The sequence below is a fragment of the Heterodontus francisci genome, unplaced genomic scaffold, assembly GCF_036365525.1.
Source record: "Heterodontus francisci isolate sHetFra1 unplaced genomic scaffold, sHetFra1.hap1 HAP1_SCAFFOLD_237, whole genome shotgun sequence".
NCBI lineage: Eukaryota > Metazoa > Chordata > Chondrichthyes > Heterodontiformes > Heterodontidae > Heterodontus > Heterodontus francisci.
In genome coordinates, this window is record NW_027141318.1 from 2400392 (window position 1) to 2472480 (window position 72089).

Sequence of the window (72089 nt, forward strand, 5' to 3'; positions counted from 1 at the left end):
GGGGAGAGCGGGAAGTGTAGCTGGTTTGATACTCTGGGTTCAGGGGACCGACAGGGACTGTTACCAAATGGGAAAAGCCTGAAAACTGCAGCACTGAGTTTGAGTATCAGCCATGATCTAGAATGGTGGAGTAGGCTCGAAGGGCTGAATGGCCTCCTCCTGCTATTATGTTACAGTATTCCTATCAGGTTGATCAAGGCAGCTGGTGGTGGAGCCAGTGAGTGAGATTGGGAGGGAGAGAAGGAAAAGGACATGTTGGAGCAGGAGGGGAGACTGGCGCAGATTGTTTGGGAAAGTGGATAAACTGAAACAATGGATGAGGAGACTGAGGATTCAATACAGTGAGAGGAGAGGCTGAGATTCACAGGCAGAGACTGCAGCAGAGTGTTAGAGGAAATCTAATCGATAGATCCCAGTAATACAACTCAATTCATACAATAATCCCTGTGGTTATTGGTGTTGGAGAACAGTTCATTGTTTATACAATGCAGCCAATATATTTAGTTTATCCAGGCAATTAAATATAAGTTTAAGAATATTCTGATACCAGCTTCACTCTTTATTGAATTCAGCATTCAAATAGATTTTAAAGTGCAGTATTTAAATAATGAATTACCATCAGTGATGAACTGATTTTATTCTGCTTATTCAGTCAGTAAGTAAGGAATAGTAACTTTCTGCTAAACAAAATGAGGACTTGACAGAAATACATACAGAGGATCAAGTCGAACAGGAAAATAAACACAATCTGACAACAGATAACTTCAACTCACAGTTTCTCTCACTAACTGTTCTGGACATTCCAGCACTTTATGATGGTGAATTATTCACACTGCTGCTTCTTTCTCGTTCTCTTTACTTCTGCTTATCTTTTCCCCTCGGTTTCGTTCTCCCTGCTCCTTTTCTCCACCCCTATCTCTCTGGAGCACTCACACCCTGCAAACTGTTACTTAATGCTACTTTTCACATATGATTTATTCTTCACATTCTGCGCCTGTGTTCTGTTCACCAGCCCCAGGTTCAGTGATTCTATTCTCAGAGTCAGTTTTTTCAATGGTGAAACCTCTGTGATTAATTTAATGTATCTACAAAACATCTAAGTCTCCACATGTTCACCCACACTCTTCACTTCGTCTACAATGCATGGAATAAACAGGATCGAAAGCTTCTTCCAGACAAACACCACAATCAATGGAACTCCTTCTCCTGGAATTATAAATTAATCCGATAGAATGTGGTATTGTTTAATTAATGAAACACCAACATCAGCGCTGCAGCTGATAATCTGCAGATAAATGGAAAAACACTTGATTCCAACTGATAAAGTGTAAACCAATAAAACATCACATCAATACTTTCTATTTTACAATGTAGTCCAGTGACAGTGAAGGTCCACACTGAAGCCGAGAAGGAGAAGTGAAAGTGACAGCATCAAACTCAGTCAGTAGCCAAACCTCTGAAGCAACGTCAGACACACACAGGATAGAATACTATCTGGTAACACTGATAACCAATAAATACATTGAAATCCGAGTTAAACAGAGACATGTTATTTGGAAGGGAGGACATTGTGCTGTCCGCTTGAAACACCGAGACCGTGAGATGTCTCATGATCAATCACTGAAAAAAAAAATCATAAAAATATTCCAGGACTGGTTAGATTCACATCATGAAATTGGTAAAAGCTCCTGAAGGTCTGATTTTTGACCTTGACCGAGACATCTCATTGAAATACATTCAAGAGACAGAATAATCCAGTAACAATTCCACTTACTTAATAACAAACCATTAAAGACATAATACAACTCCTGCAAGAGTGGAAGAGTTGACAATGAGGAGATTCCATCAGTAAATTGCTGGAAAAGAACAAAGAACAAAGAAAATTACAGCACAGGAACAGGCCCTTCAGCCCTCCAAGCCTGCGCTGATCCAAATCCTCTATCTAAACCTGTCGCCTATTTTCTAAGGGTCTGTATCTCTTTGCTTCCTGCCCATTCATGTATCTGTCTAGATACATCTTAAAAGACACTATCGTGCCCGCGTGTACCACCTCCGCTGGCAACGCGTTCCAGGCACCCACCACCCTCTGCATAAAGAACTTTCCACGCATATCCCCCCTAAACATTTCCCCTCTCACTTTGAACTCATGACCCCTGGTAATTGAATCCCCCACTCTGGGAAAAAGCTTCTTGCTATCCACCCTGTCTATACCTTTCATGATTTTGTACACCTCAATCAGGTCCCCCCTCAACCTCCGTCTTTCTAATGAAAATAATCCTAATCTACTCAACCTCTCTTCATAGCAAGCGCCCTCCATACCAGGCAACATCCTGGTGAACCTCCTCTGCACCCTCTCCAAAGCATCTACATCCTTTTGGTAATGTGGCGACCAGAACTGCACGAACAAGTGCTGTGCAACACTCACAGTGAGAAATAATACCAAGTACAGCAGCACAGTTAACGTCGATTTACACCATTAACAGCTGAGATACTGGCTTACCAGGAACTCCAATTGCTGCAACTGCAGGATAGTAAATATCTTCTATCTGATAGATTACTGGATATCCCATTTCTGTGTTAAGCAAGACTTCTGTTAGCCTGGAATCCACAGTTCCAGCATGTGCTCTGAGCTGATCTATTTCAATGGGTCCTGATTTATACAGAGGATAGGTCTCCATTGACACGGTTATACCCCTGATCATTGCTATTAGTTACACTCACCTGAACAAACACATTACATCAGCAGCTTTGACTCCGATGTAAATAATGTGGTGGATAAAACACAATTATTTCAATGCCAATGACATTTTCTGAGTAAGACCTCTCTCGGGAATATACCTGAAATCTGTACTCATACCGGATGGATGGGAATTATGAGAGGCGTCATTTACATTTTCCATATTGTTGCTTTGAAACTGTTCATTCCTGGTGTTTCTATTATAAATATAACTGATCTGAATCCAGAGACAAAAACAATCCAGTTTCACTCTGTTCCCGTCCTTTCCCAGTTAAAATGTGAACTTTCAGACTCTGATTCAGGATGTTGTTTAGGGTAACAGACCAGAAATTACTGTGGGTGATAGTAGGAGACAGACCCAGGACACATCCGTTGTGGAGGCAGTTCCCGAGTTTTAATATCGCTGGTCAAGTAGTGTAACAGAGGGAGAAATAGAAATGGAGGGGGCATCAGAGGACGTTTAACGCACAAAAAGTGGCCAATTGGCCCATCGTGTCTGTGCCAGCCAAAAAACGTTCCACCTATTCGAATCCCACCTTCCAGAATTTGGTCCATAGCTGAAATAGGGTGAGAGAGACAGAGAGAGAGAGAGAGAGAGAGAGAGAGAGAGAGAGAGAGAGAGAGAGAGAGAGTGAGTGTGGGAGAGAGAGAGAGAGAGAGAGAGAGAGAGAGAGAGAGCGAGAGCGGGAGAGATGGAGAGAGAAATAGAGAGCCAGGGTGAGGGAGGGAGAGAGAGAGAGACTTTGTGAGGGTGGGAGAGAGAGAGAGAGAGTGAGGGAGACAGAGAGGGAGACAGGATCAGGGATGGAGAGAGAGAGGCAGAGTGAGTGAGTGAGGGAGAGAGAGAGAAAGAGAGACTGTGTGAGGGAGGGAGAAAAAGTGTGTGAGGGAGACAGAGAGAGAGCGTGTGTGAGGGAGGGAGAGGGAGAGTCGGTGAGGGAGATAGAGAGGGAGACAGCTTGAGAGAGGGAGTTAGAGAGATACAATGTGTGAGGTAGGGATTGAGAGAGACTGTGTGAGGGAGACAGAGAGAGAGACTGTTGAGGAAGACAGAGGGAGACAGGGTCAGGGAGGGAGAGAGAGAGATACTGTGTGAGGTAGTGATTAAGAGAGACTGTGTGAGGGAGACAGAGAGAGAGACTGTTGAAGGAGACAGAAAGGGAGAACGGGTCAGGGAGGGAGAGAGAGAGGCAGAGTGAGTGAGGGAGAGAGAGAGAAAGAGAGAGAGGGTGAGGGAGGGAGAGAGAGAGAGGGACAGTGAGGGAGGGAGTTAGAGAGATAGAGGGACAGTGTGAGGGAGGGAGACAGAGAGACAGAGTGAGGGAGAGAGAGAGAATGACAGGGTGAGGGAGGGAGAGAGAGAGACAGAGTGAGGGTGGGAGAGAGAGAGACAGTGTGAGGGAGAGAGTCTCAGTGAGGGAGAGAGAGAGAGAGAGACTGTGTGAGGGAGGGAGAAAAATTGTGTGAGGGAGACAGAAAGAGAGTGTGTGTGAGGGAGGGAAAGGGAGAGTCTGTGAGGGAGACAGAGAGGGAGACAGGGTGAGGGAGGGAGATAGAGAGAGACAGAGTGAGTGAGGAAGGGAGATAGAGAGAGACAGAGTGAGTGAGGGAGAGAGAGAGAAAGAGAGACAGGGTGAGGGAGGGAGAGAGACAGGGACAGTGAGGGAGGGAGTTAGAGAGATAGAGGGAGTGTTTGAGGGAGGGAGACAGAGAGACAGTGTGAGGGAGAGAGAGACAATGACAGGGTGATGGAGGGAGAGGGAGGGACAGAGTGAGGGAGAGAGATAAAGAGAGAGAGGGAGAGATGGAGAGACAAATAGAGAGACAGGGTGAGGGAGAGAGAGAGTCTTTGTGAGTGTTGGTGAGAGAGAGAGACATAGTGAGGGAGAGTGTCTCAGTGAGGGAGACAGTGAGTGAGAGACTGTGTGAGGGAGGGAGAAAAAGTGTGTGAGGGAGGGAGAGGGAGAGTCTGTGAGGGAGACAGGGAGGGAGACAGGGTGAGGGAGGGAAATAGAGAGAGATACTGTGTGAGGTAGGGATTTAGAGAGACTGTGTGAGGGAGACAGAGAGAGAGAGACTGTTGAGGGAGACAGAGAGGGAGACACGGTCAGGGAGGGAGAGAGAGAGACAGAGTGAGTGAGGGAGAGAGAGAGGGACAGTGAGGGAGGGAGTTAGAGAGATAGAGGGACTGTGTGAGGGAGGGAGACAGAGAGACAGAGTGAGGGAGAGAGAGAGAATGACAGGGTGAGGGAGGGAGAGAGAGGGACAGAGTGAGGGAGAGAGATAGAGTGAAAAATAGGGAGACAGGGTGAGGGAGTGAGAGGCAGTGTGAAGGAGACAGAGAGAGAGTGACTGGGTGAGGGGGAGAAAGACATAGTGAGGGAGAGAGATGGAGAGATAAATGGAGAGACAGGGTGAGGGAGACAGAGAGACAGAGACAGGGGAAGGAGGCAGAGAGAGAGAAACAGGGAGTGGGATAGAGAGACAGGGAGAGAGAGAGAGACAGGGTGAGGGAGAGAGAGACAGGGTGAGGGAAAGAGAGAGACAGGGTGAGGGAGAAAGAGAGAGACAGGGTGAGGGAGAGAGAGACAGGGTGAGGGAATGAAAGAGTCAGGGTGAGGGAGAGAGAGAGAGACAGGGTGAGGGCGAGAGTGAGACAGGGTGAGGGAAACAGAGACAGGGTGAGATAGAGAGAGACATGGTGACGGAGAGAGTGACAGGGTGAGGGAGAGAGAGAGACAGGGTGAGGGAGAGAGAGACAGGGTGAGGGAGGGAGAGAGACAGGGTGAGGGAGAGAGTGAGAGAAGGATAAGAATTAGAACTATTTTGAGACAGGTTAAGGACGTGCGGGGGGGGGGGCGTGGGTGGGGTGGAGAGAGAGAGAGAGAGAGAGAGGGAGTTTGCCCTCTACATATAAAGTGGACGGAGCTCCCCCTCTACATATAAAATGGAGGGAGCTCCCCCTCTACATAGAAAATGCAGGGAGTTGCCCTTCTATGTATAAATTGGAGGGAGCTCCCCCTCAACATATAAAATGGAGGAAGCTCCCCCTCAACATATAAAGTGGAGGGAGATACCCCTCTACATATTAAATGGAGGGATCTCCCCCTCTGCACGTAAAGTGGAGGGAAATACCCCCTCTACAGATAAAATGGCGGGAGCACTCCCTCTGTATAGATAATGGAGGGAGATGCCCTTCTATGTATGAAATGGTGGGAGTTCCCCCTCTACATATAAATTGGAGGGAGATGCCCTTCTATGTCTAAAATGGAGGGCGCTCCCCCTCTACATATAAAATGGAGGGAGTTCCACCTGTATATAGAAAATGGAGGGGATCCCACAGACAATTCACCCATTTTAAAACACGTTTTAAGCATTTTTTTAAATCAGAGACAGGGCCGAGTATCATATAAACGGAGGCATGGTCAAATACAGTCTTAATTAGTGCATTGGGATGAGGGAGAGAGAGAGCGAGACGGAGTGAAGGAGAGAGATACAAGGTTTAGGTGGAACAGTAAGCTGTGAGGATACAAATAGACTAGAAAGGGAGATGGACAGAGATAGAGAGAGATGAATAGGGTTAGACAGCGAGAAAGGGAGACAGAGGGAAAGGGAGACAGAGGGAAAGGGAGACAGAGGGAGAGAGATATAGTGGGAGAAGGAGAGATAGAGGGAGAAGGAGAGATAGAGGAAGAGAGAGAGTGGGGGAAAGAAACAGAGAGAGACAGAGTAGGTGTGAGAGAGAGACAAACAGAGTCATGGACAGAGAGAGTAATAGTGATAGGAAGAGAGAGAGGGGTGAGAGAGAGATGCAGAGACAGAGTGATATTGGGAGAGGCAGTGACCGACAGAGGGCGAGAGAAAGAGAGAGGAAGGGGGAGACAGAGAGAGGCAGAGAGAGAGAAAGAGAGACCGGGTGATGGAGAGAACAGAAATAATAGAGAGACAGTGTGAGGGAGACACAGAGAGAGAAAGAATGAAGGAGAGAGAGAGAGAGAAAATGACAGTGTGAGGGGGAGAGAGAAATAGGGCGACAAAGTGAGGGAGAGAGAGAAATTGACTGATAGTGTGAGGGAGAGAGAGAGACAGTGTGAGGAAGAGAAAGAGAGACAGGATGACGGGAGAGGGAGAGAGAGAAGGTGTGAGATGGCGAGAGAGAGACAGAGTGAGTGAGCGAGAGAGAGAGAGAGACAGGGTGATGGAGAGAACAGAGACAATAGAGATACAGAGTGAGGGAGACACAGAGAGAGAGAGAATGAGGGAGAGAGAGGGAAAGACAGTGTGAGGGAGGGAGAGAGAGAGAGAAGTAGAGTGACAAAGTGAGGGAGATAGAGAAATCGACTGATAGTGTGAGGGAGAGACAGACAGTGTGAGGAAGAGAGAAACAGGATGAGGGGAGAGGGGGAGAGAGGGTGTGAGAGGGAGAGAGAGAGAGACCGAGTGAGTGAAAGATAGAGCAAGAGAGAGAGAGAGAGTGAGGGAGAGAGAGTGAGACAGCATGAGGGGAGAGGGAGAGGGTGGGGCTGACTGACAGGGCGACGGAGAGATAGAGAGACAGAGAGATAGAGAGAGAGAGAGACAGAGAGTGTGTGTGAGAGAGAGAGAGAGACAGAGTGAGGGGGAGATATGGAGAGAGAAATAGAGAGATAGGTTGAGGGAGAGAGTGAAAGAGACTTTGTGAGGGTGGGAGAGAGAGAGACAGAGCGAGGGAGAGAGTCTCAGTGAGGGAGACAGAGAGAGAGACTGTGTGAGGGAGGGAGAAAATGTGTGTGAGGGAGACGGAGAGGGAGACAGATTGAGGGAGGGAGATAGAGAGAGGTACTGTGTGAGATATAAATTGGAAGGAGATGCCTTTCTATGTCTGAAATGGAGGGTGCTCCCACTCTACATATAAATTGGAGGGAGTTCCAGCTGTACATAGAATATGGAGGGGATCCCACAGACAACTCACCCATTTAAAAACACTTTTTAGGCATGTTTATATCAGAGACAGGGCCGAGTATCATATAAACGGAGGCATGGTCAAATTGGCATTGGGATGAGGGAGAGAGAGAGAGAGACAGAGCAAAGGAGAGAGTTACAAGGTTTAGGTGTAACATTAAGCTGTGAGGAGGACACAAATAGACTGCAGAGGGAGATGGACAGAGATGGAGAGAGATGGATAGGGTTAGACAGCGAGAAAGGGAGACAGAGGGAGAGAGAGAGAGATAGAGGGAGAAGGAGAGATAGAGGGAGAAGGAGAGATAGAGGAAGAGAGAGAGTGGGGGAGAGAAACAGAGAGAGAGACAGAGTAGCTGTGAGAGAGAGACAAACAGAGTCATGGACAGAGAGAGAAAGAAATAGTGATAGGAAGAGAGAGAGGGGAGAGAGAGAGAAGCAGAGACAGAGTGATAGTGGGAGAGGCAGTGACAGACAGAGGGCGAGAGACAGAGAGAGGGAGCGGGTGAGACAGAGAGAGGCAGAGAGAGACAGACAGACAGAGAGAAAGGGAGACATGGTGTGAGAGTGACACAAACAGTCATGGACAGAGGCAGAGAAATACAGAGAGAGGGAGAGAGAGACAGGGAAAGAGAGAGAAATGGAAAGACAGAGAGAGAGGGAGTGGCAGTGGAAGAGAGGGAGAGAGAGTGTGAGAGAGGGAGACAGAGACAGACAGACACAAGGAGAGACAGAGACGGTGATAATGAAAGGCAATGAGAGAGTCAGAGATGGGGTAGAGACTGAGACAGGGAGACAGGGAGAGACAGAAAGCGAGAGAGAGAGTGAGAGACAAGTTTAGAGGATGTGCCAATGTTAGAGGGAGAGACAGAGACAGAGAGACAGAGATAGAAGGAGAGAGAAAGAGAGAGAGAGAGAGGGGGAGGTAGAGAGAGGGAAAGACAAATGGAGGGACAGTGACAAAGGGACAGAGATAGAAGGAGAGAGAGAGGAGGCGACAGAGAGGGAAACATAAATGGAGGGACAGAGAGAGACAGAGAGAGGAAGAGAGAGAGAGGGAGTGACATAGAGGGAAAGACAGATGGAGGTACAGAGAGAGAGAGAGACAGAGAGAAAAAGAGAGTGGAAGTGACATAGAGGGAATGACAGATGGAGGAACAGAGCGAGACAGAGATAAAGATGGATGAAGAGAGGGGGATAAAGAGGGAGGGGTAAAGAAAGTGGGAGATAAAGACACAGACTGATGGAGAGACCGAGGTAGAGAGAAAGAGGGAGACACAGAGGGAGAGAGACATTGATTGGGAGAGACAGGGATCGGGAGACACATAGATTGAGAGAGTGGTTGAGTCAGAGAGAGAGAGAGAGAGAGAGAGAGAGAGAGAGAGACAAGGATAGCGGAAGAGCAATCAGAGAGGGAGAAACAGAGAGGGAGACATTGATAAAAGGAGAGAGAGGGAGTGACAGAGAGGGAACGATATATGGAGGGACAGAGAGAGAGACAGAGATAGAAGGAGAGAGAGGGAGTGACAGAGAGCGATTGACAGATGGAGGGACAGAGAGAAAGACAGAGAGAGAAGGAGTGAGAAGGAATGACAGGGAGGGAAAGACAGATGGAGGGACATAGAGAGATTGACAGAGAGAGGAGAGAGAGGGCGTGACAGAGAGTGAAAGAGAAGGTGGGACAGAGGGAGAGAGAGGCAGAGTCAGAGATAGAAGGAGAGAGTGGGACAGAGAGGGAGGGATAAAGAAAAAAGGAGAAATGGCTGAAAGCATTGCTGTCTTTGGAGCGCGGGAGGAAGGGAGAGATGAAAAGAGAGAGGGGGAAATAGAAAGGGAGAAATGGTGTCAAAGAGACACAGACAGAGTTATTGATAGAGGCAGAGAAAGAGAGTGAGAGAGGGAGAGAAAGAGACAGACTGAGGGAGAGACCGAGGTCGAGAGAGAGAGGGAGACACAGAGGGAGAGAGACAGGGATTGGGAGAGACAGTGATCGGGGGACACATAGATTGAGAGAGTGGTTGAGACAGAGAGAGAGACAGAGAGAGAGAGAAGGATAGAGGAAGAGCAGTCAGAGAGGGAGAAACAGAGAGAGAGAGACATGGATAGAAGGAGAGAGATGGAGTGGAAGAGAGGGAACGATATATGGAGGGACAGAGAGAGAGCCAGAGATGGAAGGAGAGAGAGGGAGTGACAGAAAGCGATTGACAGATGGAGGGACAGAGAGAAAGACAGAGAGAGAAGGAGAGTGAGGGAGTGACAGGGAGGGAAAGACAGATGGAGGGACATAGAGAGTGATTGACAGAGAGAGGAGAGAGAGGGAGTGACCGAGATAGAAGGAGAGAGAGGGACAGAGAGGGAGGGATAAAGGAAATTGGAGAAATGGCTGAAAGCATTGCTGTCCTGGGAGCGTGGGAGGACGGGAGAGATGAAAAGAGAGAGGGGGAAATAGAAAGGGAGAATTGGTGTCAAAGAGACACAGACAGAGCTATGGACAGAGGCAGAGAAAGAGAGTGAGAGAGGGAGATACAGAGACAGAGAGGGAGAGGGAGATACAGACAGTAAGAGGCAGAAATAGAGAGGGAGACAGACATAGAGGGGGAGATACAGAGACAGTGAGAGAGGGAGATACAGAGAGAGAGAGAAAGGCAGAGAGGGAGAGAAAGGCAGAGATGGGGTGAAAGAGACAGAAACAGAGTCATGGACAGAGCAACAGAGAGAGAGAGAGAGTAACAGAGAAAGAGAGATGGAGACAGATATAGAGAAACAGAGAGAGAGAGACAGACAGAGAGAGAGAACAGAGAGAGACAGAGAGGATGGCACAGTTGTGCAGTGGTTAGCACTGCAGCCTCACAGCCCCAGTGACCCGGGTTCAAATCTGGGTACTGCCTGTCTGGAGTTTGCAAGTTCTTCCTGTGTTTGCGTGGGTTTTCTCCGGGAGCTCCGGTTTCCTCCCACATGCCAAAGACTTGCAGGTTGATAGGTAAATTGGCCATTAGCAATTGCCCCGAGTATAGGTAGGTGGTCGGGAAATATAGGGAGAATTGCGGATGTGGTAGGAATATGGGGTTAATGTAGGATTAGTATAAAATGGGTGGTTGATGTTCGGCACAGACTCGGTGGGCTGAAGGGCCTGTTTCAGTGCTGTATCTCTAAACTAGAAGCAGAGAGAGAAGGAGAGAGAGGCAGAGAGAGGGGGAGCGGTAAAGAGGGAGAGAGTGGCAGAGATGGTGAGACAGAGTCATAACAATTTTCATGGACAAAGGCACAGAGAGAGAGAGAGAGTAACAGAGAGAGAGAGAGAGAGAGACGGAGACAGAAAGAGAGAGAAGCAGAGAGAGTAACAGCGAGAGAAGGAGCAGCAGAGATAGAGAGCGAGAACAGCGGGAGCAGAGCTTTGAAAAGCGCACCAAGAAATCGGAAGCCAGAGAGAGAGAGAGAACAACAGGCGGAGAGCTTTGAAAAGCGCGCCAAGAAATCAGAAGCCACAGAGAGAGAGAGAGAGAGAGAGAACAGCGGGAGCAGAGCTTTGAAAAGCGCGCCAAGAAATCGGAAGCCACAGAGCGAGAGAGACTGCTGGGTAAGTGTGGTTACATATTTGGGCGGTTGCACAACTGGAGCTGGAGCTGGATGAACTTCGGGTCATTCGGAAGGCGGAGGGGGTTATTAAGAGGGGTTATAGGGAGGTAGTAACACCTCAGGTAAATGAAGTAGGTAGAAGGGTTACCGTCAGGGGAAGGAGAGGGAACCAGCAGGCAGTGCAGGGATCCCCTGTGACCGTTTCCCTCAACAACAGGTAGACCGTTTTGGATACTGTTGCGGGGGACGACTTACCAGGGGTAAGCAATGGGGTACAGGTATCTGGCACAGAGTCTGTCCCTGTTGCTCAGAAGGGAAAGGGGAAGTGGAGCAGAGCATTAGTCATTGGGGACTCCATAGTTAGGGGAACAGATAGGAGGCTCTGTGAGAACGAGAGAGACTCATGCATGGTGTGTTGCCTCCCAGGTACCAGGGTTCATGATGTCTCGGATCCTTAAGGGGGACGGGGAGCAGCCTGAAGTCGGGGTCCACATAGGCACCAACGACATAGGTAGGAAGAGAGATGGGGATGGAAGGCAGAAATTCAGGCAGCTAGGGTGGAAGCTTAGAGCGAGAACAAACTGAGTTGTTATTTCTGGAGTAGGTGGGACCTCTACAAACAGGATGGTCTTCAACTGAACCAGAGGGGTACCAATATCCTGGGGGGGAGATTCGCTCGTGCTCTTCGGGGTGGGGGAGGGGGTTAAACAAATTCAGCATGGATATGGGAACCTAAATCGTAGTTCCAGTGTACAGGATGTTGAGATTAGTGAGGTCAGGGATAAGGTTACAAGGACGCAAGAGGGCACTGGCAAGCAAGAACCTGGTTTAAACTGTGTCTACTTCAACGCCAGGAGCATCCGGAAGAAGGTGGGTGAGCTTGCAACATGGGCTGGTACCTGGGATCTCGATGCTGTGGCCATTTCGGAGACATGGGTAGAGCAGGGGCAGGAATGGAAGTTGCATGGTTCCGGGATTTAGATGTTTCAGTAAGAACAGAGGGGATGGTAAAAGAGGAGGCTGGGAGGGGGGCATTGTTAATCAAGGAGAGTATTACGGCGGCAGAAAGGACGTTTGAGGACTCGTCTACTGAGGTAGCATGGGCCGAGGTTAGAAACAGGAGAGGAGAGGTCACCCTGTTAGTAGTTTTCTATAGACCTCCGAATAGTTCCAGAGATGTAGAGGAAAGGATAGCGAAGATGATTCTCGACAGGAGCGAGAGTAACAGGGTAGTTGTTATGGGGAATTTTACTTTCCAAATATTGACTGGAAATACTATAGTTCGAGTACTTTAGATGGGTCAGTTTTTGTCGAGTGTGTGCAGGAGGGCTTTCTGACACAGTATGTAGACAGGCCAAACAGAGGCGATGCCACATTGGATTTGGTACTGGGTAATGAACCCGGCCAGGTAATAGATTTAGATGTAGGTGAACGCTTTGGTGATCGTGATCACAATTCGGTTAGGTTTATCTTAGCGATGGGCAGGGACAGGTACACACCTTGCTGCATTTGCAGCTGTTCAATATTCAATGTATTCACACCAAATCTGTACTAATGCATTGTCTTTCAACACACCATTAACATATTGTTTGCCTTTGCTCCGTGACCTTTTGGTCAGCTATGTGGCCTGGTCCAATCTGCACCTTCTGCTTTGTTATCTCTTGCCCCACCCCCAGCTCACTTGCTTATAATCTGTGACTTTTCAATTATTTGTCAGTTCCGAAGAAGGGTCACTGACCCGAAATGTTAACTCTGCTTCTCTTTGCACAGATGCTGCCAGACCTGCTGAGTGATTCCAGCATTTCTTGTTCTAGTTTGTGACAGGTATATACCGCAGGGCAAGAATTATAGCTGGGGGAAAGGAAGTTATGATGCGATTAGGCAAGATTTAGGATGCGTAGGATGGGGAAGGAAACTGTCGGGGATGGGCACAATCGAAATGTGGAGTTTATTAAAGGAGCAGCTGCTACGTGTCCTTGATATGTCTGGACCTGGAAGGCAGGGAGGAAGTTGTCAAGCGAGGGAGCCGTGGTTTACTAAAGAAGTTGAAGCGCTTGTCAAGAGGAAGAAGAAGGCTTATGTTAGGATGAGACGTGAAGGCTCAGTTAGGGCGGTTGAGAGTTACAAGCTAGCCATGAAGGATCTAAAGGGAGAGCTAAGAAGAGCGAGGAGAGGACACGAGAAGTCATTGGCGGATAGGATCAAGGAAAACCGTAAGGCTTTCGGTAGGTATATCAGGAATAAAAGAATGACTAGATTTAGATTAGGGCCAATCAAGGATAGTAGTGGGAAGTTGTGTGTGGAATAAGAGGAGATAGGGGAAGCGTTAAATGAATATTTTTCGTCAATATTTACAGTGGAGAAAGAAAATGTTATCGAGGAGAATACTGAGAATCAGGCAACTAGGCTAGATGGGATTGAGGTTCACAAGGAGGAGGTGTTAGCAATTTTGGAAAGTGTGAAAATAGATAAATCCCCTGGGCCAGATGGGATTTATTCTAGGATTCCCTGGGAAGCCAGGGAGGAGATTGCAGAACCTTTGCCCTTGATCGCTATGTCGTCGTTGTCGACAGGAATAGTGCCGGAACACTGGAGGATAGCAAATATTGTCCCCTTGTTCAAGAAGGGGAGTAGAGACTGCCCAGGTAATTATAGACCTGTGAGCCCTACTTCGGTTGTGGGTAAAATGTTGGAAAAGGTGATAAGAGATAGGATTAATAATCATCTTGAAAAGAAGAAGTTCATTCGCGATAGTTAGCACGGTTTTGTGAAGGGTAGGTCGTGTCTCACAAACCTTATTGAGTATTTTGAGAAGGTGACCAAACAGGTGGATGAGGGTAAAGCCGTGGATGTGGTGTATTTGGATTTCAGTAAGGCGTTTGATAAGGTTCCCCACGGTAGGCTATTGCAGAAAATACGGAAGTATGGGATTGAAGGTGATTTAGTGCTTTGGATCAGAAATTGGCTAGTTGAAAGAAGACAGTAGGTGGTGGTTGATGGCAAATGTTCATCCTGGAGTTTAGTTACTAGTGGTGGACCGCAAGGATCTGTTTTGGGGCCACTGCTGTATGTCATTTTTATAAATGACCTGGATGAGGGTGTAGAAGGGTGGGTTAGTAAATTTGCGGATGACACGAAGGTCGGTGGAGTTGTGGATAGTGCCGAAGGATGTTGTAGGTTACATAGGGACATGGAACGGCTGCAGAGCTGGGCTGAGAGATGGTAATTGGAGTTTAATGCGGAAAAGTGTGAGGTGATTCACTTTGGAAGGAGTAACAGGAATGCAGAGTACTGGGCTAATGGGAAGATTCTTGGTGGTGTAGATGAACACAGAGAGATCTTGGTGTCCAGGTACATAAATCCCTGAAAGTTGCCACCCAGGTTAATAGTGCTGTTAAGAAGGCATATGGTGTGTTAGCTTTTAATAGTAAGGGGATCGAGTTTCGGAGCCACGATGTCATGCTGCAGCTGTACAAAACTCTGGTGCGGCCGCACCTGGAGTATTGCGTGCAGTTCTGGTCACCGCATTATAGGAAGGATGTGGAAGCTTTTGAAAGGGTGCAGAGGAGATTTACTAGGATGTTGCCTGGTATGGAGGGAAGGTCTTACGAGAAAAGGCTGAGGGACTTGAGTTTGTTTTCGTTAGAGAGAAGGAGGAGGAGAGGTGACTTAATTGAGACATATAAGATAATCAGAGGGTGAGATAGGGTGGATAGTGGGAGTCTTTTTCTTCGGATGGTGATGGCAAACACGAGGGGACATAGCTTTAAGTTGAGGGGTGATAGATATGGGACAGATGTCAGAGGTAGTTTCTTTACTCAGAGAGTAGCAGGGGCGTGGAACGCCCTGCCTGCAACAGTAGTAGACTCGCCAACTTTAAGGGCATTTAAGTGGTCATTGGATAGACATATGGATGAAAATGGAATAGTGTAGGTCAGATGGTTTCACAGGTCGGCGCAACATCGAGGGCCGAAGGGCCTGTACTGCGCTGCATTGTTCCCTGTTTTAAAGTTTTAGGGGTCAGTGTTGGACCAGTGTTTAATATTTTCAAACTGCAGGGAAATAATTAAATGTTTAAAATTAGCTAAGAAATTGCTGAAAACATTGCTGTCCTGGGATTAAAATATCACTCGTCTGGAAGATTTTGAAAGGTCCTGTCCTGGCATTAACATATCAATGGACTGGACGAGTCTGGAAGGTCCTATCCTGGGATTAACATATCAATGGACAGGCCCCCTAAGCAGGAGATTGAGAGACAGCCCCACATGTCAGAGGCTTCAGGGGTGGAGTTTGCAAACAACTCACTCAGGTTATAACTGGGTAGAAAGATTCCAGTTCCAATCACAAAACCCATCTTTCACTCTCTCTCTAGAGAGAGTAGACACATTCCCCGGGCTGGTTCAGTGTGTGTGTCTGTGTATCTGTGGGTGTATCTGTGTGTGTGTGTTTGTGTGTGTGTGTGTGCTCTCTGTGTCTCAATCTGGTTTATCACTGTGATTTGAGTGTATTTGAATATTGCTGATTGTCTGTGTAACTGAGAGAGCAAACCCTGGGCTCTTGCTGTGCTATTATGTTTAAAAATGTCCTCGCTTTGTATTTTAATCCAATTTTTTTCCTCTTTCTTTCCCCTGAGGAATTTTCATTCTGAAAACTGCATCGTGTAGGAGAAAAGAGGGAAATTCTGGGACGAGGAATCCTTGGACAGGAGCTTCCTCCAGAGGGGACAGACTGAGGCCTTGTCCACAGGCTGCACCCAGTGGGCCCACGTGAGTTGTTTCTGTTTATTAGACCTAGGTTTAATTTCCTGTCTGTGGCCCACCTCACAAGACTAAATTAAACATCTGAAAAGTGTCGCTGTCTCAAGGCTTGTTATAATTCCCGTATAATGCTGGTGTTTTGGGCAGTGCCGTGAACTTGAAGGTGAAATGAAATGTGCAGCAGCAATTTGAATAGAGAGTGAGGTTCTGAGATTGGATTTCTCTGTCTCTCTCTCTCCCTCTCTCTCTCTCTCTCTCTCTCTCTCTCCATCTGTCTCCCTGAATGAGAGTAACAGGAGGGAGAGAGACTCAGGAGAGTGAGGGAATCAGAGAGGGAGAGGAGGTGTAGCCAGTTGTTATCAGAATGCTGTTTGTCTGATCTTGCTGTGCACCAATGGCCTGCAGCTTTTCCAACATTGCAACAGTGACGACCACTTTAAAAATTAACTCACGGAGTGTCAAAAGCTAGGAATTAAGTCACAGGTGTGATAGTTTCTGAAGGCTTGTTATAATTCTGGAATAATCCATATCATTTGTGCAATGTTAGGAAGCTTTACTGTTAAATAAGATGTACGGAGCCCATTTCAATTCATTTTACTGAAGTTCTGAGTTTCGATTTCTCTCTCTGTATCTCTCCTGCTTTCTTTCCCTCTGTCTCTCTATTTCAGCCTTTAACAGTTAAAAACATACCACACACTGCAATATGATTTGTGTTGTTTTAACTGGTGAGACAGAAATATTTCATAGCTTATTTCAATAAAGATTAGACATGAAATAGAGGGGGAGAAATCCGACATGGACAAAGACAGAGAGCAAGAAATAGGGACACAGAGGCGACTGAGATAGGAACAGAGAGAGAGAGAGAGATACAGAGGCAGGGAGAGAGAAAAAGAGACAGACAGACAGACACACACTGGTGGAGGGAACTGTCTGAACCCTTTCAGCCTCTGCTTTATTAACTGTGATTTGTCTGCATTTGGGTGTTGCTGAGAGATTATCTGTGTCACCGAGGGCAATTCCTGTGGTCTTGCTGTGCTATTTTGTTTAACAATGCCTTTTAATCAATTTTTTCTCTCTCTCCCTCTTGCCTTAGGAATTTTCATTATGAAAACTGCATCGTGAAGGTGAAAAGAGGGAAAGGCTGCAACGAGCAATCCTTGGACAGGAGCTTCCTCCAGAGGGGACGGACTGAGGCCTTGTCCACAGGCTGCACCCAAAGGGCCCACGTGAGTTGTGTCTGTTTATTCGCCCATGGTTTAATTTCCAGTCTGGGGCCCTGGGTTAACTAGTACCTGTCGGAATGGGGCCCTGGAGATTTAAACCGGTTGAAAGCCTGGGGTTGAAGGAGGGAGTCCTATTTGCCACTAGCTCCTTCCAGCCCTGTCTGTGAGGTTTGCTGCTGTTTTGGGCAATGCTATGAAGCTAACAGTTAAATAAGATTCACTGTGCCCATTTTAATTCATTTTACTGTAGTTCTGATGTTAGCTTTCTCTCCGTCTCCACATTCTTTCCCTGTGTCTCTATCTCCCTCCATGCTTTCTCTTATCTGTCTCTGTTTCACACTCACCTTCTCCATTTAAACCTTTGATAAATAAAACGCATGCCACACACAGCAATGCGATTTGTCGTTATTTGAAATGGTGAGACACAATCAACAGATTGTTCCTAGTTTAAAGAGGGAGTTTCACCCTTTCTGGGTACTGAAATCTACCTGTTATCACATTGCTGCTTATGGGATCTTGCTGTGCATCTGGTGGTATTCCCGTCCTTCCGTTTACAGTTTCTCTCTCACTGGTTTCTCACTCCCTGCAGCTCATTCTCCATCTCCCCTTCCATTTGTTTCTCTCTCTGTTCTGTCCTAATCCCGGGATCTGTTTGCTGTGTCTCTGTACCTCTGTCTGGGGGTGGATTTGAACTCGCTGCCTTGGTGTTGTACAGGGTGACTGTGAAGTGGGATCCTGTTTTCCATCTCTGCCCAGTTTTGCTCCAATTGAGGTAAAAACAGGGGAGAGATGCTGAATGGGCAGCCGATTCAAAACCACCCTCCTCTCCTCCACTCTGATTTGCACCATTGGCACCAAGTCCAAACCCAGCCCAGTGCTTCTTTGCCTCTCTGTGTATCTGCTCCCCGACTGTCTCTGCCTGTCTTCTTGTGGCTCAATGGGGGAAAGGACAGGTCAGCCATTATCTAACATGGGTGGGACAGGCTCAAAGGGCCTCCCGTCCCTGTGCCAGTCAGTCTGTGTGTGTGCATGTGTGTGTCTCCCTCTGTTTGATTTCCTGAAGCCGATGGGGAAAACAGGCGAAGCACCTTTCTGCAGAGAGGGATGTTTCTGTGGATGGAATCTTCCTGTGTGTTAAAGGCGCAGAATTCCAGTTAGCCTCTGGAGGTCCTTGCTCTGTGCCCGGCCTGTGTTCGGGCGGACAGGAGTTAAAGGTGCCAGGGGTCTGGGAACCAGTTGATGGAATTCCAGTGAATGAAGGATTGTCGGGAGATGGAGCCACGCCCAGGAAAGTGATGGAGGTTGGAATAATACGGTGGTGGGGGGACTGTGCACGCGGGAGATGATAAAGGGTGGGAATTAGTAAAGGGCGGGCATTTACCGGCCGGTGGTAATAAATTGCCAAGGAGGGGAAATGGGATTCGAAAAGAGAGATAAAAAGAAAGAGAGAAAAGATAGAAAGAGAAAGAGAGAATATAGAAAGAGAGAAATAAAGAGAGAGAAAAAGAAAGAGACAAAGAAAAAAGAGAGAAAAATAAAAAGAGAGAAAAGATAGAAATAGAAGATAGAAAGAGAGAAAAGATAGAAACAGGCAGAGAAATAGAGAAAAGACAAAGTTAGAGAAAAGACAGAAAGAGACAGAGAGATATATAAAAGACAGCAAGTCAGAAATTGAGGAAATACAAAGTCAGAGAAATAGAGAAAAGACAGAAAGTCTGAAATAGAGAAAAGACTGAAAGTCAGAAATAGAGAATAGACAGAAAGAGGAAGGGAAATAGAGAAAAGACAAAGTCAGAGAAATGGAGAAAAGACAGAAAGTCAGAAATAGGGAAAGCCAAAGTCAGAGAAATAGAGAAAAGGCAGATAGAGACAGAGAAAAAGAGGAGGGAAAAATGTGGAGGGAAAGAACACAGACACAAATAAATTGCAGGCAGAATGATGCAGACAGGAAGCCAGTGAGAAAGGCACACAGAGAATCACAGAGAGATTGAGAGAGAGAAGGACAGAGAAAGCCATTGAGACAGAAAGACACACAATCACTCAGAGAGAAACAGAGAGAGAGAAAAAAACACAAAGTGTGTGTGCGACAGAGAGAGAGATGGAGAAACACAGAGGGCGAGAAAGAAATGCAGAGAGAGAGAGAGAGAGAGACAGAGAGAGAGACAGAGAGAGAAACACAGAGGGAGAGAATCTGAGAGGGTATGAAATGGATAGAGGGAAACAGAGAGAATGAAGTAGAGAGGGAGAGAAACAGAGAGAGTGAAGCACAGAGAGAGAGAGAAACACAATGTGATGGAGAAAGAGATTGAGAATAGAGAGTGAGAGAGAACCAGAGAGAGAGAAAAAACAGAGAGAGAAGCAGAGAGAGAGAGAAGCAGAGAGAGAGAGAAGCAGAGAGAGAGAAACAGAGAGAGAGAGATTGAGATAGAGAGAGAGTTAGAGAGAAATAGACACAGTGAGATTGAGAGAGATTGAGAAAGAGATTGAGAGAGAGATTGAGAGAGAGAGATTGAGGAACAGAGAGAGAAACAGAGAGAGAGAAATAGAGATAGAGAGAGAGTTAGAGAGAAATAGACACAGTGAGATTGAGAGAGATTGAGAAAGAGATTGAGAGAGAGATTGAGAGAGAGAGATTGAGGGAGAGAGATTGAGAGAGGGAGAGATTGAGAGAGAGAGATTGAGTCAAAAGGAGGGAGAAAGGCAGAGAGAGACAATGAAGATGTGATACTCACCATCCCATACGGTCTGCACTCCATCGTTGGACTCCAACACCTTCCCTCCATCAGCTCATTCACGGGGAAAAGATTCTGGAGAGGGAGATTGGGGTGGAAATTGGAGAAAAGGGTCAGGACTGGGGCAGAGAGTGGGAGATTCAGACTGGACACTCTCTCTCTCACACACACACACACACACACTGTAATCAGATTGCAATTGACCTGGGAACAGAGCCACTGAGATTGAGACACAGAAACTCAGCCTTCACAAAACAGCCGCATGGAAAGAAAGAATAGAGGCTGATTTTGTCCTAATATATCCCAGAACCTGTTACTCGAAACAGACAGTCCACCCAAAATGCAGCTCATCCAACCAGCTCTCAGCTTCCTCCATCTGGACATTCCCTCCCAGGTATGGGACAGTCCAAGGTGATTCTCTGCAAACAGGGAGTGGGGGAGAGAGAGATATTCCAGCCATATCCCAAATGGACCATTCCAAACAGAAACCTGTCTGTCTCTCTCTCTCTCTCCCTCCCCGTAAAACCTCATTAACAGAGCAGAAAAGCTGCTGTAATTTGAAACCTGGAGGGGTCGGTTTGGATAATGGTCATTCAACACTAATTGTATTAAATGTCTTTCACTATTCACCTCCAGTTATCAGAAAGTTCAGAAAATGACTCACTGCAGTTATCTTGAAATTGTGACAAAGAGTTTTTGCTGGAGAGGCCGGGTTGACTGCAGTATAAACAGGCAGTTTTTATTCAGATGTTCATTTCCACTGTGTGACAAAGAGTGAAACTAGAGCAGGTTAATGATGCAGCCAAGAGAACTTTAACAACTGGTGACAGTTCATACAACAATTCTCACCTATATTTACAGTTATATTTCTCAGTGATTCTTTGTATTTGATTTGCTGCTGCTGTATTTATGCATTAGCCTGTATTCAATCCGAAAAACCTTCTTAACATTTACCAGTTTAATGTTACAAGGATTTATAAAACTGGGAAACGGACATTTAACACAAATTGTATTAAAGATCTTCCACTTTTCACCTCCAGTTTATATAAAGCTCAGCGATAACGACCTCCACATACTGACAAAGAGTTTCTTTGCTGCGATAATAAAGTGTCACTTGTTTCCATTTGCTTCCTGACTGTTTATTTCCTCTGCTATCCTGAGGGATTCAGAGATACTTTTTGTTCATCGCTTGTCCACATTCAGGAGGTTCCAGCTCCTCTGCAGTTGCTGTCCTGGAGAAATTAATTGCGTTCAAAATCTTTCCATCAATTTGGAGACGTGCAGAGAGACTGTTTACAGTAGCAGAGGGGAGAAACAAATAGTCAGGGAGTTGTTCTGGTCTGGAATTCACTGTCTGACAGGTTTCTGAAAGCAGGTTCAATATTAACTTTCAAAAGACAATCGGATCAAAACTTCAATTACTCTGTGTAACAGTAGAGAAGAAACCAGCATAGAGAGAGAAGTGAGAGTGAGAGAGATATCAAAACGTAAGTGATGAAGAATTCAACACAACTTATTTAGAGAGTTTTTATTTGTAAATGATTGTGTGAGTTTTATTTGATCCTGTTGTTTTATTTATACATTCCCTTTAATCACGCAATATAACTTGCTAAACAGGAATGAGTTTAATGTTACAAGTGTTTACATAGTCGGAAAATAGCCATTTAACAACAATTGTATTGAAACTATTTTATTCAGCATCTCGAGTTTACAGAAAATAAATTCCTCAAACATTTGGAAACGTTCAAACTCTCAGTAAAACTGAATCTCTCATCTGCATTGGCTCAGTATCACCATCTGCTGCTGTCCCTCTCTCACTGCGGGTACTGCCCCTCTCACCATCCCCAACAGCTGGTGTTCCTGTCAATTTGCATTTACTGTCCCATCTCACCATCTTTTTTTTTTGAATTATAACATTACAGCGCAGTACAGGCCCTTCGGCCCTCGATGTTGCGCCGACCTGTGAAACCATCTGACGTACACTATTCAATTTTCATCCAAATGTCTATCCAATGACCACTTAAATGCCCTCAAAGTTGGCGAGTCTACTACTGTTGCAGGCAGGGCGTTCCACGCCCCTACTACTCTCTGTGTAAAGAAACTACCTCTGACATCTGTCCTATATCCATCACCCCTCAACTTAAAGCTATGTCCCCTCGTGTTTGCCATCACCATCTAAGGAAAAAGGCTGTCACTATCCACCCTGTCCAACCCTCTGATTATCTTATATGTCTCTATTAAGTCACCTCTTCTCCTCCTTCTCTCTAACGAAAACAACATCAAGTCCCTCAGCCTTTCCTCCGAAGACCTTCCCTCCATACCAGGCAACATCCTAATAAATCTCCTCTGCACCTTTTCCAAAGCTTCCACATCCTTCCTATAATGCGGTGACCAGAACTGCACGCAATACTCCAGGTGCGGCCGCACCAGAGTTCTGTACAGCTGCAGCATGACCTCGTGGCTCCTAAACTCGATCCCCCTACTAATAAAAGCTAACACACCATATGCCTTCTTAACAGCTCTATTAACCTGGGTAGCAACTTTCAGGGATTTATGTACCTGGATACCAAGATCTCTCTGCTCATCTACACTATCAAGAATCTTCCCATTATCCCAGTATTCTGCAATCCTGTTACTCCTTCCGAAGTGAATCACCTCACACTTTTCCGCATTAGACTCCATTTGCCATCTCTCAGCCCAGCTCTGCAGCCTATCTATGTCCCTCTGTAACCTACAACATCCTTCGGCACTATCCACAACTCCACCGACCTTAGTGTCATCCGCAAATTTACTAACCCACCCTTCTACATTTTCATCCAGGTCATTTATAAAAATGACAAACAGCAGTGGCCCCAAAACAGATCCTTGCGGTACACCACTAGTAACTAAACTCCAGGATGAACATTTACCATCAACAACCACCCTCTGTCTTCTTTCAGCTAGCCAATTTCTGATCCAAAGCACTAATTCACCTTCAATCCCATACTTCTGTATTTTCTGCAATAGCCTACCGTGGGGAACTTTATCAAACGCCTTACTGAAATCCATATAGACCACATCCACGGCTTTACCCTCATCCACCTGTTTGGTCACCTTGTCAAAAAACTCAATAAGTTTTGTGAGGCATGACCTACCCTTCAGAAAACCGTGCTGACTATCTCTAATGAACTTATTCTTTTCAAGATGATTATAAATCCTATCTCTTATAACCTTTTCCAACATTTTACCCACAACCGAAGTAAGGCTCACAGGTCTATAATTACCAGGGCTGTCTCTACTCCCCTTCTTGAACAAGGGGACAACATTTGCTATCATCCAGTCTTCCGGCACTATTCCTGTCGACAATGACGACATAAAAATCAAGGACAAAGGCACTGCAATCTCCTCCCTGGCTTCCCAGAGAATCCTAGGATAAATCCCATCTGGCCCAGGGGACTTATCTATTGTTTTGTGTTTTCCTTCCAAGCGTCTCTTCCATCCATCACCTCATCCACCTTAACTGCACATCTCGGAACACTGGCCATAACTGGGTTCACTAATCTCTGAAAAGTTTCTCGAGTACCCCTTAAGCGGTGTGGCATCAATTTATAATCTAAAACCCCGTCTGGTACAACAGAGGCTGAGTTTTTCTTACTTTGGGGTTTGAAAGAAATTTGACAGTATCCCTCCAACATATGTCCAACAGTATTGTCTCACATCCTTTGTAAGACCTGACCTGTAATGATGTTGGCTTATACATGATTTGGTCCCTAGATTCAAGACTACCCCTTTGTTCTAGTTCCTTCTCCTTTAGCCTAAATTCCCTCTCTCTCTCTCTTTCACTTTCTCTCCGATGTACAATTTTCTTATGTCGAATTGAATCCTAGCCAATTCTACTGCATCAGTCTGTGACGTGCGACCTTCTGGTTCCTCGTATACCCATTCTTCTTCCTGTTCTAATTGCAGATGTTGGGTTATTATGCCAATTACATAATTCCAATGATAATCCCAATTTTGTGCCAATTCTTTTAATTTATTCTTATTAAAAGTTATCAAGTCACTGAGGGAATCATTCTGCTTTCCCCAAATCTCTGCTGCAAACTTTAATGCCACTACTATGATATAGACTGTAATTTATTATACAAGAGACCTGGTTCCATTTATTTCTTCGGAATTGCTGTTAGATTTAATCCCAACAACCGACTTTCAAATTGATATGATCCCAGGTGTGAGAGTGACCGCAGACGAGCCCACAATTAAAAAAAATGTTCTGACCGCTCAGGACAAAGCCATCAACCAAAAATATAAGATTCTGAAAGCAGGGGGAGCAAAATACTGACAATTCAGTCGCGTCACTCCACAGCTTGCATCATATTTCTTTAAACTTTCTAGATTGGAAGAAAAAAAAGAATGCAGCCAAATGGAATTATCTAGTAACCCCGAATGAAGCAAACCAAATTAGGTATCTTTAGCTATCAACAAATTAACTATTTATTCAAAAAAACTAAAGCCTTAAACACTACTAAGATAAACAAATATCTAAAGACCTTATAATTTCATATTAAAATATTTATCTTCCGCATTCGCATACATATACATAAATTAACAGAATGTAGATTTTTAAAATTGGCTTTTTCTCAGAATTAAAACAAATAAGCAAGTCTCTCTAAGCTACGATCCTGACGATTGGTCTTCCAATAAACCACAGTCAAAGTTCACTTGCCGTCTTCCAAGGTCCGATGAGAAAAAGGGTCCTTCCAAGATAGGAATTCAGCAGTTTAGCCCCGCTGTTTTAACATTAACTGTCCCTTCAGTGATAAACACAGCAATACCGATACTTTGTTAAAAAAAAACAAATATTTCCTTATTTTCTTTGAGAATTAATTAAGCCTGTTGCTTGGTAGAATCTGGAGTGAGTAAACACTGCACTTTCACTTTAAAATCACTGCATAACTCTGTATGCTTAAAACCAGTATTGTTCCAACTAGTTTTCAAAAGTCAAACTGCAACATTGAATCTCTTGTCCTCTCTATCTCTCTGTGGCTGTTGCTTGGCAGCCAGAATGCATCTTGGCTCACTGAGCCCCTGGATAGTTTTTAAAGGTGCACGGATCTGTTTTACAGTCTTAAAGCCGTGCTGCAATATATCTGAGGAGAAAAGAAAAACATAGCGCCATGACACTGCATAAACAGCATCCACCATATTCCCTTCATCAACCTTCTCTGTTACATCATCAAAAACTTTGAGTACATTTGCCAAGCACCATCCGCCTTTTAAAAATCTGTGCTGTGCATGGTTAATTAATTCAAACCTCTCCAAGTCCGTGTTGATTTCTTCCCCTGATTATTGATTCTGAAAACTTACTCAGCACTGATGTTGTACTAACTGGCCAATAGTTGCTAGGCCTGTCTGTTGCCCATTGATAATTCTGGATAGTGAGGGAAGCCATCTATGTAATCATGTTCCCCCTCAGAGGGCAGAAGAAGGAAGAGAGGTCCCGTGGCTTTGTCAGAATAGCGAGATTCCTGATGGTGTAGGTGGTTCTGCAAGGCCCCCATGTTAACGGGCAGAGCTACAGAAACTGAAAGAACTCTCATTCCATGAATGTACAGTTGGTTTGTGAGCATACCCAGTTCATCATGTTGGTGGGTGTCCACTATCCTGGCAGCAGCCACGACACATTCATTCTGAAGCCGTCAGCCGGTGCCAACATTTTGAGCCGCCATTGAGAACAAGAATGTGGCTCCTCGGAGACAAAGGAAACCCCCCCTCTAGACACAGCTCATGGTTCTACACCCGCAAACCACCTCCCACCGCCAACCAACTGCACCCAATTAACATGTACATAACGTGAGCAATGAAGTCACCAGGAACATGGTGGAACAGACCTTCTGTGTGATGAAGCAATGTTTCCGATGCCTGAAACGCTCGGGAGGAGTCCTCCAGTACACGCTGGAGCAGGTGTTCAAGTTCATGGTGTTCTGCTGTACCCTTCATATCATCACCATCATGAGGGCACAGGCATTGGCACCAAGATTCTGGAGACCACCTGAAGAGGAGGAGGAGGCAGGGAGGATATTTCCTGGATGCCTTTAACCTGGACAGATTGTCGGAGAGTCCCTGCTAAGATTCCGGTTCCCATAGGAAAACTTCTCTTCACCAACATGGCTCCCCCCTTCTCCAACATTACGCCCATCTGAGACACCCCATCAAGGTGTCCCATTGGTTACTATTCTGTAATAAAAACCACCAATAAAAATCTTTTCACTAACATCTTCATACAACAACACATCCAATTATACAAACAAAACTCGACTATTTACCCTCGTGTATTCCCTTAGTGACTGTCTTGTGGGTTCCCTCGACTTGCCTAGGTCTCCTACACAGTGCTTCCCCAGTGGCTGCAGCATGGCTGGTGGAAGGCTGCTGTCCTTCACTGAGTGAGACTGCAGATGGCCTTCCAGGACGTTCTCGAGCAGCTCTGGGCCTTGAGGCCTCAGATTAAGACTGCACCAACTCGACATTGGCAGCAGCATCCTGGGCTGGCTGATGGGGAACATCATGGATACTGGTCGAGTGAGAGTGAAGGGCGAACAAACACTGTCATCCTGAGAGAGGATAGCAAGTCCGTGCTCCATGGAACCACTCCCACGGGACGACACCTCAGCAATCTTCATAGCGGCAATGGCCCCCTATTCTGGATACACCACCACATTTATCTGGGATCCGATCTCCAGTGAAGTACTGGAAGTGACCCCCAGTACCTGATTGGCCCTGAAACTTCGCTAGACTTAACTGGGTTGTGGGGCTGCAGCAATGCATCTGGTCCCAGAGCTTGTGAAATACCGGCAGTACGCTCCGCTAAACCCGTACACTTATTTTGGGTCTAGGAATCCAGTGATGGGCAAGGTCCCAGGATTGCAGTGAATCCAGCAGTGGACCCCGTTCCCTGACCGTCCCTAGTTACGCCAAAACACTCTGCAGCAGTGGGTGTGGGCACTGGCCTACTGTAGTACCAGCAGTGCCCCAGCTCCCTGCAGGCCCGGGTGATCCGCAACACTTGCCTGGTGTCCGGGTCTCCAGTCATGGCCCTTGTCTCCGGCCTGGTGAATTACCAGCAGTGACCCCGACTATCTGACTGGTCCTGTTGTCCCCACCGCATTGAGCTAGGACCTAGGGCTCCAGCGATGGTTCTGTACCCAAATCTGCTGTAGTACTGGCAGTTCCACTGCTTCCAATGGCGTTGCCGATAATACTGAGCTGCTGGCCCTCTGATTGTGCAGCAGATTTGGCAGGCAGAATCCCCATCATTATAGGGATGTTGACAAATACGAAGTTCCCCTCATATTTTCGGCCCGTGATCAGGAACCACACTGGTTCCATTAAATTTAGCTCCCTGCCTCCAGCAGAAATGCCTGTCACTGGTATTTGATACAAACTGATTGTGGTAACAAATGCAAACATGTCACCACAAACTCCTTCAACTGTTGCTGTTCCTCCCAACCTGATGCATAATTTCATGATAATGCTTTCTGCTTCTTAGCCAATGTCATATCCACATGGTCACCAGCGATTTGAACCATGGAGTGCTTGTTTCCAAAGAATTCCATTCGCTTGCATTTGATCACGTGACATGTGAAAGTCCATATAAGTAATATTAACCATGTTACCTTCCACACCATACTCGATTACGTCATTGTAGAACTCGATCATATTTTGTCAGACATGATTGACATTAATATATCCTGGCTGCTTGTCATTTGCAAACTCAAGTTTTTTGTTGTTTTTTTTTCCAAGGCACATATAACTTGTCCACAGATTATAGACAGTCAAAGTTTCCCAATGTTACACCGACGTTAGGCTGCTGGAACTGTAATGACAGAGTTTACCCACATCTCCATTTTTTTGCAAACAGAGTGCAACAGTGGCACAGTGGTTCGCACCACAGCTTCAAAGCTCCAGCGACCCGGGTTCAATTCTGGGTACTGCCTGTGTGGAGTTTGCAAGTTTTCCCTGTGTCTGCGTGGGTTTTCACCGGGTGCTCCGGTTTCCTTCCACCACCAAAAGACTTGCAGTTTGTCGGTAAATTGGCCATTATAAATTGTCCCTAGTAGAGGTAGGTGGTAGGGGAATATAGGGACAGGTGGGGATGTTGTAGGAATATGGGATTAGTGTAGGATTAGTATAAATGGGTGGTTGATGGTCGGCACATACTCGGTGGGCCGAAGGGCCTGTTTCAGTGCCGTATCTCGAAAAAAAAAACATTTGTCAATCAGGAGTCATCTGTCACTACTCTCATATCCAAGGAGGATTGACAGATTCTGGCCAGTGTCTCTGCTATTTCCACCATTATTTCCATCAGCACGCCTCATACATCCCATCAAGATCGGGTAAATGCTATTCTTTATAGTGGCACAAAAAGTGTTGGATTGAAAGGGGTTAACTGAATCAGTTTGTTCAGTGACTGTAATTAATATCAGTCTCCATGTAACCAAATTGTGTCCCTGGAGGGTTTCCTGCTTTTAATAATAAAGTACTCCTTTCAATGTGTTATCCTGTAGTGTCAGTGGGAACATCAATACTGGCATTAACAAGACCAGTGCCTTTAGATCGAGGGAGAGGATCGATCAGAAAGTGAGAACAGCAGATTGGAACGTAACAACAGGGAGTCAGATTCTGAGAACAATTGATTGGAATGTCACAACAATGGGACAGAATTTGAGAACAGCAGATTGGAATGTTCCAACAATGGGCAAGAGTTTGTCTTATTGGTTTTACAGTCTTACTGCAGCTGATGATTCGATACCACTAGAGTGGCGGATCACTGATGCACTGAAGATTGTTCAGTGCATTTACTATCTCATCCTCGCTATTGTTGGTGTCCCTGGTAAGTCACTCTCTATCCAGCTTTTAATTCTATAAACCATCTTTAACTGCAGTACTGATCTAGGCATTTATTCTGCCCTCTTTGTTACTGTTGTCATTCCTGGTAAACCTCTTTCTTCAGCTATTAACTCTATAAACCATTGCGAACTGCATTAGTGTTCTTTTAATTTACTGTCACAACTTTGCTGCTGTTGGTGCCCCTGGCTAGTCTTCATATCCAGCTATTGCATGCGCAAATCACAGTTCAATACATTACTGTCCTTGTTATTTAAGAATTAGGGAGATTGAAGCCATTGTTTTCAGTCCCTAATGCAAACTTTGTCTCCATCCAATGAATCTGCCAATATATGAGGCTGAAACAGACTGCTCAGTTTCTCACCAATCGATTGCAGCCTGAGCTGAGTTACAATACAGTATCCTGTCCATCATCAATCTTGTCTGCTATCACCTCCTTAGGCAATCTGCTCCTTCAGTCACCATCTACCTCCTTGTTAAATCAAGACTCGACTATCCTAATGCTCCCCAGACAAGAGTCTCAGTTACAAACTTACATAAACCACAGCCGATCGAAATCTCTGCTGCCAGTATCCTAACTCTTACAAAATGCTGATCATTCATAACCCCTGTGCTCACTTATCTACAGTTGTTCTTGGTCTAGTAGCACACCAAATGTGTTATTCTTATTCTTGTGCTCAGATGTCTTTATGACCCCCATCCCACCAGTTAGTCTCATTCTCCTTGTTTGTTCAGTTTGCTTAAACACTGTTTTTTTCAGGTTTACACTTGCTGCCGTTCAATATTCAGTGTATTAACACCTAATCTGTACTAATGCTTTGTCTTTCAACACACCATTAACATATTGTTTGTATTTGCTCCGTGACCTTTTGGTCAGCTATGTGGCCTGGTCCAATCTAGACCTCCTTTGTTATCTCTTGCCCCACCCCACCTCACTTGCTTATAACCTGTGACTTTTCTAATATTTGTCAGTTCCGAAGAAGGGTCACTGACCCGAAACGTTAACTCCGCTTCTCTTTTCACAGATGCTGCCAGACCTGTTGAGTGGTTCCAGCATTTCTTGCTTTTATTTCAGATTTCCAGCAACCGCAGTATTTTGCTTTTATTTTAGTCTCATTCTCCTGTCCGTTTCCAATATTCCTACATTTTTTCTCTCCCTTAGAGTATTTCTGCAGGTCATTTTTAAACGTGAATTGTTCTGGCTCTGGATTTCTCTGTGGCTGCAATTCTGGGATCCGTGGCACCACTGGTGCCGAGGCTATGCAGCATAGAAGCCTTGAAAGCCACTTACGGATTCTGCCCAGTGGACTTTCATGGTGATCAGAGCATTCCAGCAGCATTGGCACACGTGTTTTAACTTGGTTTGTACATGTTCACTGATGGCCTGTATTCGTTAATTGCACGAGGAACACACTTCCAGCCATATTTAAAAGGAGCAGACATCTAATTTGCAGGTGAGGGCCTTTTGACTTACCTCAGCAGTTGTAAATTTAGTGGAGGTGCTGTGGATGGTTTTCTGGAGGTTGCATTGTGAGCTGTTGCAGACATTCAAGGAGGACAGAGGATTTGGTAACCAACTGTGGGTGAGGTATGAGCACAGTAGTTACAGTGCATCTGGGTCTGCAACATGACCAACAAATGGAGCAGAGGGTGTAGAGAGGGGTGGCTTTGCAAAGATGGAGGAGGAGAGGTCTATGTCTTAACTCCCCGGGGTTTCCAGAGGACTTTTCCTACCTACCACTGACCCAGGAGCAATGTGTGAGGTGACTCTGATTCTTTAAGGAGATGGTCGCAGAGCGTGCCATCTCCTGCAACACGAATTGACAGCAGGGTAAGGACGGAGCTGCCAGTGGCTATGAAGGTCACAGTTTGATTGGACGTTTATGCATTCAGTTTTTTTTCCAGGTGGGAGCACGTGACATTTCTAGTATGCTGGCCATTGATATATACACTAGATGGCAGAGGCTATCTATGACGTATGTGATGAATACATCATTTTCTCCATCAGGAGTGAAAGCAAGATGAAATGACCTGTGGTTTTGCCGGGAAAGTGGAATTCCTGACGGTATACGTGTCTATGTGGGGCCTGCATGTCAATAGGCTGAGGTACCGGAGGTGAAATAACTCTCACTCCATTGGTGTTCAGTTGGTATGTGACCAGTACATCATGTTGGTGACTATTCAGTATCCTGGCAGCAACCACGTTACCTGCATTCTGAAGCCGTTGGCCATTCGCTCTATCTTCGGCCTGTGCAGAGAATCAGGATGAGGCTCCTCAGAGACAAAGTTATCCTCCCTATAGACGGCTCATAACCTCCCAACGCTTCCCACCCTTCCCCCGCCACCAACCAATCACGTGAAAATGACCCAAGCATAACCTGAACAATAGAACCACCAGGAACACGGTGGAGCAGACCAACACCGAGAGGTATCAATGCTTCCGATTGCTGAACCGCTCAGGAGGAGCCCTCCAGTACACACCGGCGCAGGGGCCCAAGTTCAAGGTGTTCTGCTGTACCTTTCATATCATCACCATCACAGACATTGGAACCAGGCATCAGGAGGCCACCTTCAGGAGGAGAAGGAGGACGAGGCAGGTCGCATATTTCCTGGATTCCTTCCTCCCTGACTTGTCTAGTGCTGCTACACAGTGTTACCCCTGTGGCTATAGAATATTATATTTGTTATGGGATGTGGGCGTCGCTGGCCAGAGCAGCATTTACTGCCCATGCCTAATTGTTCTTGAAAAGGTCGTGGCGATCTGTTTTCTTGAACCACTGCCATCTAATTAGTGCAGCTATATACACAGTGCTGTTAGGAAGGGAGTTCCACGATTTTTAATCAATGGCAGTGAAGTAACGACGACATAATTCCAAGTCAGAATGGTGTGTGGCTTGGAGGGGAAATTTAAGGTGGTGGTATTCCCATGCATCTGCTCCCCTTGCCTTTCTAACTGGTAGAGTTTGCAGGTTTGGAAGGTGCTTTTTAAGGATGCCTGGTGAGTTGCGACAGTTCAACTTGTATATGGTGCACACTGCTGCAACATTGCACCAGTGCTGGAGGCATAGAGCTATGACATGGAAGGAGGCCATTCGGAATGCAGGCTCTCTGCAGAACAATACAATCAGCTCAACTTGCCTGTACAATGCCCATATCCCTGCAAGTACATTTTCTGCAAGTGCTCATCCAATTTTTTTTTTATATCATTGATTTGTCTCCGCATCCATCACCCTTATTTCCAGGTCATTACCAACCGCTGCATAAAAAAAAGTTCTTCTTCACATTCCCTTTGCATCTCTTGCCCAAAATCTTCAATCTGTGTCTCCGATTCTTGTGCCATTACTTAATGGGAACAATTTTACCTTGTCAGCCTTACTTAAGTCCAGCATAATATAGTATACCTCGATCAAATCTCAATCTTCTTTGCACCAGCCAGAAGAACAATAGCTTTTGCAACCTAACTTTGTAACTAAAAAAAAACCCATCCTGAAACCATTCTGCTAAATGTCTTATGTATCCTCTTCAAGCATCCTCACATCCTTCCTAAAGTGTGGTGATAAGAACTGGCAGTCCACTTGGGGGATAAACAGAGCTTTATAAATTTTCATTATACCTTCTCTGTTTTTCTTCGCTATTGTTCTATTTATGAAGCCCAAGAATCCATAAGCTTTACTAAAAATACTCTCATTCTGTTCTGCCAACTTCAAAGATCACTGCACATGGAGCGCCAATTCCTCTGTTCCTGCACCTCCCGCATGGCTATATCAAATTCTATCTGCCAATTGTCTGCCTATTGTGCTAGCCTAACTTTGTCGTGTTGCAGGCGGTTCAGATCATCGTCATTGTCGGTCACTCCTCCAAGTTTGTTATCGTCGGAAAATGTTGAAATTCTATCGTATATTACACGTTTCCTGTCATTTAAAACAACAAAAATAATAATAGAAAAAACAGTGGTCCTAGCCATGATATTTGCGGATCACTACTGTCTACCATCCTCCGGTCTGAAATCAATAACCTTTTAACATGACACGCTGTTTACTGCCATGGCACATTTTATTTTTCACCTATTGGATACTGACCCTCCTATTCCATGAGCCACAATTTTGTTAACCAGCCTCTATCTGGTAATTTATCAAATGCTTCCTTCAAATGCAAATGGACATCAACCACTGCATTACCTTCACCAACTTTCTTTCTGAAAATTCTGTTAGATAATTCAAGCATGATGTTCCTTCCACAAAGCAGTGCTTGATATCCTTATTAACTCAACCTTTCCAGGTGTCTCTTGATATTTTCCCTGATAATTGTTTCTAAACACTTACTGAGCATTAATGTTGGACTAATTGGTCTTCAATCGCGAGGACGGTCCCTGCACCCTTTCTGGTATAAGGGTGTCACATTTGCCGCTCTGTAATCCTTTGGCACCTCTCCCATCTATGGAATATTGTAATATTATGGCAAGCCCTTCTGTTATCTCAGCACGATTTCCTTCCCCAACCTGGGATGCAAGCCATCCGGACCAGATGGCTTATCTACCTTAAGTGTAGCCAGCCTTTCCGGTACCTCCTCCCTATCAATTGTTACCCGATGCATTGCCTCCACTCTGTTCATTTCCACTGATATTGTGTCACATGCCTCTTTCTAAATAAACAGCGATATGAAGTACTCGTTAAGTATATTTACCTTGCCCTGCACCTCTAAGCATAAATTGCCCTATTTTTGTCTAATACGCACTACTCCACCTCGCACCACCTGATTAATAACTGCATGCCTGTAGAGAATGTTTGCATTCCCTTGTAGATGGTTTTCGGGCTCCCTTGATGTTGAATGGGAGTGCATGTTGAAGGTGGTGGTTGAGGTGTTCATGAATCGGGCTGCTTCGTCCTGAATGGTTTAAACGTCTTGGGTGGTTTTGGACCTGCAGTCATCCAGGCAAGTGAAGATTATTCCATTACGCTCCTGGCTTGTGTGGTGTGAATGTCACTTGCCAGTGATCAGACCAAGGTTGTTTTTGTCGAGGTATTGCTGCGTGTAGGAACGAACCGCTTCAGTACCTGAACAGTGACACATGGTACTAAACACTGTGCAATCATTAACGAATATATCTGATTCTGACCGTATGATGGAGGCAGGTCGTTGATGAAGCAACTGAAGATGGTTGCACTTAGGACACTACCCTGAGGAGCTCGTGCAGTGTTGTCCTGGACCTGTAATGATTGACCTCCAACAGCCACAACCATCTTCCTTTGTGCTATGTACGACTCCAACCAGCAGAGAACGTTTCCCCTGATTCGCATGACTCCAGTTTTGCTAGGGTTCCCTTGATTCGGGGAAGGTTTTGTTAGATTGGGAAATCGTGAATGTGACTCCTTTCTTCTAAAGGGGAGGGAATCAGGAAGCAGGGAACTACAGGCCAGTTAGCTTAACAACTGTCTTAGGGAAAATGTTGGAAGCTATTGATAAAGACATTATAGCAGGGCATTTAGAAAAAATCAAGCCAGTCAGGCAGAATCGGCATGATTTTTTGAAAGGGAAATCAAGATTAACCAATTTATTGAAGTTCTTTGAAGGAGTTACATGTGCTGTGGTAAAGGGGGACCAGTGGATGTATTGTACTTATATTTCCAGAAGGCATTTGATAAGGTGCCACATCTAAGATTATTGCAGAAAATAAATGCTCATGGTGTAGGAAGTAACATATTTTTATGGATAGAAGATTGGCTAGCTAACAGGAAACAGAGAATAGGCATAAATAAGTAATTTTCTGGCTGGCACGATGGAACGAGTGATTTGACACATGGATCAGTGCTGGGGCCTCAAATTGTTGCAATTTATATAAGTGACGTAGATAAAGGGACCGAGGATATGGTTGCTAAATTTTCTGATGACACAAAGATAGGTAGGAAAGTAACTTGTGAAGAGGACTTAAGGGGGCTACAAAGGGCAATAGACAGGTTAAGTGAGTAAGACCTGGCAAATGTAGTATAATATGGGAAAGTGTGAAATTGTCCACTTTGGCAGGAAGAATAAAAAAGAAGCATACTATCTAAATTGTGAGAGATTGCAGAGCTCTGAGATGCAGAGGGATCTTGGTGCCCTAGTCCATGAATCGCATAAGGTTATTGTGCAGGTACAGCACGTAATTAGGAAAGCTAATAGAATGCTATTGTTTATCGTGAGGGAAATTGAATACTAAAGTAGGGAGGTTATGCTTCAGCTACACAGGGCACTGGTGAGATCACATCTGGAGTACTGTGCAAAGTACTGATCTCCTTATTTAAGGAAGAATGTAAATGCATTGGAGATAGTACAGAGAAATTTTACTAGACTAATATCTGGAATGGGCGAGCTGTCTTACGAGGAAAGATTGGACACAAGACATGTATCCATTGGAACTTAGAAGAGTAAAAGGCGACTCGTTTAAAACATGTAAGATCCTGAGGAATCTTGATTGGGTGGATGTGAAAAGGATGTTTCTCCTTGTGGGAGAATATAGAACTAGGCGTCACTGTTCAAAAGTAGGGGGTCGCCCAAATAAGACAGCGATGAGGATTTTTTTTTCTCTCTCTCAGAGTATCATGGAATTCTCTTCCTCAAAAGGCGATGGAAGCAGAGCCTTTTAATACTTTTAAGGAAGAGGTAGATAGATTCTTGATAAGCAAGTGAGTGAAAGCATATCGGAGGTAGGTGGAAACGTGGTGTAATCAGTTCAGCTATGAACTTATTCAATGGTGGAGAAGGCTCTATGCGCCTAGTGGTCTACTAATGCTCCTAATTCGTATGCTCATAGCTCCAATTCTGGTACATCCTCTATTTCCTTGCATTTTTATTTTCCTTCAGATATTTATCTGCATCTGTTTGGATGGTTACTGTTCAATTTGTATCCACCGCCCCCTCAGACAGTGTATTCCAAATCCGAATGACTCATTGCATCAAATAGATTTTTCTCGTGTTACCTCTGCTGTTTCTGCCAGTCACCTTAAATCTGTCTCCTCGTGTTAACAGCTCTCCTCTCGAAGGCAAATATCCCAAGTATACTAGCCTTCATCAAGTGGAGGTGACTTTACTGTCTCAGGCACGTTCGCAGTTTGGATGACTGACACCGGATATTGTATATGAGAAGATAATGCAAACCAGAAGACCATCAGGACGGCCAAAACTCCACTTCAAGGATGCTTGCAGGAGTGACATGAAGGTCATAAACATTGATTGTCACATCTGAAGACACAGGCTAACAGCAGAATAAAATGGTGATATTGCCTCTGGGTTGCATGCACCGCCATGACAATCAATGGCTACACCAGCTTGACAACAGATGCCAATACCAAAAACTGCACCCCCACAACGACACCCGATAACAACCTCACATGCAGCACTTTTGACAGAACATGCCTCTCATTGATTGATCACTTCATCCATCAAGCTAAACAACACCGGTATGAAAATATCCCATAGCAAATGGATTTGCTGCATGTCCATCATCTCCCAGTGATCGATGGATGTCAGCAAAGTGCTGGCGATTGGCACGTCCGATATTGGAAAAAGTTTATCTTGTTTTAATTTGACGAAATACTTTATAACGCTAAAGACCTCTATCAAATCTTTTCTGAAACGCCTCTGCCTTAAGGAGAGCAACCCCAGCTTCTCCAATATATCTACTTAACTGTAATCAATCATCCCTAGAGGTACCCCAGTGAATTTCTTCAGAAACGTCTCCAAATCCTTCACATCCTACCTAAAATGTGGTGCCCAGTGTTGAACTCAATAATCCAGGTGGGGCCTATCGAATGTTTTCTGTAGGTTGGGCATAACTTCCCGGTCTTTGTGCTCTTTGCCTCCATTATAAAGCCTCTGGACCTATGTGCTTTATTAACTGCTTTGTTAACCTTTTGTGTCATCTTTCAAGAATTGTGCATTTACATCACTACTCTTGCACCCCATTTGTAGTTGCACCATTTAGTTTGTATTGCTTATCCTCATTCATCCTCCCAAAATATATTACCTCACATATCGGCCTTGCTAATTACATATTGGGAAGACTGAAGCCATTGATGACAACGCTTCCTAGCTACAGGCTCCTTTGCAGCTGTCTGCGACTGAACAAGACTGTTTAGAGAAACTTAGTGTGACTGTTGAACCTGAGATGAGCTTCTGACCAAATGTTCATACCATCACTAAACCAGTCTAATTCCACCCACGTAACATCGCCCGAATTCACCCTTTCCCGCTTCTCTGCTGCTGAAACACTCAGCCTTACTTTTGTTACCTCTAGCCTTGACTATTACAACAAAGAACTGACTGGTCTCCAATATTCTACCCTCCAAAACTTGATGTGATCCAAAACACTGCCCTCCGTCTCACACCATGTCCCACTCAGACATGACCCCTATGCTCACTGGCCTACATTGTTTCCTGGTCAAGCAATGCCTCCATTTTAAAACTTAAATCTGTGTTTTCGTTTCCACCATCGCCTCACCTCTCCCTGACTCTATAATCTCCTCTTGAAAGCAACCCCCGAACACCACTGCTCACTTCATTCCAGATTCTTGACCATCACTGATTTGAATTACTCTACCATTGGTTGCCATACCTTCAGCTGCCTAGATCCTAAGTTCTTAAATTCCCTCTGTAAACTTTACATTGACAGGCAGGAGGCAGAACAAAATGGTTAGGACCTGTATTTTGCAGAACGGAGAAAAAATACATCTGCCTGAAAGAGAAGGCTTTCTTCTCTTGTAAAACAAGAAATTTTACACTTGAGGTGGTGGCTGTGGTCTGCCTGGAGAGACAAAAAGACCCATGGATTGGAAATAACCCAGATAAAGAGGAGTTGCCGCTCTCTGTGGAGAAAGACTCCTTTGCTGAGAGGAAGCCCTGCATTTTTTTTTAAAGCTAGAAGATTCCTATTGCTGCCAGTCTCTGGAAAATCTCTGGCTAAGGAGTGATTCTTGTTGCCTTTTACGTTATGGGAGATCCTGAAAGCTGAAGAAAGCTTCTATTGCAAGATTACTATTAAAGGTCGACCTGTTGTTGCACCCTTTGCTGAAAGATCGGTGTGACGCCTGCTGCATTCAAAGTACTGCGAACGCCTATCTGGGACTGTTCGTCAACCTTTTTCTTTTGGGCCTCTTATCTCGAGAGACAATGGGTAAGCGCCTGGAGGTGGTCAGTGGTGTGTGGAGCAGCGCCTGGAGTGACTATAAAGGCCAATTCTCGAGTGACTGGCTCTTCCACAGGTGCTGCAGTAGTGTGCAGTAGTGGGAGTGAATTAACAGTGCATTACTCCAGCGTTGCTCTTAACAAAAGCACACATTGAAGCAAATGAAAACGATCTGATAGCCATTACGTGGACATAGCTGCAGGATGACAAGGATTGGCTCCTGAATATTGAGGGGTATATGACCTTTATGAAGTCCAGGAAGCTAGGTAACGCTGGAGGGCTAGCATGGTCAATAAAGGATGGATTTCGTGCAATATTTAGAGATGACGTTGGTTCAGGAGATAAGGATGTAGAATCATATTGGTTGGAGATGAGGAATAGTAGGAGTAATAAGTCACCAGTGGGAGTGGTCAACCTGCCCGCTAACAGTAACCATAATATAGGACGAAGTATACAAGAATAAATGTTGGGTTCCTGCAATAAAAGGATTGCAATAATCATGCGTGATTTTAATCTACATATAAACTGGAAAAATCAGATTGACAACATTAGTCTGAATGAGGAGTCATAGAAAGCTTTGTGATAGTTTCTTAGAGCAACATGTTCTGGAGCCAACCAGACAGCAGGTTATATTAGACTTGGTATTGTGTAATGTGTCAGGATGAATTAATGATCTCATAGTAACGGCCCTTCTAGGTAGCAGCGAGCACACTATGATTGAATTTAACATCCAGTTCGACAGAGAGAAGAGTAGGTCTAAGACTAATATTTTAAACTTAAATAAGGGAATCTATCTGGGCATGAAAGCTGAGCTAACTAAAGTGAACTGGACTACTAGGCTTGGAGAAATATTAACATAGATATAATATAGACAGGTTGAGTGAGTGGGCAACAAAATTGGCAGAGGGAGAATAATGTGGGACAATGTGAAGCTCACTTTGGCAGGAAGATTAAATAAAAATCAGAGAATTGCTTAAAAGTAGATTGACTGCGGAATTCCGAGGTGCAGAGCATTCTAGATGTTCTAGATTATGTCATAAAAAGTTAGTATGCAGTTACAGCAAATCATAAAGAAGGCTAATAGAATGCTATTCTTGATTACAAGAGGAATTGAAAATCAAATTAAGGAATTTATGGTTCAGTTGCACACGGCATTGCTGGGGCTACATCTCAAATATTGTGTGCAGTTTTGGTCTCCTTATTTAAGGAATGATGTAAATACGTCGGAGGCGGTAAAGAGAAGGTTTATTAGATTGATACCTGGAATGAAAGGGTGGCCTTATATGGAAAGGTTGGAAAACAGGGGCTTCTTTTCACTGGACTTCAGAAGAGTGAGGGGAGACTAGATTGAAGTATGTACGAACCTGAACGGTCTTAATAAGGTAGATGTACAGAGGATGTTTTCTCTTGTGGCTGAGTCCATTACCAGGGGGCACTGTTTTAAAATTAGCTGTCGCCATTTTAGGACAGAGATGAGGCGATTTTTTTTTCTCTCACAGGGTTATGTGACTTTGAAACTCTGTCTCAGAAGGTGGTGCAGGCGGGGGTCATTGAATATTCTTAAGGCAGAGGTAGGTAGATTGTTGTTAGGCAAGGGAATCAAAGGTTGTCGGGGTAGATGGGAGTGTGGAATCCGAGACACAAACAGATCAGCCATGGCCTTATTGAACGGCAGAGCATGCTATAGGGCCGAATAGCCTGCTTCTGCTTCTAATTCGTACGTATCTATGCTCGTATGTTCGTATGACAGCGCTGACACAATGGGCCGAATATCCTTCTTCTCTGCTGCATCAATCTCTGATTCCATGAACAAGAGACAGAGGATGGAGAATGAGGGAGGGAGAGAGAGAGAGGGAAATAAAGTAAGAATGAAACAAAGGAAAATAGAGTCGGTTTTGTGCTGTTTTTTGTGAGTAGGGGTTGTGATTCGTGATCTGTCCATACCCGTTACTGTTGAGGCAGGTAATACACAAACTTCATACAGCCTCTTCATTTCCATGAATTCTACCCGCGCTGCTGTCTCTCTGCACGCTTAACAAAGGCCTAACTGTGTGTGGAACTGGCTCCTGTATCAGCCAGGGTACAGCTCTTAAAGGTAGTCTGTCCCAACGCACGGTTTCACAGGAGGCTGCTGCTGCTGACTGTGAATGCTACAATTTGAGTCAAGGCAAATGGAATACGAGGGCAGAGGGAGGGATCTGTGGTTCACGGATGTGTCGGTGGAGGCCTTAGTCAAGGAGGCTGAGGCAATGTTTGCGTGGGGTAAAGCGGAGACCCTCAGGAAATGCCCTCCGAAGGAGCTGGGAACAGGTGGTCAGGGAGGTCAATGCGAGACGTCTGGCTCCGAGGGCAGCAGTGCTAGAAGAAGTTTAATGAGCTTACACGGGTGGTCAATGTCAGTGAATTCATCTCCACATTGCAACTTCTGCCCCCAAAACCACCAAACTCTAATACTTCTCAAATCACGACACAACCATCACTGAGCCATCAGCAGTCCCTAACACTCAGGACTGACGCCTAGCATTTACATACTCCATCTCACTCTCACACATTTTCCACTGATGACAGCCCCACACTTATCTGTCACCTCCTCCACATACCTCCAGCTATTCAGCTATGGCAGGCACATCACCCAAACAAATTGCAGCACAATCACCGACATTCTGCCCTCTCTCTGGGGACATAATTGCGTCTCTAATACTCTGTGTGTGGTGGCCAATAACATTCCAGGTGGGTTCAGCACAGGTCAGGGAAAGAATTGCATCGTTACTAAAATGTGTACTGTGGTCAGTAGCACTGCCAGTGTATTAGCACAAGCTGGGGATATAACTGGGCCTTTCCTGCTCGCTGTGTGGGTCAGTATCACACCGGGAGGGATTGCAACTGGCCGGTGATAGACTTAGGCCTTTCCTGCTCCCTGTGTGCATCAGTATCACACCGGGTGGGATGAAGACATGTTGGGGATAGAATTGCTTCTCCATTTGCAACAGGAGACTTGGAATCTGCCCCATTTAGTTCAACCTCCAAGTTTTAGCATTCAATTTTCACAGAGAAAAGTTATTTTTTTCTCAGTTTTTAAAAGCTTTACGAATTCGTAGAGTTCAAAACAAAAACAACAAAACTCTTGTGACACCTTGGTAAAATTAAACGACCTTCTTTAATATGTTTCATTACCATGCAAATCAGACGTAAAAAAAACTATCGGAATATATTTACGCATTCATGCCCCCATTTACTCCACTGGTAGATAACACAATTTTGCTTTGTACCACTGTTATTCATGTAACTCACTAACGTTACATTCGTGACAAAGCATCGGCAACTACAATGTTTCATCACCACCCCCCACCCCCCGCCCCCGAAATGTGTACAATCTTCAAATCAAATGGTTGCAACAATAAGCTCCATCTGAATATTTTGGCATATTGGTTTTTAACTTTTACCACATATCTTCTTCCCATTCAGCGAATTTCAAACTTCCAAACATAGTCTCCAAGTTGTTTCATGTGTTCATTCCAAGTGTCCCTACAGAACAGCACTTCAGCAAGTTGAACTGAAAAGTTAGAAACAGTGGCCATTAGTGGTTCACTAGTGTCTGTGAAGTTTTTTGAGTATCCATTACACTGTGTGGTATGACTGGACACTGATAAAGACCATGTGGTGTGACACAATGTATACTACAAACAGCAAGGGTATCAGCACCGATCCCTATAGTACACGACTTGTCATAGGCTTCCACTCACAAATACAACTCTCAGCCAGTACCCTCTGCCTCCTGCCACTAAGCCAATTTTGGAGACAATTTGCCCTGAATCCCATGAGCTCTTACGTTCTTAACCAATCTCCCATGCGGGACCTTATCTAAAGCCTTACTGAAGTCCATGTAGACTACATCGACTGCTTTACCCTCATCTGCACATCTAGTCACCACCTCGAAAAATTCAATCGAGTTAGTTAGACACGATCTCCTCCAACAAAGCCATGCTGACTATGCCTGTTTAATCCCGACCTCTCCAAATTCATCCTGTGTCTCATAACTTTTCCAATAGTTTCCCAACCACTGCTGTTAACTCAAAGGCCTGTAATTACCTGGTTTATCCCTACTGCCATTCTTGAATAATGGTACCACATTCGCTGTCCTCCAGTTCTCTGGTACCTCTCCTGTGACCACAGAGGTTTTGAAAATGTGTGACAAGAGCCCCTGCTATCTCCTCATTTGCCTCTGGGACACATCTCAAAGAACAAAGAAAATTACAGCACAGGAATAGACCATTCGGCCTTCCAAGCCTGCGCCGATCCAGATCCTCTATCTAAACATGACGCCTATTTTCTAAGGGTCTGTATCTCTTTACTTCCTGCCCATTCAGGTATCTGTCTAGAAACATCTTAAATGACGCTGTCGTGCCCGCGTCTACCACCTCCGCTGGCAAGGCGTACCAGGCACCCACCACCCTCTGCGTAAAGAACTTTCCACGCATATCCCCCCTAAACTTTTCCCCTTTCACTTTGAACTTGTGTCCCCTAGTAATTGATGCCCCCACTCTGGGAAAACGCTTCTTGCCATCCAGCCTGTCTATACCTCTCATGATTTTGTACACCTCAATCAGGTCCCCCCTCAACCTCCGCCTTTCTAATGAAAATAATCCTAATCTAATCAACCTCTCTTCATAGCTAGCGCCCTCCATACCAGGCAACATCCTGGTGAACCTCCTCTGCGTCCTCTCCAAAGCATCCACATCCTTTTGTTAGTGTGGCGACCAGAACTGCACGCAGTATTCCAAATGTGGCCGAACCAAAGTCCTATACAACTGTAACATGGCCTGCCAATTCTTGTACTCAATACCCCGTCCGCTGAAGGAAAGCATGCCGTATGCCTTCTTGGCCACTCTATTTACCTGCGTTGCCACCTTCAGGGAACAATGGACCTGAACACCCAAATCTCTCTGTACATCAATTTTCCCCAGGACTTTTCCATTTACTGTATACTTCACTCTTGAATTGGATCTTCCAAAATGCATCACCTCGCATTTGCCCTGATTGAACTCCATCTGCCATTTCTCTGCCCAACTCTCCAGTCTATCTATATTCTGCTGTATTCTCTGACAGTCCCCTTCACTATCTGCTACTCCACCAATCTTAGTGTCGTCTGCAAACTTGCTAATCAGACCACCTATACTTTCCTCTAAATCATTTATGTATATCACAAACGACAGTGGTCCCAGCACGGATCCCTGTGGAACACCACTGGTCACACGTCTCCAGTTTGAGAAACTCCCTTCCACTGCTACTCTCTTGTTGCCCAGCCAGTTCGTTATACATCTAGCTAGCACACCTTGGACCCCATGCGCCTTCACTTTCTCCATCAGTCTACCATGGGGAAAATTATCAAACGCCTTACTGAAGTCCATGTATATGACATCTACAGCCCTTCCCTCATCAATCAACATTGTCACTTCCTCAAAGAATTCTATTAAGTTGGTAAGACATGACCTTCCCTGCACAAAACCATGTTGCCTCTCACTGATAAGCCCATTTTCTTCCAAATGGGAATAGATCCTATCCCTCAGTATCTTCTCCATCAGCTTCCCTACCACTGACGTCAGGCTCACCGGTCTATAATTACCTGGATTATCCCTGCTACCCTTCTATCTCATCTGGTTCTGGAGATTTATCCACTTTTTAAGCCCCCTAAAACTGACACACTTCCTCCCTTTCAATGCTAATATGTTCAAATATATCACAATGCTCCTCCCTGATCTCTACACCTATATCATCCTTCTCCATAGTGAACACAGATGCAAAGTAATTATTTAAAACCTCACCTATGTCCTCTGGCTCCACACACAGATTGACACTTTGGTCCCTAATGGGCCCAGCTCTTTCCTTGGTTATTCACTTGCCCTTAATATGCTTTAAAAACTCCGTAGGGTTAATCTTTATCTTGCCCGTTGGGGCTTTTTTCTTGTCCGCTCTTAAATCTCTTAATTACTTTTTTTAAGCAACCCCTACACTTTCTATCCTCCTGTAGTGCCTGCGCTGTTTTCGGCACTTCGAATCTGCTATAAGCCTCTTTTTTTCCTGATCCAATCCTCTAAATCCCTTGTAATCTAGGGTTCCTTTAAATTGTTGGTCCTCCCCTTCATCTTAGTGGGTACATGTTAACTCTGAACTCTCACTATTTCCTCTTTGAATGAGCCCCACTTCTATGTACTTTAGAAGAGCGTGTTGTACTGTGATTAAAGAAGACTTGTTAAACATCTCATTTGGACTATCTAAATTCCAAAGACAGTTTCAGATACTCGGTTGTCTGTCTGTGGTTAATTTCACCTCCAAAAGTGGAACTTGTTTAACCATTGTTCGGGTTACTGCACATGCAGGAAATATTCCTGGAACTTGTTTCCGTAATTGTTCTGTTTCTTTAACTTCACCTGGTTTCTCCGTGACTGCAGAAGAAACTGACACACTTCCTCTGGCCAAATATTCCCGAGGACTTCGTCAACTCCCTCTACTGGCACAGTATGGACACCTTTGCCAGTTGTTGTTCCAGGCATTAGGTCAGTGTCTAGATGCACTCGATGCAAAGGTATGGGCATATACACCCCAATAATACCATATACTAAACCTTTAGCGTTCATTGCGCTCTCTGGTGGAAATGTTATACCTTTCCCCAGAAAAACAATTTGGTTGTTCCTGTATCCTTAAGCATTATGATGGGTGTGCCTGCCTTACCTGAGGGATATGAAATTATTTTTCCTTTTGACAAGAAGAACCTTCTGTCGATAAGATTCAGGGACTAAATCAAACACAGCGAGAATAGCCCTTTTTTGCCATCTCATAATCTGCAGAAGCCTCTTCAGGAAGCATGGTTTAAACTTCATGAGCTCTGCCTAACAAGCTGTTTTGCATAAACACTGTCCAGCTTTCATTTGTCCAGTTCAATTGTTTGGCTATTTTTTCAAAAGAAATGAAAAATGCCTCGGCCTCCATTTCCTCAAACTTAAGGACAACTTCTATAAATTTAAGCACAGTTTCGCTTGTTCCTGGGCTGTATTCAGATTCATTTTGACCAGAATTTCCCCTGGAGTCAGTACTACACCTTTGTCTTCGTTCCATGTCTTTAAGTTAAATTCCCTCTTTTTCAAATTCAAGCTTTATTTTTATTGTCAATTCTTTCTCAGTCTTAAGATTTCTTCGTCCTTCTTCTGCTCAGTTTTTTTTTCATTTCTAACTGAATCTTAGCCAATTCTACTGCATCACCCTTTGACTTGTTTTCTTCTTCTTCTTCTTCTTCTTCTTCTTCTTCTTCTTCTTCTTCATCTTGCAGTTGCAAATGTTGAACAATGTTGTCAATTATCTCTTATTTTTAGTACCTGATTTCAAATTGAACCCCAATTGTGCTACCAAATCTTTCAGTTCAAATTTGGTTAAAGTTTTCAAGTCACTGAGGGACACATTCCCCGCCCACCCCAAAGCAAAAAAAAATTAAAAATAAACTTCAGCAGCTGCTAATGCCATTCCAATGTTATAGATTTTAACCTTATAAAAGAAAACTGGTTCTTTTTTTTTTCTCTTTCAAATTATTACTCCCCTCACAATTAACGTAATTCGCATAGGAAACGATCCCCACATGAACCCCCAATTAATATGTTATGATCAAGGCGGGAGTACTGCACTGTCAATTCAGTCCCACTAATTTATAAGTCATAGCATATTAGTGGAGTTTCCCGTCTATTGGAAAATAGTCAAATCAAACACCCGAAGTATCCCCCAGAATAAAGCATACCAAATTAGTTTGTTGTACAAAACGACAAAATTAGCTATTTATTGATAAACTGTGATTTAAAAAACAATGAAAGAACCCTAGATGTAAAAAAAATCTTATTCTTCCGAACCCTCATGCACACACGTAGACATTCAAGAAAACAAAACTTTTAACTGGTTATAAAAGGATGTTTTGAATTTCAACTGCTTCTTAGGAATAATAAAATAATTAGGTTTTCACGTTCTGGTAGGGTATTTCTGGGCCAGTGAGATGTCTCTGAGTTGAATAGTCGGATGCCACTGGATGTCTCTCCAGGCGAGGATGATGAACATTCTGTGACGTCTAGGTGTTCACAGCACTTTGCCTGCAGCAGACATCACACAGCTCTTTCTGCAAAGTGTGTAACAACAGGTCTACCTGGGTTTTGAAATAACAATCCAGCAATAGAAGCTTTCTTGAGCTTTCAGCATCTCCGAAAACAGGAATCACTCCTGAGGCAGAGATTCCTCAGAGGCTGGAGGCAATACGAATCTGCAAGTTTAAAAAAAAAATGCAGGGCTTCCTCTCAGCAACGGAGACTCTCTCCACGGAGAGCATCAATTCCTCTTTCTCTGTGGCTTTTCCTGCCCAGGGAACCTTTTCTCCCGCCAAGCAGACCAAAGACACTAACCCAAATGTAGAACTTATTTTTTTGTAACAAGAGAGGCAACCTTCTCCTTCAGAGAATGATTCCACCCCCCACCCCCGGTCTGCAAAAACAAGGTGCCAGCCAGTCTGTTCTCCTTCCTGCCTATCCAGTTCACTGATCGTTCACAAAGAAAGAAATTAATGAACACTAACAATATGTCACGTGACCTGTCATTTCCCTTACTGTTGTTTGGAACAGGTGCCTTGCAGTCTCTCCCACTTAGTTCACTCGCCAAGTTTCAGCATTCAATATTCACAAAAAAATCCTTTCTATCAGTTCTCAAAAGCACACAAAATTCTTCGCTTTAAAAAATCACACTTGTGACACTATCAATTCATCTACTTTTTTTTTTGAATGCTACGTGCATTCAGATACATAGCCTTTCATTTTGCCTTTTGCTTATCATTGTAACATCTAGTCTCGAACGCTGGTCCATTCTTAGGCTTTTCTCTGTGTCACTCCCTGCCATTCTCTAACCTTCATTTCACATTTTATTATCTTGCTGTCCTGCCATGACTATAACCCTTGATTCGCTTCATGTACATAAGCTTGATCCATCGCCCGCCTTGTTTAGTTTAAAGCACTCTCTACTTCTCTAGTTTCCTGCAACTTTGGCCCCAGTTCGATCCGCTCTGAACTGGACTGTCTGCTGGTCTGTCTCTCGCTGACGCCACTGTTATACACTGACTGTGGCTACTGACTGTAGCCCTGCTACTTGTGCAGGCCGCCCAGTAAAACAAGAGAGCCTCACTGTAGGATTGGAGCAGGACCCCTCCGTGTGCAATCTGTGGCCCATGGATGGACTCCCGGCAGCAAAGGCTGCTTCGACATTAAACACTCCTGTACTCAACGACTACCCTCAACCAGCTTCCAGGGGCTACCGGACTGGCACCAACAACCTCACCGCACTTACTTGGGGTCTGGTACTCCAAGGCCGCTCCTGGTCCAAGGCCTGGTGTACCAGCAGTGATCCCCACTCCCTGACTGGCCCTGGCTGCACCTGCCCCCACCCCCTTCACCTTCCTGGATTCTGAGAATCCAGCGATGGTCCTGCTCCAAGGACTGGTGCACTTCCGGCAGTTGCCCTCAGCCGTAACGAGCCCCAGCTGCCCTGCCACACATACCTGGTGTCTGGTTGTCCAGGATGGCCCTGGCCCCAGTCCTGGTCTTGTACTAGCAGTGCTCCCCTCTTTTTTACAGACCCATGCAACAGTGCACCAATCTTCTTGGCTATGAGTTTCCAGCGAAGGTCCTGTTTTCAGGCAGTGGTCACCGTTCCGTGACTGATCCCGGCTACCACACCACATATCTCTGGGAACCGACCTCCAGTGATGTTCCTTGTCCCAGGTCTTGTGCAGTATGGACACTGGCTCCCGGTCCCTGACTGTCCCTGAAACCCCACCACATTAAACTGCTGTGTGGGGCAGCAGCAATGCAACTGTTTCCAGACCTGGTGTGATGCAATGGGCCCCACCCTCTGAGTCCCCCCCGTAAACCCCTACACTTAGCTAGGATCTGGGATACCAGTGATGTTCCAGTTCCCAGGAATGCAGTAGATCCAGCAGTGGCCTCCGCCCCCTTTCCAGTCCCAGCGACCTCAGAACACTTACCTGGGGTCCATACTCAGCAACAGTAGGCATGGGCTCGGGCCTGGTGTAGTACCAGCTGTGCCCCTCACTACCTGACCGTCCCTGGCAACCCCACCACACTTAGCTGGGGTCCAGGATCTCCAGCGATAGCCCTCGTCCCAGGCCTTGTGTAGTACTGGCAGTGGCACTGAGTCACTAACTGGCCCTGGTGTCGTAAACCACACTTGCCTCAAGTCCATGGCTCCAGAGACGGTGCTGAACTCAGGCGCTGTGTAGTACTGGCAGTCCCACTGTTCCCTGTAGCACTGTCTGTCTTACTGAGATGCTGGTCGTCTGATTGTTCAGCAGCTTTGGCAGGCGGGATCCCTATCTCAAAGGGATGGGGCCATGGCGCCGCGCAGTAAATTGCTCGAGTGCTACTGAATTAGACCGGGTAATGGCTCTCAATTCCCAAGACGAGGTTCCCCTCACGTTTTCTGACCCCTGGAAACAGCTCCGCTGTCTCCACGACATTCAGCTAAATTTCTCTCTCCAGCAGAAATCCCTCTCATTGAAACAATAATTAGATACATAATGAATGTGGTAAAATATGCACAAATGTCACTCCGATCGCCTTCAAACTGTTGTTTTGACTCCCAACCCGATATATATTTCCCGATAATTCCCCTAGCTTACAGTGAAGTGAGTGACGATTGAGATTAGTTCTTTCATTGATTTATTTAGAAGACGCATTCCCAATTATTGCTTTGAAATAAATGAATTCCGTTCTGCCTGCCACAGGTGAGGAAATCTCTCAGTCAGTCCAACGTTTAACTTTCTGTACAAGAGCAAAATGCTGCCATTGCTGTAAATCAGAAATAAAAACAGAAAATGCTGGAAATGTTCCGCAGGTCTGGCAGCATCTGTGGAGAGAGAAACAGAGTATTTGTTTCATTCATTGACCCTTTATTAGAACAAGGGGAGATTACAGTTGGAACAGTTTTTAAACCAGGCAGGGAAAGGGGGGTGGGGATTAAGATCAACATGGAGTTTAACAATTTCAATGTCATCCTTTTGTCATTTAATCACTCCTTCCTTCCACCATACCACAGACTTTTTTGTTTCTTTTTTCATGTCCAATCATTTCAATATGTCACTGGATACAGGAACACATTTATAAATCTCAATAAGTCCTTAATTCTTTGCTCCCAGCCTGATATATAATTTCTCTGTTTATTTCCCTTCCTCACAGTTAACTTGCTTACGATTGGGATCATGTCTCGGCGAAAGTGCGGTCTCTCCAAATGTGTCACTCGCTACCTGGTGGCCATGGCAACGGCGGATCTACTCGTCATTATCCTCGACCTGATAATGAGGCACATTCCCATTGTTTATTGGGAACAGTTTCAGTTCCTGGAGTCCATCCCCATGTGTAATATCCACGCCGTCCTGCTTTATGCAGCCACAGACTGTTCTGTCTGGTTCACTGTCACTTTCACCTTTGATCGATTTGTGGCCATTTGTTGCCAGAAGCTGAAAAGTAAATATTGTACTGAGAAAACGGCGGCTGTGGTTCTGGGAACAGTGACTGCGTTGAGCTGTTTAAAGAACATCTTCTGGTCTTTTATGCTAACAGATGAGTATAGGCTGGGGAACTACCCCTGGTTTTGCCAGGTAACAGTCGATGTTTGGTTCTCTCGGGTTTGGGGAACAGTCGAGTTCTTCCACAACATTCTAACCCCGGGGCTCCCATTTGTGGTGATTCTGCTGCTCAATGCTCTCACCATCAGACACATTTTAGTGAGCAACAGAGGACGCAGGAGACTCCAGGCTCACAGGAGTGGCGAGAATCGCAGAGACCCAGAGATAGAGAGCCGAAGGAAATCCATCATTTTACTGTTAGTTATCTCGGCCAATTTCATCCTGCTATGGGTTGTGTTTATGGTGAATTCGATATGGTGGCGGATGTGGGGTCTGGGGTTTGTGTCTGTGTCTGTATATCTACCTGATTTTGTGCAGGAATTGGCTTTCATGCTGCAACTCCTGAGTTGCTGCACAAACACTGCGATTTATGCCGTGACCCAGACTCATTTCAGAGAGCAATTGAAGAATGTGCTGAAATATCCCTTCACTACAATTGTGAAATTCTGTCAATAATGAGAGGAAATGAATCACTATCACACGCTACCATGGGGCGCGGCCTCTCGCTAACGTGACAGAGTGAGGTGAGGTCTGTCGCTATGGTGGCGGAATGGGGCGGAGCCTGCCACTATGGACATAGGTTGGAGATGTAACCCGCTGCGAGGTGACCTGGAAGGAGCGAGGCCTGTCTCCACTGTGACAGAGAGGGCGTGCGTCCTTTCTTTATGGAGGCAGAGCGGGGTGGGGGTGGCTTAATTGTGTCTGAACTCTGGCAAGGCCTATGGCGATGGAGACAGTGTGGGGGCAGATCCTGTTGCTATGGTTTCTGAGCGCGGGCGGAATCTGTCGCTAAGGAGACAGAGTGAGGACGGGGACTTTCACAATGCGCTGATAATTGGCAAGTAACATTTGCGCCATACAAGTGCCAGGAAATGGCCAACTCTCCTTGGCAGTCAATGACATCACGATCGCTCAATCCCTCACTATCAAAATCTTGCAGTTTGCCATTGACCATAAACTGAACTGGAGTAGCCAGATAAATACCGTGGTTACAAGAGCAGGTCAGAGGCTGGGAATCCTGCTGCGAGTAACTCACCTCCGGACTCACAAAAGCCTGTCCACCACCTACAAGGCACAAGTCAGGAGTGTGATGGAATACTCTCCACTTGCCTGGGTGAGTGCAGCTCCAACAACACTCAAAAAGCTGAACACCATCCAAGACAAAGCAGCCCGCTTTATTGGCACCCCATCTACTACCATTCACTCCTTTCACAACGAACGCACAGTGGCAGCAGTGTGCACCAATCTACAAGATGCACTGCAGCAATGCCCCAAGGTTCCTTCGAAAGCACATTCCAAATCCGCAACCTCTGCCACCTAGAAGGACAAGGGCAGCATTTTCGTGGGAACATCACCACCTGCTGATGCCCCTCCAAGCCACACACCATCCTGACTTGAAGAATATCATCTTTCCTTCACTGTCGCTGGGTCAAATTCCTGGAACTCCCTTCCTAACAGCACTGTGGGATTACCTACCCCACATGGACTGCAGTGGTTCAAGAATGCAGCTTACCACCACCTTCTCAAGGGGCAATTAGGAATGGGCAATACTTGATGGTCCAGCCAAGGACCTCCGCATTCCATGATGCGAATAAAACAAAGTGGTATCAGAGAGCGAGCAGAGAATGTTCATGGAGAGAGGCCTAGGTATTTTTCTAGGTGACAGAGCACGGGCGTGGCTTGTCCTTATGTTGACTGAGCGGTTTCAGAACCTGTCACTACAGGGACAGAGAAAGGGTGGGGGCTGTCGCTATGGTGACATAGGGGGCGGGGGCTTTCACTTCAGAGACTGAGGGGCGAGGCCTGCCGTTGTGGTAACAGTCTGGTGGCTGGGCCAGTGGCTATGGTGAGAGATCGGGGGCAGGGCATGTCACTATGGAGACCGATCAGGGGCGTGCCTCTCGCGATGCAGACAGAGTGGTGGCGCGGTCAGTCCCTGTGGTCACAGATTGCGGGCCATGTCGCTATGGTGTAAAAGCATGGGCAAAACCTGTCGCTATGGTCAAAGACCGGGTAGGGCCATGTTGCTGTGGTGACAGAGCGGGGACATGGCCTGTCACTATGCTGACTGTTTGCAGTGGGGCAAGTCGTTCTCGTGACCGAGCAGGGCGGGTCCTTTCTTTATTGTGACAGAGCAGGTCGGGGCCTGTCTCTACATTTACAGTGCGGTGTCAGTGCCGGTCGCTCTGGTGACAGCGCGGTAACCGGCCGGTACCGATGGTTCAGACCTGGGCTGGCCCTGTCGCTATGCTGAAAGAGCGGGGCGGGACTTGTTGTAATGGAGATGGGCAAACTGCAGCCTGAATTCTTTATAACCCAATTATACATTGGATTCTTTCCATTTTAACAGGGCAGCAATTAATATATTATGTTATGACCGCTCAAGACAAAGCTCCCAGTCAAAATATATGTTTCTGATACAGGTGGGAGCAACGCACTGTCAATTCAGCCCTGTAATTCCATAGGTCACATCATATATATCTTTCCGAAATCAAAGAAAGCAGCCACCAAATTAAATCATCTGTTTATCCCTGAATGAGGTAAACAAATTAACTACTAATTTTTAAAAAACCTGAAACACCACCAGGATAAACCAAGATCTAAATACTTTATAACTTATTTAGAGAATCTAACTCCTGCATTCCCATACATAAACACAAAGTACAATATTTTGGTGTTTAGTTAGCTACCCCAAAAATTGAAATAACTATAAAGTTTTGCAGATTATTCTTCTGATGAACAGTCATCTGATACAATACAGTCAAAGTTCACTTGGAGACTTCCAGTGCCTGATGAATTTGACAATAGGAATTCAGTTTTGCAGTGAAGCATCGAACTATTCCGTTTTCCAGCAAGGAACACAGCAGATCAATAATTTGTTTCCTTAAGAAATTAATCTGTCAGGAAGCTATTATCGAATTTTGAGAGAGTATAACAAATAGGGTTAAAATATTAAAATAATTAATTCACGTGCCAGAGCATCACACACACACAGCACAACCCAGGCCCTATGACTGATAGACACACAGGTCCTGACAAACACATATATGAACATGCACACTGCACAACCCAGGTTCTGACAAACACAAAAACGCACGCACAGCCAAACACAGAACCTACATACACAGAGCAGAACTCACGCACTGAGACATGCACGTGCACACACACAAAGCACAACCCAGGCTCTGACACACAGAGATGCAGACACAGATACACATAGTACAACATAGGCCCTGAGACGCGCGCGCACACATACGCAAGCTGCACCACCAAGGCCCTGACACACACAGACACGCAGACTCTCTCTCTCACACACACACACACACACACACACACACACACACACACACACACACACACACACACACACACACACACATAAACAGTACAACGCAGAGTTTCACACACACACACACAGCTCAACCCACACCATATCACACACATACACACACCACAACGCTGAGCCTGACACACACAAACACACACAAATACACCGAGCACAACCAATGCCCTGTGGCACACGCACAACCATGCACACACACACATATTGCACAACCCGGGCTCTGACACACATACAAACACAAACACTCAAAGCACAACAGGGACCCTGATACACAGACAAACACACAAGGAACAAAGAACAGTACAGCACAGGAAAAGGCCATTCGGCCCTCCAAACCTGCACCGATCTTGATGGCTGTCTAAACTAAAAGCTTCTGCAACTCTGGGGTCCGTATGCACACGCTGTGCACAACCCAGGCCCTGAGACAGACATATACAAACATACATGCTTCAAAACGCAGGTTCTGACAAACAAACATACACACGCACACAGAAAAATACAACACACATGCACAGACAAGAACCCATGTCCTGTGGCATAATCAAGCACGGACACACGGACTGAGCACAAACCAGGGCCTGGCACATATAAACACACACGGAAACAGCCACACACAGAGCACAAACCAGAGCTTGACACAAACACACGCACACACGCACACACACACACACACACACAGGAAAACCCAGGTCCAGAGACAGGAACAGGCACACACAAACGTGCACACAGCACAAAAACACACAGAGAACCTCGCAGGCCATGACACGTAAACACAAACAGAAGCCACAAGCCAAGACCTGACAAAGACAGCCACGCACACAGACAGACACACAGACGCACACATACATCACAACACAGGCACTGATACACACACACACACACACCATAACCCAAGCCCTGTCACAGACACACGCTCACACGCACGCACAACACAGATCCTGACAAAAACACATAGAGCGCAAAAACCAAGCTCTCATATACACACACACATGCACAAACATACACAGACACACACCACAGCGTAGAGCCTGAGAAACACAGAACATCACAGGACCTCCCACACAAACATACACACGCACGATGCGAAGATCCTGGAGAAAGTGCACAGCAGAGTACCCAGAATGGCTCCTCGGATGAGGGAATTGAGCTATAAGGTTATACAAAGAACAAAGAACAAAGGAAATTACAGCACAGGAACAGGCCCTTCGGCCCTCCAAGCCTGCGCCGATCCAGATCCTCTATCTAAACCTGTCGACTACTTTCTAAGGGTCTGTATCTCTTTGCTTCCTGCCCATTCATGTATCTGTCTAGATACATCTTAAAAGACGCTATCGTGCCCGCGTCTACCACCTCCGCTGGCAACGTGTTCCAGGCACCCACCACCCTCTGCGTAAAGAACTTTCCACGCATATCCACCTAAACTTTTACACTCTCACTTTGAACCCGTGACCCCTTGTAATTGAATCCCCCACTCTGGGAAAAAAACTTCTTGCTATCCACCCTGTCTATACCTCTCATGATTTTGTACCACTCAATAAGGTCCGCTCTCAACCTCCGTCTTTCTAATGAAAATAATCCTAATCTACTCAACTTCTCTTCATAGCTAGAGCCCTCCATACCGGGCAACATCCTGGTGAACCTCCTCTGCACCCTCTCCAAATCATCTACTTCCTTTTGGTAATGTGGCGACCAAAACTGTACGCAGTATTCCAAATGTGGCCGAACCAAAGTCCTATACAACTGTAACATGACCTGCCACTTCGTGTACTCAATACCCCGTCCGATGAAGGAAAGCATGCCGTATGCCTTCTTGACCAGTCTACTGACCTGCGTTGCAACCTTCAGGGAACAATGGACCTGAACACCCAAATCTCCCTGTACATCAATTTTACCCAGGACTTTTCCATTTATTGTATAGTTCACTCTTGAATTGGATCTTCCAAAATGCATCACTTCGCATTTGCCCTGATTGAACTCCATCTGAAATTTCTCTGCCCACTCTCCAATCTATTTATATTCTGCTGTATTCTCTGACAGTCCCCTTCACTATCTGCTACTCCACCAATCTTAGTGTCGTCTGCAAACTTGCTAATCAGACCACCTATACGTTCTTCCAAATCATTTATGCACATCACAAACAACAGTGGTCCCAGCACGGATCCCTGTGGAACACCACTGGTCACACATCTCCATTTTGAGTAACTCTCTTCCACTGCTACTCTCTGTCTCCTGTTGCCCAGCCAGTTCTTTATCCATCTAGCTGGTACACCTTGGACCCCATGCGACTTCACTTTCTCCATCAACCTACCATGGGGAACCTTATCAAACGCCTTACTGAAGTCCATGGATATGACATCTACAGCCCTTCCCTCATCAATCAACTTTGTCACTTCCTCAACGAATTCTATTAATTTGGTAATATATGACCTTCCCTGCACAAAACCATGTTGCCTATCACTGATAAGCCCATAATCTTCCAAATGGGAATAGATCCTATCCCTCAGTATCTTCTCCAACAGATCATTTACTTCTTGGCACTACGGAGGTACAAAGACCAAAACAACCCATGTAAATCCTCGCTGCACTCTCTCATTTAAAAAATGGTAAGCAAAAATATCCTATCAATTTCCAAACGTGTGACTGTCTAGATACAGCTGCAAAATTGGACATCTTTCCCCTTCAAGTACATTCGAACCACAGTTCCTTGACTATGCAGAGACTATGCAAGTTCAGATGGAACCATTCGGTCGTGAGTTCAAATCCATATCCAAGGACTTGAACTGCATCTAGACTGATATTCCAATGCAGTACTGAAGGGGCGCTGCACTGTCAGAGGTCCTGTCATTCAAAATGCCACCTTCACTGAGACCCCATTTCTCCTTTCAGTTGGGCACTGTTGGAGAATTTTCTGAGCTTTGCTAATTATTTCTTAACTTTGTAAAAACAGAGAAACAGGACGCAGCTTGTAGCTAACCGAACCAATGATCAGGAAATGTAGACAGAGCAACTGACCACAATCATCTGGCATAGGAAGGGACAGAGCTCATGATGGATTTTGGGGAAGTGAAAACAGAGTATTCATTACTGACTCTTCCGCTTTTATCATGTTTGTGCAACCTAGCCAGACGTAACGGCCAAATATAGTACCTGGAGTGTGTACGTTAAATAGCGAACAATAGCTTGTTATGCTCGAAATAACGCTCTACTCACCTCGGACATTGCAAAGGGCACAGAGCTGCAGGTGGTCTTGTGGTTGTCCTGTGGTTTATGCTTAATTGTGAAACTACTAGCTCTGCTTCTTTTATACTATATAAGTCCACGGCGATTTGTAGTTGGCGGGAGCAGCACTGGACTGCATTTAGGTCAGGTGTGCTCCCCCATGATATCATGCAATAAAAAGTTTGTTCTCAACGTCTGAGTCCGGAGAATTTGTTCAACAATTGGGCACAATCTGGATTTTCTTCAACAGTTTGGCGTAGTCGGCAGGATCCCTGAGTTCACGGGAGACAAAAGAACCTAGTAAAAAAACTAATCGACAGGATCAGGGGTAAGTCAACTTTTCTGCGACCCGAGTGTCTCAATCACCCAGCTTTTGCCGGAATTAAGAGGGCGACTGGGCCCCACATGAAGGCCAGATAACTGGGAGAGGGGGACTAAAGGGGTCAAGGAAGAATTGGCTGAAACCTGATCAGAAAAGATCTAAAATTCCGCGAAGGGAAGTTGAAAAGGAGATAAGTAGAAAATCCAGTAAAATGTGGCGAATTCGGTATAGTCGTACCAAATTCCGGGAATTTGGTGATCCTAATTTGAGTTTGCACGAGCGGTTCCTCCACCGGGTGGAGTAAAGAGGCTGTGGGACAAAAGGAGTTAGAACAACCGTCTGGGACGGTGAACGACTGGGGCTGTAACTAAACTACCAAATTGACCCGACAGGCACGTGATCGTTGCTCCTGAGTACACGAGCCGGAATCTGGCCCTGGAGAGAGAGGTTGTGGGATGGAAGGAGAACGAAAGAGCATTGGCCTGAGAGACAGGGGTGTGCCAGTTAGCTGACCTTGAGAATTTAACATTAACTGCGCCTGTTCGTATCCTTGTGTCGATTCGTTTTGTTGTGTCTTGTTTGTTTTCCTGTGTTTTAATGCTACTTGATTCATAGAAAAGAACTCGTAAATTTAGAAGGTTTTGAGAAATTAGAAGTAAGAGTGGACTCAACGGATTCCAAGAAGGAAGGGTTGCCCCTGGGACAAGTAAACCATGTCCTCTGAAGAAAGGCAACCCACGTCCGTTTGCCCCTCGAAGGAGACGCAGAAGCACCACGGTAAATATGTGATTTAAAGATAGGTATGTTTTGGAGTAAAACAAGTAACTGTGTCTTTGATTCGACTGTGAGAATGTCTGAAGCTTCCGTGAATGAATTGAATATCTGGGAAGCACAGCTTGTATTCTGTAGAACTGACTGTCATTAACTCTTTGTTGACTGGCTTTAATGTTCAAAGCATGAGTCTATTAAGTTGTTTGGAATTGAATGAGTGTGAAAAGTGATTGTTGAGTGTGTTCATTTCGATTTAAGATTGTGCACCCAGGAATGGGATATAAAATTGAATTATATTTTAAGTTAAAGTTTTATTTTTAGTTGGTTTTGCAACTGTGAAAAGGCAATGAACAATTTTCTGAGGGATAAGCTTCAGCCTTGAAGGTCTGAAGATGTCTGGCAGAAATCTAATTTGGGGTTTGGTACATTGTTTTAATTGGAAACGCTGCTATTGTTTTATTTTACAGTCTAAATTTGAAGACATGTTTTACTGACTGTTATCTTGTTTTAAGGGAAAGAAAGGATAGAAAAGGAGGTATAGGAAAGATTCTGTCCGTTTAAAAAGATTTAAGTTTGTGTAAGGACCTAGTGTTAAGTCTTTTGTTGTAAGAATGTTAAATAACCTTTTCTTTAGTTTTTGGTTTTATTACAGTCATTTGAAAAGGTGCCTGAAGAAAGAGCAAGAAAGTGATGTAATTTACCTATATTTTAAAATAAGCACGTGCTATTCTGTTCTGTGTGTAGTTAATAAGTATTATAAGTTAATAAGTCTGAATTGAATTAATACTGTTAAGGTTAATTGACCTGTTTAAGTTGAAGAACTGGAAATGTCATTTGCAACCACAATGAACTTCCAAGTTTAGCATGTCGAGTTTTGGAGAAGTCTTAAGTTCCGAACAGGGGACTCACTCAGATAACATCAGCAGTTTTGATTTTTAAATATTATTGCAATGAATTGGAATTGGAATCATCTTTGTCGTAAAATTCCTTGGATTAGGAACCTCTGACAAGAGATACAAAAAGTTTGGAAACAATTGGAGTTTAATCTAAAATGCTGTCTTTCCTGATGGAGATGAGTTCCTTTGAAGTTGAAAAATGTTACACATGATTTTGTTGTTTTTAAACCCTAAGGATACCAAAAGGATTGAAAAGGTTTAAAATAGATAGTTCTTTTCGATCAGAAAAGAAAGGTTTCGTAAAGTGACGTGGCTGAGAATGTTTTGCTCTGCCCCCTTGGAGACAAACAAGGAACTTAACCCGCTGCGACTTTTTGCAAAGCTGAGAGTCAAATTTATACATATTGGACATTGTTAAATCTTACATTTCTAAGTTGACAGATAGAATTGGACAAATTAACCCATTGGGCTCAGGGGCAGAGCCACAATGGATTCTTTTTAAGCAGGTGACGGCAGGTTCCAAGGCTGATGTCACAACAAGAGATCCAGCAGCTTAGAGAATTTAAAACTGAATTGCAGACATCAAATATCATAGCATCTTTATCAATGAGACAAAATGCTTGAGAAGGGAAGATAGTTGCAAACACTTCTGTCCTTAACGTACAAAAAGTACAACCAAGTCTGGGCATAAGAAATTGGAATCAATAAACAAAATTTAACTGATATGAGTGGTTATTTAAAGCACTAAAACGGAAATGTATCTGATATTTAAGAGGACATTCAAAGTTTTAGAAAATAACAAATCAGTGGTTTACTGTGTTGGACATTAGCAATGGGTTCTGGTCCATACAGTTGGCACAAGAGTCAATATAAATTTGCATTTACGTTCAAGGGACAACAGTGCATCTGGACGTGTCTCTCCCAGGGATTTTATAATAATCCATCGATATTCCACCTTCTTTCAAGAAGGTTAGAGTGAAAGTTAGGCTGAAAATGGCACCGATAATGAAGGAAAAGGTTTCTTATTTGGGAACAGTAATAACACAGGGAAAGCATGAGACAGAGCAAAAGTGAGTGCTGACAATCCTCGAACTCCCCTAGCGCAAGATATTAAAGCTCTAAAAAAAAAGGGACTGTTCCTATTTCTGGTTATGAGATTAAACAGATAAGAAGCACCAACCCCCATGGTTAATCCCACATTCTAATTACCGACGAGTAAGGTTACGAACCAACAGCCAAAAGTGACTGGTCTCCCTTGCCCGTTCTTGACTACAGGACTAGAAAATAGTCTTGTGATAATAAAACCTAATAAAATTGTATATGATAATGTAAAGCTTGAGTTGGTACCGGTAATATTGATTTTCTCAGATATCCAGCTACCTGACTGGTGCCCTGAGAAGACCCGAGAGTTGTACAAGGTATTACTGTAACAATTGTTGAGACAGGAATTTGGTAATGAGAAAATAATAAAGGGAAAGAGCCATAAACGCAGTTTAGTGAATGACGCAGCCACAGTCCTTAATACAGGAACTTCAATTGTCAATACTGTAGATTTGGAAAATGTGGACCAGAAGGTTAGAACTCTCAGTCAGCTAGTAAAGGATATTTTTTTTAAAAAAGGAACAAAAGGCACAGAAGTGGTGTAGCTAAAGTAGGACAGGATCTGTCAAAAACGGTGACAGGACTGGTGAGAGTACGGAATGTCATGCTCATACTATTAATGATATCATAGAAAAGGTAAAGGAGGTCCACGACATTTCAAATAATGAAAGTGTTTGTAGTACATATGGTCCGTGGATGTTAGAACAAACGAAGGAAAATTGGAGGCAAATTGATGCAGGACGGGTACCAGTTTGGATAAATTACACCCAGTTGGAGGACTTAGCTAGTCACACAAATGTTAAAATTATCAGGTGCCAACTCAGAAAACTTAAGGTATGGAAAGGTCAGGAATGTGTAAATACAGGATCTATGAGTATTGGAGTAGTGTTGGGAATACCTGTAATTCTGAGAGATAAGTTAGGGATACAATTACATGAAGTAGAAAATATAGGAGTGATAAGGGGAAAAGATTACATAAAATACAATGATATTTTACCATATGTTGTGGAAATTGGAAAAGAGGTAATTGGAACAACATTGTCCATTGTCTGAGTGTAGTCTGGAAAACCAGGTGATCATATGTCCTCATCCTATATATAAAACGGCAGAATCAAAATGTGGATTTAATACCACTGTAAATTGCACCATGAAGACTAGGAAAGCATTGTCAGGAAAAACCCATGTGGCCTATATGGGAAAGGGGAGATATTGCTTAACCACCACAGCGAGGGAGTACCAGTATGGACATAAACGGACTTGTCCGGTGAACAACAGTATGATTTGGTTCAACCCACAATTACCAACCCGAGTGGGGAAGATGGAGTTGGTACAGATACATGAGCAAAAGACAGAAACGATAACTGTGACAGAAAGTATTAAGGAGGAATTGACAAATTACCTCCGAGAATATGAATATACTATTCAGCCATTGCTCACACGCTTGGGTAAAGAGAGACAGCAGCTGGAAGCCATTGCAAGCTGGAACAACAGTCGAAGATGCTACAAGATGAGATTGACAAGATAAATGATTCTACCTGGCAGGAGGACTTATGGAACTGGGGGTCAGACGTGCAGATACACCCCTGGTTTAGAATTATCTCCCATGTCCTGATAGTGGTTTTGGGTATCATGGTGTTATATGTGACCTACTTAATTTGGCAACTTAAGAAATTGATTAGGCAATGCAAGAGGATGTATGAACACAGGTTGGACAGCTACCCGAAAAGCAATCAGTGTTCGAGCTTGCTCTGTAAAAGGAGGGACAATTAGTTATGCCATAAAAGGGTAATTGGATAACCTTCTCATATGTACTTAAAGTGAGCAAATGAATGACCAATGTACTTTATGAAATTGTATTATGTTTATACAATCGATAATGTAACAGTGATGTTTAAATGAATTTTTAATTGTACAAGTGTACCACCTTTTATGTTGTAAGCAAGTATTTGAAGCCCCTGCAAAACTTATGCCTTTACAGAGTTCCCGCTGCCCCCTTGTGATATAAGCAGGCGACGTATTGAGTGCGACCCCTCCGGGTGTTGAAGGCTGTTTCTCGACAAATAGAGACCATTAAAGGCACCGAGGTGGGATCAAGGGAAGGATTCTTAAAAGGGTTGTAGAAGAGTCAAGAGGGGACTGTGAGAACAGAATTTTAGAATTTTAAGAACAGAATTTTATGGGGACATTTAAACTGAGATTAATCAATCATGTATTGCTGGCTTGGCCTTGCGGCTGGGACAGCGCGATGGCAGAAAAAGATATTATGCTTCAATGACTACTTTAAATACCTCTCCCCTCCACATACGATGATATTGTGTTATCATGGTATGATAAAAGGAGGGATTGTTGGAGAATTTTCTGAGCTTTGCTAATTATTACTTAACTTTGTAGAAATAGAAAAACAGGACGCAGCTTGTAGCTAACCTAACCAATGGTCAGGAAATGTAGACAGAGCAACTGACCACAATCATCTGGCTTAGGAAGGGACAGAGCTCAAGATGGATTTTGGGGAAGTGAAAGCAGAGTGTTCGTTACTGACTCTTCCGCTTTTATCATGTTTGTGCAACCTAGCCAGAAGTAACGGCCAAATATAGTACCTGGAGTGTGTACGTTAAATAGGGAACAATAGCTTGTTCTGCTCGAACTAACGCTCTACTGACCTCGGACATTGCAAAGGGCACAGAGCTGCAGGTGGTCTTGTGGTTGTCCTGTGGTTTCTGCTTAATTGTGAAACTGCTAGCTCTGCTTCTTTTATACTATTTAAGTCCACGGCGATTTGTAGTTGGCGGGAGTAGCGCTGGACCGCATTGAGGTTAGGTGTGCTCCCCCATGATATCATGCTATAAAGGGTTTGATTCCCAACGTCTGAGTCCGGAGAATTTGTTCAACAATTGGGCACAATCTGGATTTTCTTCAACAGGACTCCTGCACTACCTGCCTGCGCCTACTACTCCTCCTGGTGGACGGCCATCCCTCTTCTGCCTGTGCAGCCATTACCTGCGGTGTGGCCACCTCGCTAAACATGCTATCCACGGCGTCCTCAGCACCATGGTCCTCACTGGATACAGGGGTGCGGTGCTTGAGGATTGGAGAAATGCTAACGTTGTACCTCTGATTAAAATAGGAGTGAAAGATAGACAGAATAATTACAGGCCAGTCAGCCTGACCTCAGTCGTGGGCAAATTATTGGAATCTATTCAGACAGATAGGATAAACTGTTACTTAGATAGGCACAGGTTAATCAAGGATAGTCAGTATGGTTCTGTTAAGAGAAGATCTTATTTGACCAACATGATCACATTTTTTGAAGCAGTAACAAGGAAGATAGATGAGGGTAGTGCAGCTGATGTGGTCAACATAGAATTTATCAAGGCTATTTACAAGTTCCCACATGGCAGACCGGTAAAAAAAAATTCCCATGGGATTCAGAGAAATGCAGCAAGGTGGATACAAAATTGGCTTAGTGGCAGGAAACAATGGGTAATTGTTGACGGGTGTCTTAATGACTGTAGGGCTGTTACCAGTGGTATTCCGTGGAGCTCAGTACTGGGTCCCCTGCTTTTTGTAGTATATCTTAACGATTTGGACGTAAAAGTAGGGGGCATGGACAAGAAGTTTGCAGACCAGACGAAGATTAGCTGATTGGCAAATAACAAGGAGGATAGCTGCAGGCTGCGGGAAGTTATTGATGGTCTGGTCAGATGGGCACAAAAGTGACAAATGGAATTTCAGACAGAGAAATGCGAGCTGATGCATTTTGAGAGGTCAAACAAGGCAAAGGAGTACACGATAAATGAGAAAATACTGAGAAGTGTAGAGGAAGTGAGGGACCTTGGAGTCAATTTCCACAGATCCCTGAAGGTAGCAGGACAGGTCGATAAGGTGGTTCAGAAGGCATAGGGAATCTTTACCTTTATTAGCTGTGGTATAGAATATAAGAATAGGGAAGTTATGCTGGAACGGACTAAATCATTGGTTGGACCACAACTTGAGTACTGTGTGCAGTTCTGGTCACCTTATTACAGAAAGGATGTAATTGCACTGGAGAGGGTGCAAAACAGATTTACGAGGATGTTGCCAGAACTGGAACAATGCAGGTTGGAGGAAAGATTGAATAGGCTGGGTTTAGTCTCTTTGGAACAGAGAAGGCTGAGAGGAGATCTGATTGAAATGTACAAAATCTTGGGGAGCCTGGATAGAGTGGAAGTGAAGGATTTATTCACCTTAGCAGAGAGGTCAGAGACGGGGTGGGGGGGGGGGGGGGGGGGTGGGGTGTGGGCATAGCTTTATACTGATTGCTAGAGAAATAGAGGGGAGATGAGGACAAACTTTTTTCACCCAGAGGGTGATAGGGCTCTGGACCTCACTGCCTGAAAGTGTATTTGAGGCAGAGACGCTCAACTCACTGAAAAAGAGTCTGGATATGTACCTCAACTAACATAATCTGCAGGGCTAAGAACCAAATGCTGGAAGGTGGGATTGAAATAGGTGGATCCTTTTCTGGCTGGCACAGACACGATGGGTCAAAGTGGCCTCTTTCTGTGCCTTAAACATTTGATATTTCTATGATACTATGGTTCTTGGAAGCTTAAAATACTAAATTATTCCTCTTTTCTGCTGATATTCGTTCTATGTTTTTTTTACCAATCTTTTACCTCGTAATTCAAATGACATCTGATTCACAGGTCTTTCGAATCAATGTCTGGTTGTTCCACTTAAGAATTCCCTTCCTTAAATGAAAAAAAGTTGGTCAGACTAATCTGAGCAAGATTCCACTCAACTTCACAACCAGTCATTTTGTTTCAGCCTTTTTCAACGTCTGGCCCCAAGTTGCACCATTGCATATTTTGGGATTTTCATGCTTAAAAACTTTTATTTAGAAATTCGCAGTTCTGAATTTTCAATTTACCTCAATGGGGTCCTCAGTTGTGCCTGACCTAACAAGTTACAAATAACGACTACTTATGAATCCAGTATAATTCATTAAGCAAGATGATATAAATACTGAACATAAAAGCACTCAAGGCAATGTGGAAGTTTCTTATCCTTCAAGACCAGGATTCTTTGAATGTTGCCAGCACAGGCGATGCCTTTGTTCTCCTGTCTCTGAATTGACATTACGTTGAACTGTGTTTCAGAATAATTACACCACAGACACCATTGTTAACTGTACCAGCAAAGACTCTGAGTTTCCATCTTTTGGGCTTCCGATTCCTTATTATGATATCCTTTGAGTTAACTCTTCCATTAATTTAACGTGATGTTCATCTGTTGTCACCACACCTCTGTAATTAGAGTGGAGTACGCGAAAAGCATCTCCATCTCTTATTTCCTCGGCTCCAAGAGTTAACATTTCATTGTGTGAACACATATTCCATCCTTGCAGATACAAAGCAGTCGGACAAGCACAGTTTCATCTTCTTATCAACAATGTCAACTACCGTAAACAATTCACCTCAACATTCCCAGGTTGCCAAAGCAATTAAGAATAAATGTGTCCAGTGGAATATCAGGAAAAAATGTTGTTTTTAAACATAAATGTTTTATTCTACAGATACATTTAATTGATCAAGTCAGTTAGCATACATATTAAACTACATGGTTCCTGTTTAATGATAGGTGTCATATCCAGTTCAAGCTTCTTTCACATCAGTTCCTTTAGGGAGAGCAGTCACTCTTCTCCTGACCCATTTACGAAGTTCATCTCTTTCCCTTTGCTCACTACTCGTTATCTTTTATGATTTCTGTTCATTTACTTCCCATCCTCTTGCTCTAGACCCCCTCTTCCCGTCACTAACAGCTCTAGTGTTTGTCTTTACTCCTACAGGCCATTTTCTTCTGGACCTCCAGCGGTCACCTCTTCTCCATTAACCACTGGATCTTTAAGCTGGTCTCAGTTGCTTTGTTTATTAATTAATTTAATAATTGATGTAACTGGATATTTCACGGCGCTCTTTAACTGCTCTCTGAACTCGGACTGAGTGGCCACATAAATAAATGTGTTCGTACAGCAACTTACATTCCGTAGCATATATGCGACCTTTTCAAAGATATAAAAAGAATCATCATCGAAGAAATAACCAACATCAAAGATATATAAAATATACACCAGCCACAGAAATATGAAATTGCCAGATATGCTGAAGAGTAAAATCATGGACTTCCTTCTTCTCTCCATTTCAGAGTCACTGTGATTATCTTTCTTGCTCTGACCCCTCAGTCTCTGGCGAAGTCGACTGGTCACTAAAATGTGTCTGACCGTCAGAGCATTCAGCAACAGAATTAAAATGAACGGCAATAATGGTGTTAAAACTTTTTCAAATCTTCTCCAACCAATCCACCGAGGGTCAGTAAAATAGCTTGGCTTATTAGAACAGCTCCATTCGACATTGTCTGTTACCCATCCAGGTTCATATCTAAAGTAGATGGGAATATTTTTCAGACAGAGCAGGATGCCAGTTGTTGACAGAACCACACTCGCAGTTTTCCTGGTGCAATATTTTGATTTCAGCTTCTGGCAACAAATGGCGACAAATCGATCAAATGTGAAAGTGATGGTGAACCAAACGGAACAGTCGACGGCTGCACGGATCAAGGCATAGAGAGGGCGACACACAGAGGTGAGGTCCAGGAAATTAAATGGGAAATAAAAGTTATTGATTCTCCGGAGTATGATCTCAGTGATAATGACCAGTAGATCCGCCGTTGACATGGCCACCAGGTAACGGGTGGTGCAGCTGGAGAGTCCGCAATTTCCCTTGGACAGGATCACAATTGACACTAAATTAACTGGAAAGGAGAGAAGGGAGAAGTGGCTGTAAATTACTGGAAAAACATTCTCCGCTTCTCAACCCATGCAGGGAGGATTTTAGAACGAAAACCGTCTGGATTGGGATCGGGTCCATGACCTCAACCTGCCTCCAACACCAACACTTCCAGATTTAACAAATCCTGGACGGGGGGAGTACAGCACCCCGCTCACCGGACGCTGGTCAACTAGTTAAATATAGTAATGAGGAGCCAAAGAATGGGTAGACTGGAGAACTGTACCCGATCTCCAACCACTGCCAGTGTAGGAACCCATTCCGGACTCGAAACACTCCCTGGTGTCGAAGAAATTCCTCCCCGATTCGAACCAGTCCCACAGATAGGAGGCACTCATACGTCTTGGATCACTCTCTTTGATGTATAAATGAGTTAGATTGAAAAGGGAGTTTATTTAGTCAATGCAAATGTGATCACAGCACAGGCTTTCATTTCTACAGGAATATCATTAAAAGAAAAGTGTCATAATAATGTATTATAAAGGTGGTGATTGAACATGTAAATAATGTGTACTCTTCTGGACTACACATGATAAAAATATCCAGGGTTATCAACAGGTGCACGTATTCTTCACAAAAATAATACCATAACTGGGGGATGAAAGTGATCGGGATATGTTGTGGCTCCATTCTGTCGATAAGAGAAGGATGAGTGTTGAACTAAATGAGGCCTTTAAAATTATATAAGGTTTAGAGAGGGATAACGTGGACCTGATATTTTCATCTTTGCTGGTGACCAGTTCTGCATTTCCTGAAAATAAAATGGTCATCAATAAATGCACGATGGAATTCAGGAGAGATCTATTCACTTGTACTGCTGGGAACGTGGAATTGAGACCTCTTGGAGTAGTTGCAATGGGGGGAAAAACATGACGAAGCGAAGTTAGTACATGAGGGAGACAGGATTGCAAGGATATACAAATAGGAATAGATGAGGTGGAATGAAGAGTGGCTCGTGAAGAGCAGGAAGACAGCCATGATCTCGTTGCATCGAATGCCCGATTTATGCGCTGTAAGATCAGTAACTTGTCTATTAACAAGTCATAGTCATCAGTATTTTTCGTAATATTGAAGAGGATTATTTATTATTGCAGTGCACTCATGACCAAACGCTTCTCAGGACCGTGCTCGGGAAGGAAATTAATCAGCACCTGATAGTGCTGTCAACAACTCTACTTAGAGAAAGAGTAAGATGGTGATCCGCACTGAATACAATGACAGATACTCCAGGAAATACACAGTCCCTAGTGTTACGTTGTCCACACCAGTTAGTCAGACACAATCAGTGCAGTTCCAGAGTGACAAAGACTCCCAGTTATACATGATCGCTGAGGTCAGGTGCTCCACTCCAGTTCGTGCACACACACACAGGATAATTCTACATTAACAGATAATTCCAGTCATCCTTCCCCTCTGAGATTTTCCTGTTTGAGCTCTGATTCTACAGAATACAACATTCCACATAATTCAACAACTTTACAATGTAGTGTGCCTTGAGCTTGAAACAGTTGAGACAACAGATTAAAATTGCACAGATAATTCAGGAAATTAATACAATTATATTATTGAATGTGTGTCTTTGTAACTGTAACCATTCGATCTCATGTAATATTATTATTCCAATGGTAATGGTAGAAACCAGCTCATACACAGATTTACAAACCTTCATTGGATATATACACTTACCAGGAACGTCAATTATTGCAAGGGTCAAACAGAATATGTTCCTCACCCATTGAATTGGTCGGTGCATTTTCTGCTTGGAGTGATCGGTCTGTTTGTGCTGCATGTAATATCCCTGAAATAAATTCTGAGCTGACACATTCCCAGTGCATTAACTTTATGTCCTCCCGGATCTCCATGGGAATACTGAGGTTGCAAAATTGTTCTAACTTTTTTTCTTAATCTTGAACAAACAGATTACGACAGCTGTGTTAATTCCCTGTTGATGGAATATATTTTCCACTAAAATTGAATTTAACCCATTCCTACCTGCAAGACTGGCCAAATCTGATCACAATAAGCAACTATTCAGAACTGGAAGCTGTGTTAAAGAGAAATGAAGGAAGTCCTACAAAAATCATGAGTCCCATCTGTAGATTTCATGTCGTTTTAGTGATGGCATTCACTCTGCATGACGATTCTGAAATTAAATTCCTAACGTCAGAGAAGCCTCTAACCGTTCGTCTATACCGTGGATGCTCTCTTTATCTATGCAATTCCGTTTAACAATTCATATATTCAAACAAAAAGGAGTATAGAATGGTTGGAACACAGCAGCTGGCCATTTAGTCTGTCTTGTCCGTGTCAGCTCTCTGCACGGGCAGTTCATCTAAACTTACTCCCACATCTCCTCATCACTGACCTGCATTGTTTTTTTCTCTTCAGTTTGCTTATTCAATTCGCTTCTGATTGAATCTGGCTTCACCACTCTTTCAGCCAGTTCATTTCGTATCCTAAACACGTGCTGTGGAAACATACGTTTTCCCTCATGTCCCCATTGATTCTATTGCCAATCCATTAAACCCGCGTCCTTTGGTTTTTGCCACGTCTGCCAATGAGAGCGGTTTCTCTGTGTCTACTCTGTTTAAACCGCCCATGCTTTGGACCAAATCTATCAGCCTTTCTCTCAATTTGATTGTCTAATCTGTCAGCATAAAACATCTGTGACCCCTGGAATTCTCTCTTGAACATTTTCGACATCCGTTGTAACGTCCACACATTGTTCCTCAAAGTGTGGTGCCTAGAACTGGACACAATGGCAGGATTGTCAATATCGTTCTATCCCTCACACAGTCCGAGCTACTCTGTTTCCCTTTTCAACCTCTTTATCTGATACCTCGATGATTGTGGCTGTGTCAAACCCTTCTTTCACATAGAGTTCGTAACTTTAATCAAATTTGCATTTAAATATCTGTACCTCCCTCGCCTGAAAACGGTCCATCTGTGACTCTTCACTTCTCTTCCACGAATTCCTTCTCTCCATTTAAGTGGACAGACTTTGCATCAATATTTACTATAATCCACCAACTTCCACAATTATCTTGACCACACTTCCTCCAACTCCACTTTGCATAAATAATAACTTCCATTCTCTCAGTTTTCTCAACACCTTCTGTTTTTCCCAACGATGCCATCTTTCATACCAGAGCTTCTGCAGTCTCTTCATTTCACATTAACCGTGCATTCCTCGCATTAGTTTTGCAGAGGCCTCAGCTTTATATGTTCCATCACCCGAGTGACTGTCCTCACCTCCTTCCCTACCTTCCAGAACCATGATATTAATTCACTTATTCTCACTTTCCACTCCAACCGCCTCCACCTTCAACACATCATCCACCGACATTTCCACCATGTCCAACTAAAATCGTGAACAAAATATCTTTGTTCACTCTACAGTCACACCCAAGATTTGGTTTGCTTGCCCGCAGCTCCTTTCGATGCAAGTGCAAGAGATACAACAGATTTCCTTTCACCGATGATGATGAGGTCATTAGAAATAAAAGTGGGAGTAGGCCACTCAGACCATGGATCATGTTCTGCCATTCAAAACCATAATAGGTGATCTGAACATGGCTGTAATTCCAATTTCCCGCCAGACAGCAGTAAGTCTTCACTTCCTCGTCAATGAAAAGTCTGTCTAAACCAGCCTTGAATATATTCAATGACCCAGACTCCACTGATTTCTGTGTAAGTGAATTCTAAATGCGATGGAACTTTCAAGAGAAGAAATTCCTCCTCATCACCATTTTAATTGGGAGACCGCTTATTCAGAAACGGTGGAGAATGTGCTGAGCTCAGGAACGGGCAGGGCACCAATGTACTAAACATCTGGGCTTAGACTTAGGCAGCAAGGTGAAGGCTGGTCCTTCTTGTTCCTTGGATGTGGGCATTGCTGGCGAGGCTGGGATTTGTTATCCATCTTTTGTTTCTCTTTGGAACGAGGTGGGGAGCCACCTTCTTGAAACGCTGGACTCCATCTGCTTCCGGTGCATCCTCAGTGGAATTAGAAAGGAAGTTCCAGGATTTTGACCCAGCAATAATGAAAAAATGGCGATGTCGTTCCAACTCAGGATGTCTGTGGCATGGAGGGAACATTCAGGTATTCATGTTTCCATGCGTCTGCCGCCCTTAGCCTTTTAGGTGTTAGCGGTCTCGTGCTTGAAAGGAGCTGTCAAAGAAAATGTTGGAACTTCCTGCGGTGTGATATTGTATATGGTACACACGGCAGCCACTGTGTGCTGGTGGTGGAAGGAGTTAAGTGTTAATATGGAGCACCAGATGTACATCAAGCAAGCCCATTTGCTTGGAACTTGCTGAGGCGCTTGGGGTTTGTTGGCGGCGGCACAGTTCCAGGAAAGTGGAGTGTTTTCCATTATTCCTGACTTATGAACTAAGAACAAAGAACAGTGCAGCACAGGAACAGGCCATTCGGCCCTCCAAACCTGCGCCGATCTTGATGCTTGTCTAAACTAACACCTTCTGCACTTCTGGCGTCCATATCCTTCTATTCCCTTCCTATTCATGTATTTGTCAAGATGTCTCTTAAATGTCGCTATCGTATCTACTTCCACCACCTCCCCTGGCAGCAAGTTCCAGGAACTCACCACCCTCTGTGTAAAAAACTTGCCTCGCACATCCCCTTTAAACTTTGCCCCTCGCACCTTAAACCTATGTCCCCTAGTAACTGATTCTTCCACCCTGGGAAAAATCTTCTGACTATTCACTCTGTCCATGCCGCTCAAAACTTTGTAAACCTCTATCATGTCGCCCATCCACCTCCGTCGTTCCAGTGAAAACAATCCGTGTTTTTCCAACCTCTATTCATATCTAATGCCCTCCAGACCAGGCAGCATCCTGGTAAACCTCCTCTGTACACTCTCCAAAGCCTCCACGTCCTTCTGGTAGTGTGGCGACCAGAATTGCACGCAATATTCTAAGTGTGGCCTAACTAAAGTTCTGTACAGCTGCAACATGACTTGCCAATTTTTATACACTATGCCCCGACCAATGAAGGCAAGCATGCCATATGCCTTCTTGACTGCCTTATCCACCTGCGTTGCCACTTTCAGTGACCTGTGAACCTGTACGCCCAGATCTCTCTGCCTGTCAACACTCCTGAGGCCTTATAGATTGCGATGTAAAAGTCAGTGGATGATTTATTTATTGCATAAATCCCAGCGTCTGATCTTCTCTTGGAGCAACAACATTGATTTGTCTGGCCCAGTTCTGATCAAAGGTAATGCCTATGATATTGATAATATGATAATTGGGGAGTGACCACGATGATGGATATCACGGGGAGTTGGTTAGATTCTCTCTTGTTGGACAGGGCAATTTACTGGAAAATGTGTGATGAGATTTTCAGCTTCTTTTTATCAGCACAAGCCTGACACAAACAATGCACAATAAATGTTCTTTTGTTAGAGTGAAGGTAGGCAGGTTCACTTTGGCCGTCATTCAACCAGACTAATGTTCGTCTCATCTTGGCCTCAAGTTTGACCAAATAAGTGAAAGCGGCAAATCATAGAGTAGATGGAGGGAGTATAAACTGTCATTGATCTATTTGCTGAAACAAGCCACGAGCTTCATGATTGGCTGTGATAATTTCCAATCGATACATTGTAACGATAAAGAGAACAAGGACAATACACAGGGTTGCATAACATATGGACAAGAGGAGGGATCATTGGATCTGATACCGGCTCTTTGGAAAGTTCTGCTGCTATCCATAGAACCATGGGGCTTGCAAAGCTTACTCTGAGCAATTACATGAACCAACTCTTCCCACTACATGGCGGGACATCGTAGTAAAAGGGAGAATATGGTGGTGCAGGGTCGTGCTAATGTGATGGCTAAAGTTCCCATCTTGGTGATGGATCTGTAGCTTG

At 44.5% G+C, this 72089-nt stretch overlaps 2 protein-coding genes across 2 annotated transcripts; one reads left to right on the forward strand and one right to left on the reverse strand.

Annotated features, from left to right (window-relative positions):
• The first annotated feature begins 27501 nt into the window (after positions 1–27501).
• On the forward strand, positions 27502–50178 carry LOC137362777 (probable G-protein coupled receptor 139). Its single transcript, XM_068027021.1, has 3 exons — positions 27502–27593; positions 28504–28829; positions 49274–50178. The coding sequence occupies exons 1-3, from the start codon at positions 27502–27504 to the stop codon at positions 50176–50178; spliced, it is 1323 nt and encodes a 440-aa protein (XP_067883122.1).
• Positions 50179–65267: 15089 nt separating this feature from the next.
• Positions 65268–67951, reverse strand: LOC137362779 (probable G-protein coupled receptor 139). The gene is made up of 2 exons (XM_068027023.1): positions 67885–67951; positions 65268–66163 (listed from the first exon to the last, which is right to left on the reverse strand). The coding sequence occupies exons 1-2, from the start codon at positions 67949–67951 to the stop codon at positions 65268–65270; spliced, it is 963 nt and encodes a 320-aa protein (XP_067883124.1).
• Between the last annotated feature and the right edge of the window lie 4138 nt (positions 67952–72089).

Coding starts and splice junctions, on each gene's coding strand:
- LOC137362777 (XM_068027021.1), top strand. CDS start 27,502: ATGGTCACCAGCGATTTGAACCATGGAGTGCTTGTTTCCAAAGAATTC. Junction 27,594..28,503: donor ACATGTGAAAGTCCATATAA/GTAATATTAACC, acceptor GTTATCCTGTAG/TGTCAGTGGGAACATCAATA. Junction 28,830..49,273: donor CGCTATTGTTGGTGTCCCTG/GTAAGTCACTCT, acceptor CCTTCCTCACAG/TTAACTTGCTTACGATTGGG.
- LOC137362779 (XM_068027023.1), bottom strand. CDS start 67,951: ATGCACCGACCAATTCAATGGGTGAGGAACATATTCTGTTTGACCCTT. Junction 66,164..67,884: donor TGCAATAATTGACGTTCCTG/GTAAGTGTATAT, acceptor TCTCCTTTCCAG/TTAATTTAGTGTCAATTGTG.